Source organism: Arachis ipaensis, chromosome B10 (genome assembly GCF_059453495.1).
Source record: "Arachis ipaensis isolate K30076 ecotype BB chromosome B10, ASM5945349v1, whole genome shotgun sequence".
NCBI classification, from domain to species: domain Eukaryota; kingdom Viridiplantae; phylum Streptophyta; class Magnoliopsida; order Fabales; family Fabaceae; genus Arachis; species Arachis ipaensis.
Window position 1 is genome coordinate 54,452,249 of NC_142435.1, and position 72,089 is coordinate 54,524,337.

At 39.1% G+C, this 72,089-nt stretch overlaps 5 non-coding genes across 5 annotated transcripts; 3 read left to right on the plus strand and 2 right to left on the minus strand.

Annotated features, from left to right (window-relative positions):
* Nucleotides 1-3,381: 3,381 nt before the first annotated feature.
* On the minus strand, nt 3,382-3,488 carry LOC148580090 (small nucleolar RNA R71). The gene has a single exon (XR_015896917.1). It is a non-coding gene; the product is annotated as a small nucleolar RNA R71 (small nucleolar RNA).
* A 23,397-nt stretch (nt 3,489-26,885) lies between these two features.
* LOC148580091 (small nucleolar RNA R71) lies at nt 26,886-26,989 on the plus strand. The gene has a single exon (XR_015896201.1). It is a non-coding gene; the product is annotated as a small nucleolar RNA R71 (small nucleolar RNA).
* A 5,599-nt stretch (nt 26,990-32,588) lies between these two features.
* LOC148580092 (small nucleolar RNA R71) lies at nt 32,589-32,696 on the plus strand. The gene has a single exon (XR_015895968.1). It is a non-coding gene; the product is annotated as a small nucleolar RNA R71 (small nucleolar RNA).
* A 22,666-nt stretch (nt 32,697-55,362) lies between these two features.
* Nucleotides 55,363-55,470, minus strand: LOC148580093 (small nucleolar RNA R71). The gene has a single exon (XR_015896298.1). It is a non-coding gene; the product is annotated as a small nucleolar RNA R71 (small nucleolar RNA).
* A 12,526-nt stretch (nt 55,471-67,996) lies between these two features.
* On the plus strand, nt 67,997-68,104 carry LOC148580094 (small nucleolar RNA R71). The gene has a single exon (XR_015895807.1). It is a non-coding gene; the product is annotated as a small nucleolar RNA R71 (small nucleolar RNA).
* The last annotated feature ends 3,985 nt before the right edge of the window (nt 68,105-72,089 follow it).

A 72,089-nucleotide genomic window follows, 5' to 3' on the forward strand; every position in this document is an offset into this window, starting at 1 on the left:
TAATATTAACCAAAAAAAAAATCAATTCAACTAACACATTCAACACAACACAACCACAACCAACTCATATGCACTGATTTGATTACAGAGACTTGCTACTTAAATTAAACTTCAACTCTCTTTTGTTATCTGGTTTGATTACAGACTTTAATAAATAGGGCTTACCAACTCTCAAAACCAGCAATGAAGCATCGATGGAAGGGGCCCCGGCCTGCACGAAAAAGGGAGCGGCGCGGAAGGGGTTAGGGGTTTGCAGTGACGGAAGGAAGCAGCGGCAAAGGGAGCATCGACGGCGGGTTTGCGACGGCAAGTTAGCAGAGGGAGTCACCGCATGAGAGAATCACCACAGAAGGAGGGTTAGGGGCGCCGGAAGAGGGATTTCCGGCGGAGGCATTGCGAGCGCAGCGACGTTCTTCACGGAGTGTCGTCGTCGCGGAGTTAGGGTGAGGGTGAGGCACGATGAAGAGAGGGCTTAGGGTTATCTTCTGAACGAAATGGGGCTTAATGTTTGAAAGAGGAGTTTGGGCTTAGGGTCTTTGAATGAAGAAGGAGCGAGCTCGTTGAAAGATTTTAATTTGAAGTTATAACTTTAAGACATTTTAATTTGAAGGGTACGAGCTCTTTGAAAATTTTTTTTGGGGGAGTCTTTTGGCCACGCTTTTGAAGCGTGCCAAAAGGCTTTTTGGAAACGTCTACGCTTTTAAAACGCCACAATAGTAAACCCCTGTCGCTACGCTTTAAAAGCGTGCCGGTTTCTCTCTATGGCTACGCTTTTTAAGCGTGGCAAAAAAAAGTAGCCAAATCTCGCATCAATTGCCACCCTCATAAAAGCATGGCCATTGATCCTTTTCGCCACGCTTTTGAAGCGTAGCAAAAAAAATGTGGCCAAATCTCTATACAATCGCCACCCTCATAAAAGCGTGGCCATAGACCACTTTTGGCCACGCTTTTAAAGCGTAGCAAAAAAAAATGTGGCCATAGGCCTTTTTTCTTGTAGTGTGGCTATCATTACCACGTTATAAGCCACGCTAAGTTAACGTGGCTTCTAACATGGGAAGTAGGGGCACCTTGGAACATTAGTGACAAAGGTAAGTGTCACTAACGTTCTCGAAGAATTGGCAAGCCTACGTTAAGAGCCACGTTAACTAAGTTAATGTGAACTCTAATGTAGGGGATGGGAGGACTCTCAACGTTATTGGAAAAGGTGAGTCCCAATAACGTGTGCGAAGGATCAATAGGCAACGTTAGTAGTCACGTTGATGCCACTAACGTTGAAGTTAACGTGGATCATCCCTGGGTGAGGAACGTTAGAGAAAAAGGTGATTGTCACTAACATTCTCGAACCCACACTCTCACTTAACGTTAACACCACTAACGTCCTGAGCTAAAGACCCTGCCTACTTCACACTTTCTCTCTGTAAGTAAAGCTAAGCCCACTGCGGAAGATAACTGCTTCAAACTCAAGATCCAAAGGCCCATATCAAAGACTTGAAGAATCAACTAGAAGATCAGAAGAGTAATATATAGGGGTAGTTTTGAATTAGAAAGCAGCTTTTGGGGCATTTGGAAATTGGAGAACTACTCTCTGTATAATTTTACTTTCTCTGCACTTCTAGTTTTACTTTTCATAACGTATTTTCCATCTTTGTTTTCAATTTCCAGAGCTATGAACAACTAAACCCCTTTCATTGGGTTAGGGAGCTCTGTTGTAATTTGATGGATCAATATTAGTTTTCATTAGTCTTCTTCTATCTTTTCTCTTGATTTTACTAGAAAGCTTTCAAGCTTCATCCAATTGGGTAGTTATCTTGGAAAAGAAGCTATTCATACCTGGATCTCTTCTGAACCTTGGAAGAGGAATGAAGAGATCATGCTAGAAATGCTTTCTCATGTTGGACCAAATTGGGGTTGGATGGATATGGTGACTATAATTCTACCAACACTTGATTTGGGAATGCATGTGGTATAATCAGTGACCATACTTCATCTCTTCTCATGAGCAATTGACCAAGGAATTGGCTATTGATCAAGATTTGAGAGATTGAATTACAAGGAATTGTTATTCGATCACTTAAGATTGCCAAGGAGATCAATGAACGCATTGATTGAGGAAGAGATGAAAATGAACTTGATCCGGAGAATGCAACATCTCCTAAGCCCAATGAATTCCCCATTTTTGATCTTACCCATTCTCTTTAATTTCTGCAATTTACTTTTAAGAGCATCTTCCCCATTCCCATTTAAGATTCTGCAATTTACTTTCCGCCATTTACATTCAGCTCTTTATTTCCAGCAATTTACATTTTCTGCTATTTACTTTCCCGCCATTTAATTTTCTGCAAATCTCAAATCAAATTCTGCTTCGCTTAACTAGAACATTCCTCTAATTAAAGTTGCTTGACCAATCAATTCCTGTGGGATTTGACCTCACTCTATTGTGAGTTTTTACTTGACGATAATTCGGTATACTTGCCAAAGGAAAATTGCTGAGAGACAAGTTTCCCTGCATCAAGTTTATGGCGCCGTTGCCGGGGATTGATTTTGTATCAACAATGATTAAATTGGAGGATAACTAGATTGAGCATTTTTTTCTTTTGTTTTATTTAAGTTCATTTGAGTAATTTACTTTCTGTTCAGTTTTTTTCTTCCCTTCTCCCTACCCATTTTCTTAGTTGTTTACAATTCAGTCCACTAACCCACTAACTGTTTGATAAATTGCATCACTCACACTAACTGCATTTCTATAGAAATTACTTTCTGCATCTATTTCCTTGCTTGTGCCTTGTTGGTTGTATGACAGGGAGAAGAAGCGGGGCTTCAACTTCCTTTGATTCTGAACCTGAGAGGACCTTCCTTAGATTTAGGAGGAAAGCAAGGGGAAAGAGAGTAGTTGGTGCTGAGGAAGAGGAGGAGTACTTTGAACCAGATATGTACGAGAATATGGAGAACCATCATGAAGAAGAGGCTCACAACCATGGCAGAGAAGGTCTAGCAAATCATGCTGGGCAAGAGAGAAGAGTTCTGGGTTCGTACATCAATCCAAACCCAGGAAATTGCGGAAGTAGCATCCAAAGGCCAACCATACATGCCAATAACTTTGAACTAAAGCCACAGCTCATCACCCTTGTTCAGAACAATTGTTCATTTGGAGGAGGTGTCCAAGAAGACCCCAATCAACATCTAACCACCTTCTTGAGGATATGTAATACTGTGAAGTCTAATGGTGTTCATCCTGACACCTATAGACTACTTCTGTTCCTTTTCTCACTCAAGGATAACGCATCTAAATGGCTGGAATCCTTCCCAAAGGAGAGTTTAGCAACCTGGGAAGACGTGGTGAACAAGTTCTTGGCAAGATTCTATCCTCCTCAACGGATCAACAGGCTGAGAGCTGAGGTGCAAACCTTCAGGCAGCAAGATGGTGAGACTCTATATGAAGCATGGGAGAGGTTTAAGGACCTGACAAGAAGTTGTCCACCAGATATGTTCAACGAATAGGTGCAGCTGCACATTTTCTATGAAGGTCTTTCTTATAAATCAAAGAAGGCAGTAGACCACTCATCAGGGGGATCTCTGAACGAGAAGAAGACCATTGAAGAAGCCATAGATGTCATTGAGACTGTAGCAGAGAATGACTATTTCTATGCTTTTGAAAGAGGCAACACTAGAGGAGTGATGGAGCTAAACAATGTGGATGCACTGCTGGCCCAAAACAAGCTTATCACCAAGCAGCTGGCTGACCTCACCAAGAAGATGGAGAGGAACCAAGTAGCAGCAATCACCACCTCATTAGCAACTCAAGAGGGAGTGAATGCAGAAGCAGAAAGTGAGCATGAACAAGCCAACTACATTGGAAACTCGCCCAGGCAGAACCATGACCCATACTCCAAGACCTACAACCCTGGATAGAGGAATCACCCAAACTTTAGGTGGGGAAATCAACAAGATCAAAGCCAAGATCAGAGACGTCACAACCCCAACAACCATGCAGCTCACTAACATTCCACACAGAGATCATATCAACACCACCCTAACAACACCTCTCCATATCCATACCAAAACCAAAATAACCCAACTTACCCATCCAACCTCAACTCATCATCATCTGAAGATAGACTCTCAAGGATTGAGAATATACTTGAAAGCATATGCAAAGAGATTCAAGATAACAAGGTGTTCAAAGAGGAGGTGCGAGCCAATATCAAGAACCAGGGAGACACCATCAAGAAGCTGGAATTTCAAGTGGGATATTTATCTGAGAAGATTCCCAAACCTACTGATGGGTTTCCAAGTGACACAGAGAAAAATCCAAGAGGTAAAGCAAAGACAGTCAGATGGGAAGATTGCAAGATGGTGACTATAAGTGATAAGGAGACTGAGGAAGAGCTGAACAACCCATCAGAACAACCTAAAGACACTTCAGCAGGAAAGCAGGGGAAGAATCATCAAGAAACCACAATTACACAGAAAGAGCCGACACAGAAGGAGCTGCTGAGACTCTATGCACCCTTTCCCCAATTACTAAATGGTTGTATGGAGAAGAGAATATACTCAAGGTTCCTTGACATATTTGCATCTCTCCATGTAAAGATACCATTCATCAAGGCCCTCCAACAAATGCCCTCATACATCAAGTATATGAAGGAGCTGCTGACCAGGAAAAGCTCACTCAAGGGAGGACAAACCATAGTGATGAACAAGGAGTGCAGTGCTCTCATTCAACCAGAGTTGCCTAAAAAGAGGAAGGACCCAGGGAGTTTTTACATCCCCTGTGCCATAGGAGAAACAATGTTTGATAAAGGACTCTATGATCTGGGAGCAAGCATCAACTTAATGCCTTTATCCCTTATGAAGAGGCTACAAATCAATGAGATAATACCCACAGATGTAGTCATCAGTTTGGCTGATAAAAGTCAAAAACAAGCAGTGGGAGTAGTTGAAAATGTGCTGGTGAAGGTTGGAAAATACTTCATGCCCACAGACTTTGTCATCTTGGACATGGAAGAGAGTCACCTCCACCCAATCATATTGGAAAGACCATTCCTGGCTACAGCCAGAGCACTTATAGATGTGGAGCGAAGGGAGCTAATTTTGAGGATCCATGATGAACAACTCACTTTCAATGTTTTCAAGCCCTCACAAGAAACAGATCAAGAGAACAAAGAACCAAGCAAAGATCACAGTGAGATACTGAAGGAAGAAACAAGTACTGAAGCACAACCAACACATCTGGGAATCCCCTTGGTTGAAGAACAAGACAATCAGCAGCTATCACAGCTCAAGGAAAATAAGGAGGGACCTAAACCACCAGAGTCATATGAGACCAGCAACAAAATTTCCTTAGAAGAGGAGGTCACAAAGAGCAAGGCAACATCAAAAAGGACAAAGAAGAAGGCACCAAGGAGGTGGAGGAACAAGAAGATCCCTACAGAGGACTTTTCTCCAGGGGATAAAGTGATCTCAGCCTACTTCCTAGATATTCCACCTCATCTCCCCACTATCCCATCTCAGTTACATAAGGTCTTCACCATCAACAGAGTTCTTTCCTTAGAACATGTGGAGATCCTTAATGAAGCCAATGGATATAGGTTTACTGCAAGGGGGGAGGACTTGAAGCACTACCAACCACCCTGATAAAGGCAGAACGTAAAGCTAGTGACGCTAAAGAAGCGTTTCATGGGAGGCAACCCATGTTTTACATGCTTTTAAAAATAGTTAATAAATCAAGGTTCATGAAATTCAAATCAACTTGATATGCACTTGAATGAATCATTGTGTGCAACATGAATGAATCAAGTTTGGTGTTCAAGGCACACTAAGAGAACATGAATGTAACCCACATCATGTCACTCTTAGGGGCCTTGAACAAATCTTTTACACCACATGCCACCAAACTAAGTTTGGTGTTGCCAATGTTTCATACATGGATATTCAGTTAATCAGTTGGTTGGCATTCATGAATACTACTTAGTTAGTTATAAACACAAACTAAAAAAAATGGTAGTTGTTCCCATTTTTATTTTGCCGCCACTATCCACACAATTAATAATTACACTTTTTTTGTTTTGTAGGAAAATTGATGGACAATAGAAAGGAAGATTCGGCTACCACAAAAGGAGAGTATTTCACACGTGTCTCAAGGGGGAATGCATTGGAAAATGTTACCATACAAAAATTGAAAGAATGAGACCCTCAGAGACCGAACCAATCTCCTTCATAAAGATAAGGATCCTTGTGCTCATCCCCTGCAGAACCCCATTCGTTCATCATACACTAACCCCATCAATCCACACCTTTCATCCACACACCACTTCCCTATATAAGTGGTTCGCACTAAGTACACCCTTAACATTCCAATTTCACTCCCCACACTTCTCAGTCTCGAAACCAAACACTCTTCCCCATCATTGCACCAAATCTTAACCCAACCGAATTCCCTCGCCTATCCATACCTTCCACCACCTTCACACATCAACTCCTACTTATGGCATCATCAAGCTCCAAGAGGCAAAAGAGGAAAGAACCGGTGGAGAGTGTCCCTTTCGATGAAAGGAGATTCAAAACTGCATTCCATGAACAGGAATTTGAGCGGATAAAGCTCAAAAAGATACTGCCTGAGTTAACATTCCAAATCAACGAGGATGAATGCCCACAGATTTGAGAGAAAATTGAACAAAGAGGGTGGCAAAGGCTCACGAACACAGAGGGGAAGATCAATGCAAACCTCATCAAAGAGTTCTATGCAAATGTGCTTAGAGAAGACAAAACCCAGGCCCCAACCTTCAAAAGTTACGTAAGAGGAAGAGAGGTGGACTTCAGCCCAAATGCTATAACAAGAACTCTTCAGCTGAAATTACCACATTTTGATGAGCTTAGTTATCATGCAAGGATAAGTAAGAGCCCTGACAATGATGAACTCAAAGAAATAGTGACTGACATATGTGTCATAGGAGCTAACTGGGAAAGGTATACGGATAAGAGACCCCGGTTTATCAAGAGGGGAGACCTTAGCCCGGAAGCCAAGGGATGGTTTGAACTCGTGAGGAGGTCTATCCTCCCAGCTGCAAATAATTCAGAGTCAATATTAATCGAGCGACTATGGTACATTGCCTAGTACAGGGTGGAGAAATCAATGTGCATGAACTCATAGCTGAGGGGATTCAAGAGTCAGTTGAGAAGGTTGATTCGAGTTCCAGGCTTTGGTACCCCAGCACCATTCTCAGATTATGTACAAAGGCCAAGGTAGTCTTCGAGGATATCAATCCAGACTGGGTGAACCCTGGGAGGCTAGTTACACTTCAGCGTCTGATCTATACTACGCCCGCCCAACAACAAAGAAGACCTCAAATAGGAAAGCGAAAACCAAAAGAAGGAGCCCACCAAGAAGAATCTCATCAGGAAGAACACCAACAAGAAGAATACTATGACCCAAACAATTTTAATATGAGCCACCTTCAAGAAGCCATTGAAGATTTGGGGAGAAGACAAATGGAAGGACAAGAGCAACTACTACGCCTTCAATCCCAACGGATGGATCGTCAGGAAGAACTACATGCCAACTGGATGAGTCAACAAGGAGAGTGGCAGAAACAACAAATGGAGCAGCAACAGGAACACTACTCCCAGCTCACTCAAGCCATCAACGAAGTTAATGAAAGGCAAGAGCATCAAGATAAGCGCTTGCAAGAACTCAACCAGCGGCAGCTAGCTCAGATGAAAGCATTCAACGAGTTTAGTGTACTTAATGAAGGATGGCAACTACATAGGGAGGAGTTCAACATAAACACTCAAGCCAAGTTGAACTACATGTCTAGTCATATGCATAATCTACACTATGCCATCCCTATATATGATGAGGTCCAAAGATATTTTGTAGAACAAGAAGAAAGGAAGGTGAAACAGCAGAAGGAAACATTAAAGAAGAAGATGGAAGATGCTGGCTTCTGGAAGAAGTTGATTGGAAAAAGCAAAGGAGGTGGGAGCTCAAGCGCAACAAGTAGACACAACGAGGATGAGCCAGAGGGAGAGCATGGGCAACCCCATGAGTAAAAGGTGGTGGAGTGCCCTCTTTGTTCCATCTTTTTCAAGCTTTAAATAAGGAAAATCATGTATGAAATAGAACATGCTTCCATGATAGCTTAGGATTTTCGATTCTGTTTTTAGAATTATCCTTGCTTAAGTCTATGATTGCTAGTCAAACTGCCTGTTTTCAATTCATTCATGCTTATTGTATGCTTGTCTCCTTTTTAATAAAAAGAGAATGCTTGTTATCAAAGACCAGAGAGGAGTTCATAATATGGAGGAAGTTCCTTAGTTTGTGATGTGGTCATAAGTTAGCTAAGTTGGTTCACCAACAAGGTGGGAAGACAACTATCTGTCCGGAATCATATGCTTGAGGCACACCCCATGAGACTAACTAAATAACAAGATCCCAATAAGAAAGAAGGAAAAAAAGAAAAAGAGTAAGAAATAAGGCTAGGCACCAAGGGTTGAATCTTGAGGCAAGTGTCTGTGGTGCTCCTGTGTAAAGGATCTACTTGGATGAATAAGCTCTTAGGGGTGCCTTATCACTTGGTAACTTAGGTTAACTAACTCGGGATTATCAGCTGAAAGTCCACTATCAATAGTATCCCTTGCTACAGAACACTTAGTAACTCAAAGAGGTGCTGGACACCAAGGTCTCAAGAAAGAAAATAAACAAACCATGTGCCTGTGGTGTGTATGTATGGGAGAAAGAGACTTGAGGGAGTAAGTCCTTAGGGGTGTCTTAACACCTAGCACCTTAAACCAACTGGTTCGGGAGTGCTGGCTGAATGCTTATCTTAAAGAGTCGCCCCCTTACAGAGCATCTAGTCTAAGAACTCAAATAAGCCCTGAAATGACAAAAAGGATCAGAGAATAAGAGTCTCATAGGGTGCAGTCAAATGAGCATTCCAGGACATGATAAAGGTCTGAAAGCCAGTGAAGGAATGAACCTAAGTTGCTATGCATGAAACCACCATAAAACCAAGGACATAAATTCCACAATAATGACTCACTTCTCTTGGCATTTCATTCATCATTCTCTTGTTCCAGTACTTGCTTAGGGACAAACAAGCTTTAAGTTTGGTGTTGTGATGCCAGGGCATTTTGGCCAGTTTCACTGACCTTTTCTTTACTGTTTTAGGGTAGTTTCATGCATTTTCTTAGGAAATAAGCAAGTTTTGGGTGGAATTTCACTTACATCTTGATTTAAACATACATTGTGCACTTTACATGATTTCATGGGAATTTTGCATGAATTAGATGACAAATTGGATGATGCATGTCTCATGATGTGGATTAGAACTTTGATGCACTTTATTGCTTGATTTCAGGACAAAGGAAGCAAGAAAAAACCACGTTAGCAGCCACGTTAGTCTAACTAACGTGACCACTAACGTGGAATGGGAGCTAGCTTGCAACGTTAATGAGAAAAGTAATCGCCAATAACATCCTCGAAGCCATCATAGCCCACATTAAGAGTCACGTTAACTAAGTTAACATGAACTCTAATGTGGAAGAAAGAAAGTGGAGCCAACGTTAGTGACACTCACCTTTGTCACTAACGTTGGACCAAGCTCATATTGGCCACGTTAGCTTCCACGTTAACTTAGTTAACGTGGACTCTAACGTTGGGAAGCAAAAGAATGGCCAACGTTAGTGACACTCACCATTGTCACCAACGTTGGACTAAGCCACCCTGAGCTACGTTAACTCCCACGTTAACTTAAGTTAACGTAGAGAAAGCAAACAATCGCCAATGTTAGTGACACTCACCTTTGTCACTAACGTTGGAATGAGCCACAATGAGCCACTATGAGCCACGTTAACTCCCACGTTAACTTAGTTAACATGGAAGCTAACGTTGAGGATAGGATGATGAGCCAACGTTAGTGACACTCACCTTTGTCACTAATGTTGGAGATGGTTATGATTACCACGTTAGAAGCCACGTTAACTTAGTTAACATGGACTCTAACGTGGGATGTAGGGGCACCTTGGAACGTTAGTGACAAAGGTAAGTGTCACTAACATTCTCGAAGAATTGGCAAGCCTACGTTAAGAGCCACGTTAACTAAGTTAACGTGAACTCTAACGTAGGGGAGAGAGGACTCTCAACGTTGTTGGAAAAGGTGAGTCCCAATAACGTATGCGAAGGATCAAGAGGCAATGTTAGTGGTCACGTTGATGCCACTAACGTTGAAGTTAACGTGGATCATCCCTGGGTGAGGAACGTTAGTGAAAAAGGTGATTGTCACTAACATTCTCGAACCCACAATCTCACTTAACGTTAACACCACTAACGTCTTGAGCTAATGACCCTGCCTACTTCACACTTTCTCTCTGCAAGTAAAGCTAAGCCTACTGCGGAAGATAACTGCTTCAAACTCAAGATCCAAAGGCCCATATCCAAGACTTAAAGAATCAACTAGAAGATCAGAAGAGTAATATATATAGGGGTAGTTTTGAATTAGAAAGCAGCTTTTGGGGGAGTTGGAAATTGGAGAACTACTCTCTGTATAATTTTACTTTCTCTGCACTTTTAGTTTTACTTTTCATAATGTATTTTCCATCTTTTTTTTCAATTTCCAGAGCTTTGAACAACTAAACCCCTTTCATTGGGTTAGGGAGCTCTGTTGTAATTTGATGGATCAATATTAGTTTTCATTATTCTTCTTCTATCTTTTCTCTTGATTTTACTAGAAAGCTTTCAATCTTCATCCAATTGGGTAGTTATCTTGGAAAAGAAGCTATTCATACTTGGATCTCTTCTGAACCTTGGAAGAGAAATGAAGAGATCATGCTAGAAATACTTTCTCATGTTGGACCAAATTGGGGTTGGATGGATATGGTGACTATAATTCTACCAACACTTGATGTGGGAATGCATGCGGTATAATCAGTGACCATACTTCATCTCTTCTCATGAGCAATTGACCAAGGAATTGGCTATTGATCAAGATTTGAGAGATTGAATTACAAGGAATTGTTATTCGATCACTTAAGATTGCCAAGGAGATCAATGAACGCATTGATTGAGGAAGAGTTGAAAATGAACTTGATCCGGAGAATGCAACATCTCCTAAGCCCAATGAATTCCCCATTTCTGATCTTACCCATTCTCTTTAATTTCTGCAATTTACTTTTATGAGCATCTTCCCCATTCCCATTTAAGATTCTGCAATTTACTTTCCGCCATTTACATTCAGCTCTTTATTTCGAGCAATTTACATTTTCTACTATTTACTTTCCTGCCATTTAATTTTCTGCAAATCTCAAATCAAATTTTGCTTCGCTCAACTAGAACATTCCTCTAATTAAAGTTACTTGACCAATCAATCCCTGTGGGATTCGACCTCACTCTATTGTGAGTTTTTACTTGACGACAATTTGGTATACTTACCGAAGGAAAATTGCTGAGAGACAAGTTTCTGTGCATCACAAACTTAAAATGGTTGCTCGTCTATGAGCAAAAGAAGAAAGAAAGAAGTATAAGAAGAAGATAAATGGAGTAGAGGGAGAGAGAGATGTTTTCGGCCAAGGGGAAGAAGAGAGGGTTTTGTTGTGTGAAAATGAAGAGGGAATGAGGGGTTTATATAGGAGTGGGGAGGGGTTTAGGGTTCGGCCATTTAGGGTTGTGTTTGGGAGGGAAATTATTTTGATTTTAAAGGTAGGTGGGTGACGAACAAGATTTTTGCCAGTAAAGAATGTCATAAAAATAGTCGCGTTGTAGATATAGTTTCTAAACCAACAAAAATCCCTTTCGTGCAAACGTTTTGGTTGTCACAAGTAACAAACCCCTTAAAATTGATAACCAAGTATTTAACCTCGGGTCATCTTCTCAAGGAACTACAGGGAAGTATGTTCTTATTATTGGTTACGGAGATTGTAAAATTGGGGTTTCAAGAATGAGGAACAAGTAATTTAATGACAAGTAAATTAAATGGCAATTGAAAATAGATAAATACTGTAAAGCAAACTCTTGGTAAGGTATGAGAAATTAGAGGTCCTATCCTAGCTATCCTTATCAATGATGATGATGGTTGAATCCTAATTCCACTTTGTTAACCTTTACTAAGATAAAGGAAGGTCAATGGATTAATTGGTTTGATCTTCGAATCCTATTTATTTCCTAAGAAAAGATTGGGATTATGGAAGTTCAATTCAATTAACAAAGATAACAATTATCAATTATGCTGTTGAATTGGATAACTCCTGAGTTACTGATTTCTTAACCAAGACCAAAAGGAGAAAAATAAATCTACTTGGAATAAAAATGTCTTCAGAGTAAAAGTAACAATAGCATGAATAAGAGTAATCAATGTTAAACTGAAATACCTCAAATAACATTAATAAAAGAGTAATCTGTAACATGAAAGGATTCATAAAGTAGCTTGCAAAAGTAAATAAAAGGAATATTGAACCTGATCAAAGAGATAATCCTGAAAGTGAATAAAAATCCTAAATCTAAATCCTAATCCTAAAGAGAGAGAGAGAGAACCTCTCTCAAAACTAAATCTAATTCATGGAAAGTAGAAATTGGCGAGCTCTCCATGAATGGATACAATCCCCCACTTTATAGCCTCTAATCTGTGTGTTCTAGGCTGAAAACTGGGTCAAAAGTAGCCCAGAAATCGCCCCCTCCAATTTTTGTTACGTTCAGGTCGCGGGAAAGTGACGCGGAGGTGTCGTCCATGCGGCCGCGCGGGTTAAGGTTCGCAGATGCGACGCAGACGCGTCATTCACACGTTCGCATCGCCTAACTTAAGGGCTGCTATGGCAAATTATATATCAAATCGAAGCCCCAGACGTTAGCTTTCCAACGCAACTAGAACCGCGTCGTTTGGATCTCTGTAGCTAAAGTTATAGCTGTTTCAGTGTGAAGAGGTCAGGCAGGACAGCTTAGTAGTTTCTCCAACTTCTTGTATTCCTCCCACTTTTGCATGCTTCCTTTCCATCCTCTGAGCCATTCCTGCCCTGTAATCTCTGAAAACACTTAACACACATATCAAGGCATCTAATGGTAATAAGAGAGGATTAATAATAAGCAAATATAAGATCAAAGATGCATGTTTTCAATCATAGTACAAAACCAGGAAGGAAAATGTAAAACATGCAAATAGTATGAATAAGTGGGTAAAGAGTTGATAAAAACCACTCAATTGAGTACAAGATAAACTATAAAATAGTGGTTTATCAACCTCCCTACACTTAAACAATAGCATGTCCTCATGCTAAGCTCAAGAGATGCTATAGAGATGAAGAGGAATGGTAGGATGTATGAAATGCAATCCTATCTATATGAATGCAACAACATGCAAAATGTTTCTACCTACTTGGTTTAAAAGTAAACAAGTTCTCCAAGACAAATACAAACCAATTTCCACTAATTCAAATCGTACAATAAAAAGCAAGTAAACTTGTAAGAAGACAGCTCATGAAAGTAGGGAACATAGAATCAAGCATTGAACCCTCACTGGTAGTGTATATCACTCTAATCTCTCAAGTGTATAGGGTTATTCACTCTACTCTTCTCTAGTCATGCTTTCTAAACCTTGTTCTTCATCTAACCAATCAACAAATATTTAATGTACCGATGCAAACATCATGAGGTCTTTTCAAGGTTGTAATGGGGCTGAGGTAAAGGTAAGGATATATGTATGGCCAAATGAGCTATAATATGAATCTTTAATTAACCTAAGCTCTCACCTAATATATATATACTCTATATACTTTTAAATTCATGCCTAGCTACCCATAATTCCTACTTTTGTATAATTCCCATACTCATGTACCAAATTTTCTTTAATTTTTATCACATGTGCATTGATCTTTTATTAAACTTAATATTGGGGTAATTTTGTCCCCTTATTTATTTACTTATATTATATATATTTTTTTCTTTTTTTCTCTTTTTTTCTCTTTTTTTTTTAGCTGAAAAATAAACATAACTTATCAATGCACATGGATTTTTAATTTTTCTGGTCTCACATGAGTAGGTACCCAAATTCCTAATATTTTATCAAAGTAAAAACTTAGCACATTCCCTTATGAACCCATGTTCCCATAATTTCCCCACACTTAATTGATACACAATCTCTATCTTAAGCTAACCAAAGATTCAATTGGGATATTTAATTGTTTTTCTGCTTAAGGCTAGTGATGTGGTTATAGAACAGAATAAATGGGGATAAAAAGGCTCAAGGTGGCTAACAAGGGTGATGTAAAAGGTAGGCTTATTTGGGATAAGTGAGCTAATAACAAGTAATGGCCTCGATCATATGCAAGCATGTAAATACACTAAATAATGGACATATAGAATGGAACAAAGAAAAGATTGCAATTATAGAGAAGAAAACACACAAGAATAAAAATTTATGGTTAAATAATGTAACCATGTAAATAAGCTCAAAATCTCACAGGTTGTGTGTTCTTTGGCTTAAAAATCATGTGCCAAATACAACTTCAAACAAGTTTTAACATAAAAATTTTTCAATTAGTGAAATACTATAAAAATTTCTTGGAAAAGAAAATATTACTTCAACCAAGTAGTAACTGAATGCATAAAATCAAATAAATATGCAATCAAACATGAAAATGCAACAACTAACAAGGAAAATAAAATATTGGTGTTGATAAGAAAATACTAACCCATGGAGATCGGTATCGACCTCCCCACACTTAAAGATTGCACCATCCTTGGTGCATGCTGAGATGTGCAGGTGGACGAGTTGTTCCAACTGATGCTTTCCTTCAAGGATTGTGCAGATGGACTTGTTTGTCTCCCCTTTTAGAAGTTTTCCCTTTCCCTTCTTTGGTGGTCATCCTGAAGAAGAGAAAAAGAAGAAAAGTAACCCAAAATTAAAGATAGAAAATAAATAAAATATGGATGGGTTAATGCCAATTGATAAGGGTCTCATTTACAGGGAAGCTTCAACATGTACGTGAGAAAATAATAGAAGCCATGGCATACCAGTGGTGCAGAATTTGCAACAAAGGGAAGGAGTGTGGGTAATGAAAATATCAATATAAGTTCATGTCAATGCAAATGAAGTGCAAGTATCATAAAAGATTGGCATTGGCAGATAATTAATATCATCCCACAGTGTAAAACAAGTCACTAGGCACCAAAATAATTCAAGATACAACAGTTGAATAAGAACATTTAACACCAATGGAAAAATAATAAATTTAGAAAAGAAAACAAAAATATGCACAAAATTAAGTTGCAATGAATGGAATATGCAAATAAATTAAGTAAAATAAAATAAAAGATAAGAAGAATGAGAAGGAAAAGAAATAAAGTAAGAAAGAAAGAAGAAAGAAGAAAAGATAGAAGAAATTAGGATTGGGGAAGAAAAGATAAGATAATTGGCTGATCTGGATAAGCTGTGCGGCGCAAGCGACGCGGACGCGTGGGGCACGCGGTCGCGTGGGGCACGCGGTCGCGTGACTTGCACTTATACGGATTGACGCGGTCGCGTCGGTCATGCGGTCGCGTGACACAGTTTATGCTACTGGCGCGAGGGCAGCCTCGCAATCGCACAACTCTCTGTTCAAAATCATATTAGTGCCAAATTTTAAGTGACGCGATCGCATGGGGCATGCGATCGCGTGAGTGGGCTTTAGAGGAATATGACGCGGTCGCGTGGGTCACGCGGCCGCGTGGGAAGGATTATGCGTTCAGCACCAATCCAGCACCACTCTCGCACAACTTTCGGGTGTGCACCACTTTGACGTCGAAATCTTGGTCACGCGGCCGCGTGGGACACGCGGTCGCGTGGGAGGCCATTGTTCCCATATGACGCGATCGCATCAGCGATGCGGTTGTGTGGGACGATTTGTGCCATTGGCACGCCTCCAGCCACGCACTCGCGTGACTTTCTGTTCGTTTTCTTTTTTTCCCATTGCACTGGTGACGCGGACGCGTCAGCGACGCTGCCGCGTCGCATGCGTGGTTTTTTTTTTTATTCATATGCATGAAAAGTGCAGAATGCAATGATTAATATGAGTGAGATGCAAAATTTCAGGTTCAATATAATAAAATAAAATAAAACTTGAAAACAAATAAAACTAAATAAAAATTAAAAAGAAACGATCATACCATGGTGGGTTGTCTCCCACCTAGCACTTTTAGTTAAAGTCCTTAAGTTGGACATTGGAGGAGCTTCATGTTATGGCGGCTTATGCTTAAATTCATCCAAAAATCTCCACCAATGCTTGGAATGCCAATAGCCTCCGGGGTCCAAACTAGGCATGTGAAGCTTCTGAGCAGCTTCAAACAGATTTTCAGGCTCCCGGGGTGATGAATATCAGAATATCTTCCAGGAACCCAAACTTTGGTTCTAAATCCGCCTTCATTTTGATCTATACTTTTCCATCCGGGCGGTTTGGAAATTAGATTCTCACCAAGATGACCAAACATTTTCCGAGATCCATTCGATTGAACGTGATACCAATCCGTGCACTTCGAGTTGAAGCGTGGAACCTTATTGAACCTTGTGCACCAGCTCTGAGTGCGAGCCATTTCCCTCTTACTCTTAAAGCCGCAGAGAGCTCTAAGTTGGCCATCTGTTTCAAGCAAACCATATTCAAGTGCAAAAGTAAAGATTAAAGCTAAGGATTGTACCCACTTGAAGCTTGTATTGGGTGGTAATGGCCTTGGCATAGGTGTTTTTGGTGGTTCTGTAAGTTCTACTCCCTTGTGCTCTTCTGTGAATTCCTCCACTTTTTTGTAAGAATCTTCAAATGCCTCTGTGTCCTGGTCAAAGTCTTCTATGTCTTCCTCATCACTCGAGTCATAGATTGGAGGTTGAGAGAAATCTACCTCTGCATCATCTTCGTATTCATTTGGGGAAGATTCTTCGATCTCAGAGAATTCACTTGCGGATGCAAGTTCATTACTAAGAGAGCTTGGCTTGTGACTATCATCATCAAAGGAATTTGTGTCCTGGGTTATTCCGTCCAGTTCTTCATAAACGACTTGCCTTAGGGATTGTGCAATATCCTCCTTAGCATCAACTGTAACGTCCTTGACGGAGTTCTCCTCAACTCTAGATTACCATGGAGGTTTAGCATCTCCTAGATCTTCAACCAACTCTTCTTCTTGTACAATGATAGCTTCTTCTACTTGTTATAGTACGAATTCATGCTCTGTCTTGTCCACTTGAGTTTCTAATATTTCCTTCATGCTACGCTCTTCATTAGATTGTCCACATGGGGCTGTGGTTGGTCCTTGAATGTTTGCACATCTAGAAGTTAATTGAATTACTGCTTGCTCCAGTTGTCGAATGGTTGTTTGAAGTTTATTTACTGTTGCCTTGAGGCGAACCTCTGATTCTCTGGGTGATGGATTTGGATATGAAACATAGGGAAGTGGTGGTGCTTGGGAGTGATTGGATTGGAACCCGAGTAGGGAAGGATCATATGGTGGCGAATGGTAAAGAGAAGCTTGTGAGTGTGGTGGTTCGAGGTTATGTTGAGAGGATGGTCTATAGGCACGGGGTGGGGCTTGTTGGTAGTCACAAGGTTGTCCACCATATCTATCAACTGGGGATGTCTTGTAGAATGGTCGCTGTCCATGATATCTTGGAGGGTGTTGTTGCCTGAAGGGTTGATTAGATCCTCTTGGCTCCATCCATCCTTGATTGGTTTGACCTTGATGCATATTCCTGCTGTAACTTCTATTTCCTTCAACAAAGTTAGAACCAAACTCAAAGCGAGAGGGGTGAGAGTCCATAGTAGCAAATAAAATTAAAAAGGAAAAACAAAAATAAATAAACAAGTAAAAGAAAAAAATATTTACAATAACCAATAATAAGGCACACGTTAGCAATTCCTCGGCAACGGCGCCATTTTGACGAGCAAGATTTTTGCCAGTAAAGAATGTCATAAAAACAGTCGCGTTGTAGATATAGTTTCTAAACCAACAAAAATCCCTTTCGTGCAAACGTTTTGGTTGTCACAAGTAACATTGGGAAGTATGTTCTTATTATTGGTTATGGAGATTGTAAAGTTGGGGTTTCAAGAATGAGGAACAAGTAATTTAATGACAAGTAAATTAAATGGCAATTGAAAATAAATAAATACTGTAAAGCAAACTCTTGGTAAGGTATGAGAAATTAGAGGTCCTATCCTAGCTATCCTTATCAATGATGATGATGGTTGAATCCTAATTCCACTTTGTTAACCTTTACTAAGATAAAGGAAGGTCAAGGGATTAATTGGTTTGATCTTCGAATCCTATTTATTTCCTAAGAAAAGATTGGGATTATGGAAGTTCAATTCAATTAACAAAGATAACAATTATCAATTATGCTGTTGAATTGGATAACTCCTGAGTTACTGATTTCTTAACCAAGACCAAAAGGAGAAAAATAAATCTACTTGGAATAAAAATGTCTTCAGAGTAAATGTAACAATAGCATGAATAAGAGTAATCAATATTAAACTGAAATATCTCAAATAACATTAATAAAAGAGTAATCTGTAACATGAAAGGATTCATAAAGTTGCTTGCAAAAGTAAATAAAAGGAATATTGAACCTGATCAAAGAAATAATCCTGAAAGTGAATAAAAATCCTAAATCTAAATCCTAATCCTAAAGAGAGAGAGAGAACCTCTCTCAAAACTAAATCTAATTCATGGAAAGTGGAAATTGGCGAGCTCTCCATGAATGGATACAGTCCCCAACTTTATAGTCTCTAATCTGTGTGTTCTGGGCTGAAAATTGGGTCAAAAGTAGCTCAGAAATTGCCCACTGCGATTTTTGTTACATTCAGGTTGCGGGCAAGTGACGCGGAGGCGTCGTCCATGCAGCCGTGCGGGTTGAGGTTCGCAGATGCAACGCGGACGTGTCATTCACGCGTTCACGTCGCCTTACTTCGGGGCAGCTATGGCAAATTATATATCAAATCGAAGCCCCGGACGTTAGCTTTCCAACGCAACTAGAACCGCGTCGTTTAGACCTCTGTAGCTAAAGTTATAGCCGTTTTAGTGCGAAGAGGTCAGGCTGGACAACTTAGCAGTTTCTCCAATTTCTTGTATTCCTTCCACTTTTGCATGCTTCCTTTCCATCCTCTGAGCCATTCCTGCCCTGTAATCTCTGAAAACACTTAACACACATATCAAGGCATCTAATGGTAATAAGAGAGGATTAATAATAAGCAAATATAAGATCAAAGAAGCATGTTTTCAATCATAGCACAAAACCAGGAAGGAAAATGTATAACATGCAAATAGTATGAATAAGTGGGTAAAGAGTTGATAAAAACCACTCAATTGAGTACAAGATAAATCATAAAACAGTAGTTTATCAGTGGGGTTTTTGGGGAAGAGAGGATGGATGTGATTGGTGAAGAGGTGATGGGGAAGAGTGATTGAGTTGATTGGTGAGGGGTATTTGGGGAAGAATGTTATGGAAAGGTGTGAAGAGGAGAGAAGAAGTAGGTGGGGATCCTGTGGGGTCCACAGATCCTGAGGGAATCCTGTGGGGTCCACAGATCCTGTTGGGCCAAGGACTTAACATCCCTGCTCTAATTAGGCGTGTAAACGCCCTTTGTAGGCAATCCTGGCGTTTAACGCCAGACTGCAGCATGTTTCTGGCGTTAAACGCCACTTCCATGCTTGTTTTGGGCGTTCAACGCAAGTCTATAGCATGTTTCTGGCGTTGAACGCCAGTATAGTGCATGTTTCTGGCGTTAAACGCCAGTCTGATGCTTGTTTCTGGCGTTTAACGCTAGCGTTCCTTTGGGTGCAATCCTGGCGTTTAAACGCCAGACTACTGCTTGTTTCTGGCGTTTAACGCCAGTTTCATGCTCTGTTCTGGCGTTAAACGCCAGCCAGATGCTCCTTACTGGCGTTTAAACGCCAGAAAGCTCTTCCTCTAGGGTGTGCTGTTTTCAATGCTGTTTTTCATTCTGTTTTCGATTTTTTTAGTAGATTTTGTGACTCCACATGATCATCAACCTAATAAAACATGAAATAACAAAGAAAAAATAAAATAAAAATGATTAAATAACATTGAGTTGCCTCCCAACAAGCGCTTCTTTAATGTCAATAGCTTCACAGTGAGCTCTCATGGAGCCTCACAGATAATCAGAGCAAGGTTGGTACCTCCCAACACCAAACTTAGAGTTTGGTTGTAGGGGTTCAACACCAAACTTAGAGTTTGGTTGTGGCCTCCCAAACTTAGAGTTTGACTATGGAGGCTTTGGTTGACTCTGCAGTGAGAGAAGCTTTTCATGCTTCCTCTCCATGGTTACAGAAGGAGATCTGGTGCGCAGAAATTGTGATTACACTTTAATTATGTAAAATTCATCGCTCTTTCTTTCCCTGGTAATGGCGCCAAAAACATGATGCCAATACCATGGTTCACAACTTTGCACAACTAACCAGCAAGTGCACTGGGTCGTCCAAGTAATACCTTACGTGAGTAAGGGTCGAATCCCACGGAGATTGTTGGTATGAAGCAAACTATGGTCACCTTGTAAATCTCAGTCAGGTGGATATAAAATAGTAATAGGGTTTTCGAAAATAATTAATAAGATATGGATAGAGATACTTATGTAAATCACTGGTGAGAATTTCAGATAAGCGAATAGAGATGCTTTCGTTCCTCTGAACCTCTGCTTTCCTGCTATCCTCATCCAATCAGTCTTACTCCGTTCCATGGCTGGCTTTATGTAATGCATCACCATTGTCAATGGCTACTTTCGGTCTTCTCTCGGGAAAATGATCCAAATGTCCTGTCACGGCACGGCTAATCGTCTGGAGGCATCACCCTTGTCAATGGTTTACATCTTATCCTCTCAGTGAAAATGGTCAACGCACCCTGTCATGACACGGCTATTCATCTGTCGGTTCTCGATCATGCTGGAATAGGATTTACTATCCTTTTGCGTTCTGTCACTACGCCCAGCAATCGCGAGTTTGAAGCTCGTCACAGTCATTCAATCATTGAATCCTACTCGGAATACCACAGACAAGGTTTAGACTTTTCGGATTCTCTTGAATGCCGCCATCAATCTAGCTTATACCACGAAGATTCTGGTTAAGAGATCTAAGAGACACTCATTCAATCGAAAGTAGAACGAAAGTGGTTGTCAGGCACGCGTTCATGGGGAATGATGATGATTGTCACGTTCATCACATTCAGGTTGAAGTGCGAATAAATATCTTAGAAGCGAAATAAGATGAATTGAATAGGAAACAGTAGTACTTTGCATTAATCTTTGAGGAACAGTAGAGCTCCACACCTTAATCTATGGAGTGTAGAAACTCTACCGTTAAAATTACATAAGTGAAAGGTCCAGGCATGGCCGAATGGCCAGCCCCTCTGATCTAAGAACCAGGCGTCCAAAGATGATCAAAGGATCAAAAGATAATCCAAAGATGTCTAATACAATAGAAAAAGGTCCTATTTATAATAAACTAGTTACTAGGGTTTACAGAAGTAAGTAATTGATGCATAAATCCACTTCCGGGGCCCACTTGGTGTGTGCTTGGGCTGAGCTTGAGTGTTGCACGTGTAGAGGTCCTTCTTGGAGTTGAACGCCAGTATTTGTGCCAGTTTGGGCGTTCAACTCTGGTTTTGGATCCTTTTCTGGCGCTAGAAGCCAGAATTGGGCAGAGAACTGGCGTTGAACGCCAGTTTATGTCATCTATTCTTGGCCAAAGTATAGACTATTATTTATTGCTGGAAAGCCTTGGATGTCTACTTTCCAACGCAATTGGAAGCGCGCCATTTCGAGTTCTGTAGCTCCAGAAAATCCACTTTGAGTGCAGGGAGGCCAGAATCCAACAGCATCAGCAGTCCTTCTTCAACCTCTGAATCTGATTTTTGCTCAAGTCCCTCAATTTCAGCCAGAAAATACCTGAAATCACAGAAAAAAACACAAACTCATAGTAAAGTCCTGAAATGTGAATTTAACATAAAAACTAATGAAAACATCCCTAAAAGTAACTAGATCCTACTAAAAACATATTAAAAACAATGCCAAAAAGCGTATAAATTATCCGCTCATCACAACACCAAACATAAATTGTTGCTTGTCCCCAAGCAACGGAAAATAAAATAGGATAAAAAGAAGAGAATATACTATAAATTCCAAACTATCAATGAAACATAGCTCCAATCAAATGAGCGGGACTTATAGCTTTTTGCCTCTTGAATAGTTTTGGCATCTCACTTTATCCATTGAGGTTCAGAATGATTGGCATCTATAGGAACTCAGAGTTTAGATAGTGTTATTGATTCTCCTAGTTCAGTATGATAATTCTTGAACACAGCTGTTTTATGAGTCTTGGCCGTGGCCATAAGCACTTTGTTTTCCAATATTACCACCGGATACATAAATGCCACAAACACATAATTGGGTGAACCTTTTCAGATTGTGACTCAGCTTTGCTAAAGTCCCCAATTAGAGGTGTCCAGAATTCTTAAGCACACTCTTTTTTTTCTTTGGACCTTGACTTTAACCGCTCAGTCTCAAGTTTTCACTTGACACCTTCACGCCACAAGCACATGGTTAGGGACAGCTTGGTTTAGCCGCTTAGACCAGGATTTTATTCCTTTAGACCCTACTATCCACTGATGCTCAAAGCATTGGGATCGTTTTTATTTTCCCTTTCCTTTTGGTTTTAAGGGTTATTGGATTTTTGCTCTTGCCTCTTGGTTTTAAGAGCTTTTGGCTTTTTCTGCTTGCTTTTTCTTTCTATTTTTTTTCGCCTATTTTTTTTTTCTTTTTTTTTCTGCAAGCTTTGTTCTTTGCTGCTTTTTCTTGCTTCAAGAATCATTTTTATGATTTTTCAGATTATCAAATAACATGTCTCCTAGTCATCATTCTTTCAAGAGCCAACATATTTAACATTCTTAAAACAACAACTTCAAAAGACATATGCACTGTTCAAGCATACATTCAGAAAACAAGAAGCATTGTCACCACATCAATATAATTAAGCTAAGTTCAAGGATAAATTCAAAACTCATGTACTTCTTGTTCTTTTGAATTAAAACATTTTTTCATTTAAGAGAGGTGATGGATTCATAGGACATTCATAACTTTAAGACAAAGTTACTAACTACTAATGATCATGTAATGAAGACACAAACATAGATAAGCACATAACATAGAAAACGAAAAACAGAAGAGATAAGAACAAGGAATGAGTCCACCTTAGTGATGGTGGCGTTTCCTTCTTGAGGAACCAATGATGTCCTTGAGCTCTTCTATGTCTCTTCCTTATCTTTGTTGCTCCTCCCTCATTGCTTTTTGATCTTCTCTAATTTCATGAAGCATGATGGAGTGCTCTTGATGTTCCACCCTTAGTTGTCCCATATTGGAACTCAATTCTCCTAGGGAGGTGTTGATTTGCTCCCAATATTTTTGTGGAGGAAAATGCATTTGAGGCATCTCCGGGATCTCATGGTGATGAGCTTCGTACGCCTCTTGAGCTCCATGAATGGGCTCTCTTGCTTGCTCCATGTTTTTCTTAGTGATGGGCTTGTCCTCTTTAATGAGGATATCTCCCTCTATGTCAATCCCAGCCGAATTGCATAGGTGGCAAATGAGGTGAGGAAAGGCTAACCTTGCCATAGTGGAGGACTTGTCAGCCACCTTGTAGAGTTCTTGAGGTATAATCTCATGAACTTCCACCTCTTCTCCAATCATGATGCTATGGATCATGATGGCCCGATCTATAGTGACTTCAGACCGGTTGCTAGTGGGAATGATTGAGCATTGGATGAACTCCAACCATCCTCTAGCTACAGGCTTAAAGTCCAGTCTTCTTAGTTGAACCGATTTGCCTTTTGAGTCAATTTTCCATTGAGCTCCTTCTACACATATGTCCATAAGGACTTGGTCCAACCTTTGATCAAAGTTGACTCTCCTTGTGTAGGGGCGTGCGTTCTCTTCCATGTTTGGCAAGTTGAACGCCAACCTCACATTTTCCGGACTAAAATCTAAGTATTTCCCTCGAACCATTGTAACATAGTTCTTTGGATCCGGGTTCTTACTTTGATCATGGTTCTTGGTGATCCATGCATTGGCATAGAACTCTTAAACCATTAGGATGCCGACTTGTTGGATGGGATTTGTTAGAACTTCCCAACCTCTTCTTTGAATTTCATGTCGGATCTCCGGATACTCATTTCTTTTGAGTTTGAAAGGGACCTCGGGGATCACCTTCTTCTTGGCCACAACATCATAGAAGTGGTATTGATGAGCTTTGGAGATGAATTTTTCCATCTCCCATGACTCGGATGAGGAAGCTTTTGTCTTCCCTTTCCCCTTTCTAGAGGATTCTCCGGTCTTAGGTGCCATCAATGGTAATGGAAAAAGAAAAAGCTTATGCTTTTACCACACCAAACTTATAATTTTGCTCACCCTCGAGCAAGAGAAGAAAGAATAGATGAAGAAGAAGAAGAAATGGAGGAGAGGGAGAAGGTGATGTGTTTCGGCCAAGAAGGGTATAGAGGGGTTGTGTTGTGTGAATTTGAAGAAGAATGGAGGGCTTTATATAGGGAAGGGAGGGGGGGAAGGTTTCGGCCATATGGGTGGGTTTTGGTGGGAAATTGATTTTGAATTTTTGAAGGTAGGTGGAGTTTATGAGGTAGGTTTATGGGGAAGAGTGGATGGATGTGAGTGGTGAAGAGGTGATGGGGAAGAGAGATTGAGGTGATTGGTGAAGGGTTTTTGGGAAAGAGTGTTTATGGGATTGTGTGAAAGAGAGTGGTGAGGGATGAGAAGTAGTGAGTGGAGGTAGGTGGGGATCCTGTGGGGTCCACAGATCCTGAGGTGTTCAAGGATTTACACCCTTGTACCAAATTAGGCATGCAAAATGCCCTTGCACGCAACTCTGGGCGTTCAGCGCCAGGTTAGTGCCCATGTTGGGCGTTCAACGCCCATTTGTTGGCCATTTCTGGCGTTGAACGCCAGAACCATGCTTGTTCTGGCGTTCAGCGCCCAGATGCTGCCCATTTTGGGCGTTCAGCGCCAGAACCATGCTCTGTTCTGGCGTTGAACGCCAGGCAGGTGCTTCCTCCAGGGTGTGATTTTTCTTCTGCTGTTTTTGATTCCGTTTTCAATTTCTATATTTATTTTGTGACTCCACATGATCATGAACCTATAAAGACATATAACTAAGAAAAATATTATTAGATAAATAAAAATTGGGTTGCCTCCCAACAAGCGCTTCTTTAATGTCAATAGCTTGACAGTGGGCTCTCATGGAGCCTCACAGATGTGCAGAGCATTGTTGAAACTCCCCAACACCAAACTTAGAGTTTAACTGTGGGGGCTTTGGTTGACTCTGCTTTGAGAGAAGCTTTTTATGCTTCCTCTCCATGGATGCAGAGAGAGATCCTTGAGTTGTAAACACAAGGTTGTCCTCATTCATTTGAAGGATCAATTCTCCTCTGTCCACATCAATCACAGCTCTTGCTGTGGCCAGGAAAGGTCTTCCTAGGATGATGGATTCATCCTCTTCCTTTCCAGTATCCAAGACTATGAAATCAGCAGGGATGTAAAGGCCTTCAACCTTTACTAACACGTCCTCTACTTGTCCATAAGCCTGTTTTCTTGAATTGTCTGCCATCTCTAATGAGATTTTAGCAGCTTGCACCCCATAGATTCCCAGTTTCTCTATTACAGAGAGGGGCATGAGGTTTATTCCTGAACCAAGGTCACACAGAGCCTTAAAGATCATGGTGCCTATAGTACAAGGTATTATGAACTTTTTAGGATCCTGTCTCTTCTGAGGCAATGTCAGTTGATCCAGATCACTTAGTTCATTGATGAACAAGGGAGGTTCATCTTCCCAAGTTTCAATACCAATTAATTTGGCATTCAGCTTCATGATTGCACCAAGAAACTTGGTAGTTTTCTCTTCAGTAATATCCTCATTCTCTTCAGAAGAGGAATACTCATCAGAGCTTATGAATGGCATAAGGAGGTTCAATGGAATCTCTATGGTCTCTAGATGAGTCTCAGATTCCTTTGGTTTCTCAGAGGGAAGCTCCTTATTGATCACTGGACGTCCCAGGAGGTCTTCCTCCTTGGGATTCACGTCCTCTCCTTCCCTTACAGGTTCGGCCATGATGCTGATGTCAATGGCCTTGCACTCTCCTTTTGGATTCTCTTCTGTATTGCTTGGGAGAGTACTAGGAGGGATTTCAGTGATCCTTTTACTCAGCTGGCCCACTTGTGCTTCCAAATTTCTAATGGAAGACCTTGTTTCATTCATGAAACTTACAGTGGCCTTAGATAGATCAGAGACTAAGTTTGCTAAGCTAGATGGGTTCTACTCAGAATTCTCTGTCTGTTGCTGAGTGGATGATGGAAAAGGCTTGCTATTGCTAAACCTGTTTCTTCCACCATTATTAAAGCCTTGTTGAGGCTTTTGATCCTTCCATGAGAAATTTGGATGATTTCTCCATGATGAGTTATAGGTGTTTCCATAAGGTTCACCTAAGTAATTCACCTCTGCTATTGCAGGGTTCTCTGGATCATAAGCTTCTTCTTCAGAAGATGCCTCTTGAGTACTGTTGGATGCAGCTTGCATTCCATTCAGACTCTGAGAAATCATATTGAGTTGCTGAGTCAATATTTTGTTCTGAGCCAATATGCCATTCAGGGTATCAACCTCAAGAACTCCCTTCTTCATAGGCGTCCCATTATTCACAGGATTCCTTTCAGAAGTGTACATGAACTGGTTATTAGCAACCATGTCAATGAGTTCTTGAGCCTCTGCAGGCGTTTTCTTTAGGTGAATGGATCTACCTGCAGAAGTATCCAATGACATCTTTGATAGCTCAGATAAACCATCATAGAATATATCCAAGATGGTCCATTCTGAAAGCATGTCAGAATGACACTTTTTGGTCAACTATTTGTATCTTTCCCAAGCTTCATAGAGGGATTCACCATCTTTTTGTTTGAAGGTTTGAACATCCACTCTAAGCTTGCTCAGCTTTTGAGGAGGAAAAAACTTGGCTAAGAAAGCCGTAACCAGCTTATCCCAAGAGTTCAGGCTGTCTTTAGGTTGAGAGTCCAACCATATTCTAGCTCTGTCTCTTACAGCAAAAGGGAAAAGCATGAGCCTGTAGACTTCAGGATCTACTCCATTAGTCTTAACAGTATCACATATCTGCAAGAATTCAGTTAAGAACTGAAAAGGATCTTCAGATGGAAGTCCATGAAACTTGCAGTTCTGCTGCATCAGAGAAACTAATTGAGGTTTCAGCTCAAAGTTGTTTGCTCCAAAGGCAGGAATGGAGATGCTTCTTCCATGTAAATTGGAATTAGGTGCAGTAAAGTCACCAAGCATTCTCCTTGCATTATTATTATTTTCGGCTGCCATCTCCTCTTCCTGTTCGAAATTTTCAATAAGGTTGTCTCTGGATTGTTGTAATTTAGCTTCTCTTAGTTTCCCCTTCAGAGTCCTTTCAGGTTTTGGATCAGCTTCAACAAGAATGCCTTTTTCCTTGTTCCTGCTCATAAGAAAGAGAAGAAAACAAGAAAAGAAGAGGAATCCTCTATGTCACAGTAAAGAGGTTCCTTATTGTCAATAGAAGAAAAGAAGAAGAGAAAAATCTGAACTCAGAAAGAGAGAGAGAGGGTTCGGATTTTTGGTGGGTGAGGGAGAGATGTTAGTAGATGAATAAATAAATAGAATAAGATGAGAGAGAAAAATTTCGAAAATAATTTTTGAAAAAGAGTTAGTGATTTTTGAAAATAGTTTTTGAAAAATGTTAGTAGTTTTTTTTTTCGAAAATTCAAAATAAAAATAAAATAATTAGTTAATTAAAAAGAAATTTTTGAAAAAGGGGGAAGATATTTTTGAAAATAGAGAGAGAAAGTTAGTTAGGTGGTTTTGAAAAAGGTAAGAAACAAACAAAAAGTTAGTTGGTTAGTTGAAACAAAAATCAATTTTGAAAAGATAAGAAGATAAGAAGTTAGAAAAGATATTTTGAAAATCAAATTTTTGAAAAAGATAAGATAAGAAGATATTTTTGAAAAGATATGATAGAAATTAGTTTTTGAAAAAGATTTGAATTTTTAAAATCACAATTAATGACTTGATTCACAAGAAATCACAAGATATGATTCTAGAACTTAAAGTTTGAATCTTTCTTAACAAGCAAGTAACAAACATGAAATTTTTGAATCAAAACATTAATTGTTATTGTTATTTTCGAAAATTTGGTATAAAAATAAGAAAAAGATTTTTGAAAAATATTTTTAGGATTTTCGAAAATAACTAAGAAAAATGAAAAAGATTTGATTTTTGAAAAAGATTTTGAAAAAGATAAGATTTTCAAATTGAAAATTTGATTTGACTCATAAGAAACAACTTGATTTTAAAAATTTTTGAAAAAAGTCAATCCAAATTTTTGAATTTGATGAGAGAAAAAGGGAAAGATAATTTTTTTGATTTTTGAATTTTTATGATGAGAGAGAAAAATTAAAAACATCATTTTCATGTTTTTCTCTTTTATTTTTGAATCAAAACAAGGAATGCATGCAAGAACACTATGAATGTCAAGATGAACACCAAGAACACTATCAAGATCATGATGAACATCAATAACACATTTTTGAAAAATTTTTAATGCAAAGAAAACATGCAAGACACCAAACTTAGAATTCTTTAATGCTTAGACACTAAGAATTCAAGAATGCATATGAAACACAAGAAAAGACACAAAACATGCAAATGCAAAGATCAAACAAGAAGACTTACCAAGAACAACTTGAAGATCATGAAGAACACTATGAATGTATGAGAATTTTCGAAAAATGCAAGATGCACATGCAATTGACACCAAACTTATAACATGACTCAAGACTCAAACAAGAACACAAAAATATTTTTGATTTTTATGCTTTTCTAATTTTTTTGTATTTTTTCAAAAATTATTATGAAAAAGAAAAATAAGGATTCAAAATTTTTAATATGAATTCCAGGAATCTTATGCTCTAAAGCTCCAATCAAAGGGTCAGGCATGGCTTAATAGCCAGCCAAGCTTTAGTATGTAACTTAGACATGACAAGCCTAACATGCCCTACAGTCGTGGCTTTACAGCCAGTCAGGCTTCAACATGCTTCATGAAACACTAGAATTCATTCTTGAAAGTTTTGAAGCCATAGAATAATTTATTTTTGAAAACATTTTTATTTCAAAAAATATTTTTTTTTTCGAAAACAAAGGAGAAAATTTGAAAGATTTTTTAAAAATTTTTGAAGAGAAAACAAAAAGAAAATTACCTGATCTGAGCAACAAGATGAACCGTTAGTTGTCCAAACTCGAACAATCCCCGGCAAAGGCGCCAAAAACTTGGTGCGCAGAAATTGTGATTACACTTTAATTATGTAAAATTCATCGCACTTTCTTTCCCTGGTAATGGCACCAAAAACATGATGTCAATACCATGGTTCACAACTTCGCACAACTAACCAGCAAGTGCACTAGGTCATCCAAGTAATACCTTACGTGAGTAAGGGTCGAATCCCACGGAGATTGTTGGTATGAAGCAAACTATGGTCACCTTGTAAATCTCAGTCAGGTGGATATAAAATAGTAATAGGGTTTTCGAAAATAATTAATAAGATAGGGATAGAGATACTTATGTAAATCACTGGTGAGAATTTCAGATAAGCGAATAGAGATGCTTTCGTTCCTCTGAACCTCTGCTTTCCTGCTATCTTCATCCAATCAGTCTTACTCCGTTCCATGGCTGGGTTTATGTAATGCATCACCATTGTCAATGGCTACTTTCGGTCTTCTCTCGGGAAAATGATCCAAATGCCCTGTCACGGCACGGCTAATCGTCTGGAGGCATCACCCTTGTCAATGGTTTACATCTTATCCTCTCAGTGAAAATGGTCAACGCACCCTGTCACGGCACGGCTATTCATCTGTCGGTTCTCGATCATGCTGGAATAGGATTTACTATCCTTTTGCGTTCTGTCACTACGCCCAGTAATCGCGAGTTTGAAGCACGTCACAGCCATTCAATCATTGAATCCTACTCGGAATACCACAGACAAGGTTTAGACTTTCCGGATTCTCTTGAATGCCGCCATCAATCTAGCTTATACCACGAAGATTCTGGTTAAGAGATCTAAGAGACACTCGTTCAATCGAAAGTAGAACGGAAGTGGTTGTCAGGCACGCGTTCATGGGGAATGATGATGATTCTCACGTTCATCACATTTAGGTTGAAGTGCGAATGAATATCTTAGAAGCGAAATAAGATGAATTGAATAGGAAACAGTAGTACTTTGCATTAATCTTTGAGGAACAGCAGAGCTCCACACCTTAACCTATGGAGTGTAGAAACTCTACCGTTAAAATTACATAAGTGAAAGGTCCAAGCATGGCCGAATGGCCAGCCTCTCTGATCTAAGAACCAGGCATCCAAAGATGTCTAATACAATAGAAAAAGGTCCTATTTATAATAAACTAGCTACTAGGGTTTACAGAAGTAAGTAATTGATGCATAAATCCACTTCCGGGGCCCACCTGGTGTGTGCTTGGGCTGAGCTTGAGTGCTGCACGTGTAGAGGTCCTTCTTGGAGTTGAATGCCAGTATTTGTGCCAGTTTGGGCGTTCAACTCTGGTTTTGGATTCTTTTCTGGCGCTAGATGCTAGAATTGGGCAGAGAATTGGCGTTGAACGCCAGCTTACGTCGTCTATTATTGGCTAAAGTATGGACTATTATATATTGCTGGAAAGCCCTGGATGTCTACTTTCCAACGCAATTGGAAGCGCGCCATTTCGAGTTCTGTAGCTCCAGAAAATCCACTTTGAGTGCAGGGAGGTCAGAATCCAACAGCATCAGCAGTCCTTCTTCAACCTCTGAATCTGATTTTTGCTCAAGTCCCTCAATTTCAGCCAGAAAATACCTGAAATCACAGAAAAACATACAAACTCATAGTAAAGTCCAGAAATGTGAATTTAACATAAAAACTAATGAAAACATCCCTAAAAGTAACTAGATCCTACTAAAAACATACTAAAAACAATGCCAAAAAGCGTATAAATTATCCGCTCATCAAGATCCTTGAGTTTTAAACACAAGGTAGTCCTCATTAAGTTGAAGGACCAACTCTCCTCTGTCCACATCAATCACAGCTCTTGCTGTGGCTTGGAAGGGTCTTCCAAGGATGATGGATTCATCCTCATCATTCCCAATGTCTAGGGTTATGAAATCAGCAGGGATGTAAAGGCCTTCAACCTTTACTAACACGTCCTCCACTAGTCCATAAGCCTGTTTTCTTGAGTTGTCTGCCATCTCTAATGAGATTCTGGCAGCTTGCACCTCAAAGATTCTTAGTTTCTCCATTACAGAGAGGGGCATGAGGTTTATCCCTGACCCAAGGTCACATAGAGCCTTCACAAAGGTCATGGTGCCTATGGTACAAGGTATTAAGAACTATCCAGGATCCTGTTTCTTCTGAGGCAATCTCAGTTGATCCAGATCACTCAGTTCATTGGTGAGCAAGGGAGGTTCATCTTCCCAAGTCTCATTACCAAATAATTTGGCATTCAGGTTCATGATTGCACCAAGGTACCTGGCAACTTGCTCTTCAGTAACATCTTCATTCTCTTCAGAAGAAGAATATTCATCAGAGCTCATGAATGGCATAAGGAGGTTTAATAGAATCTCTCTGGTCTCCAGATGAGCCTCAGAGTCCTTCGGTTCCTCAGAAAAAAACTCCTTATTGATCTCTGGACATCCCAGGAGGTCTTCCTCACTGGGGTTCACGTCCTCTCCCTCCCTTGTAGGTTCGGCCATGATGGTCAATTCAATGGCCTTGCACTCTCCTTTTGGGTTTTCTTCTGTATTGCTTGGGAGAGTACTAGGAGGGGTTTCAGTGATCCTTTTACTCAGCTAGCCCACTTGTGCTTCCAAATTTCTAATGGAGGACCTTGTTTCATACATGAAACTTATAGTGGCCTTAGATAGATCAGAGACTATGTTTGCCAAGCTAGATGGGGTCTGCTCAGAACTCTCTGTCTTTTGCTGAGTGGATGATGGAAAAGGCTTGCTATTGCTAAACCTGTTTCTTCCACCATTATTAAAGCCTTGTTGAGGCTTTTGTTGATCCTTCCATGAGAGATTTGGGTGATTTCTCCATGAGGGATTATAGGTGTTTCCATATGGTTCACCCATGTAATTCACCTCTGCTATTGCAGGGTTCTCAAGATCATAAGCTTCTTCCTCAGAAGATGCCTCTTGAGTACTGTTGGATGCAGCTTGCATTCCATTCAGACTATGAGAAATCATATTGACTTGCTGAGTCAATATTTTGTTCTGAGCCAATATGGCATTCAGAGTATCAATTTCAAGAAGTCCCTTCTTCTGAGGTGTCCCATTACTTACAGGATTCCTCTCAGAAGTGTACATGAACTGGTTATTAGCAACCATGTCAATGAGTTCTTGAGCTTCTGCAGGCGTTTTCTTTAGGTGAATGGATCCACCTGCAGAATGGTCCAATGACATCTTTGATAGTTCAGATAGACCATCATAGAATATATCCAGAATGGTCCATTCTGAAAGCATGTCAGAAGGACACTTTTTGGTCAGTTGCTTATATCTCTCCCAAGCTTCATAGAGGGATTCACCTTCTTTCTGTCTGAAGGTTTGAACATCCACTCCAAGCTTACTAAGCTTTTGAGGAGGAAAGAACTTGGCTAAGAAAGCCGTGACCAGCTTATCCCAAGAGTTCAGGCTATCTTTAGGTTGAGAGTCCAACCATACTCTAGCTCTGTCTCTTACAGCAAACGGGAAAAGCATAAGCCTGTAGACCTCGGGGTCAACTCCATTGGTCTTAACAGTATCACAGATCTGCAAGAATTCAGTTAGGAACTGAAAAGGATCTTCAGATGGATGTCCATGAAACTTGCAGTTATGTTGCATCAGAGAAACTAATTGAGGTTTAATCTCAAAATTGTTTGCTCCAATGGCAGGGATTGAGATGCTTCTTCCATGTAAATTGGAATTAGGTGCAGTGAAGTCACCAAGCATCCTCCTTGCATTGTTATTATTTTCGGCCATATCTTCTTCTTTTTCGAAAATTTCTGTCAGATTTTCTCCAGAGAGTTGTGCTTTAGCTTCCCTTAGCTTCCTCTTCAGAGTCCTTTTAGGTTCAGGATCAGCTTCAACAAGAATGTTCTTATCCTTGTTCCTGCTCATATGAAAAAGAAGAAGAAGCAGAAAAGAAAATATGGAATCCTTTATGTCACAGTATAGAGATTCCTTTATGTGAGTAGAAGAAAGTAAGAATAGAAGAAGGAAAAGATGAGAATCCAAACACAGGGGTGAGGATAGAGGTGTTAATAGATGAATAAATAAATAGAAGGAGATTAGAAATGAGAGAAGAATTCGAAAATTTAACAAAATAAAATAATAAATATTTTAAATTTAAATTTAAAATTCGAAAATTAAAATTGAAATTAAATTAAATTAAAATTAAAACAATTAGTTAATTAAAACAAAATTTTGAAAAAGAGGGAAGGAATTTTCGAAAATTAAAGGTAGAGAGTTAGTTGGGCAGTTTTGAAAAAGATATGATTGAAACAAAAAGATAAGATTGATTGAAAAAGATTTGAAAATTGTTTTTGAAAAAGATAAGAATCAATCAAAAAGTTAAGTGGTTAATTGAAAAAGATTTGAAAATCAAATTTGAAAAGATAAGAAGTTAGAAAAGATTTTGAAATTGATTTTGAAAAAGATGTGATTGAAATTTATTTTGAAAAAGATCTGAAAAAGAAATTTAAAAAGATTTGATTTTGAAAATTAAAGTTGATTACTTGACTAACAAGAAACTAAAAAGATATGATTTTAAAATTTAAAGATTGAACTTTTCTTACTAGGCAAGTAACAAACTTAACATTTTTGAATCAGTCACATTAAATGCTAATAAGATTTTCGAAAATTATGAAAAAGATTTTTGAAAATTTCGAAAATTATGAAAGAAAAATGAGAAAGATTTGATTTTTGAAAAACATTTGAAAAAGATAGAGTTTTTAAAATGAAAATTTGATTTGACCCATAAGAAACAATTTGATTTTTAAAATTTTTGAAAATGTCAATCCAAATTTTAGAAATTTTTAGAGAAAAAAAGGGAAAGATATTTTTGATTTTTGAATTTTTAATGATGAGAGAGAGAAAAACATAAAATTGATACAAAACATAAAAATTATGAATCAAAACAACTAATGCATGCAAGAACACTATAAATGTTAAGATGAACACCAAGAACACTTTGAATGTCAAGATGAACACCAAGAACTTATTTTTGAAAAATTTTCAACAAAAGAAAACATGCAAGACACCAAATTTAAAGATTTTTAATTTTTAGACACTAAGAATTCAAGAATGCATATGAAAAACAAGAAAATACACAAAACAAGAAAATATGAAGATCAAACAAGAAGACTCGCCAAGAACAACTTGAAGATCATGAAGAATGCAATGCATGAAATTTTCGAAAATAATTTTTTTAGAAAATTAAAAAGATGCAATTGACACCAAGCTTATAAGTTGACACAAGACTCAAACAACTAACACAATATTTTTTATTTTTATGATTTTATTAATTTTTTTCTTGGATTTTTTTTTCAAAAATTATTTTGGGAAGAACAAAAAAGAAGAAATATTTTTTTTATTTTTCAAAAATAAGAAATAAAAGTTTAAAATTAAAATAAAATTACCTAATCTGAGCAACAAGATGAACCGTCAGTTGTCCAAACTCGAACAATCCCCGGCAATGGCGCCAAAAACTTGGTGTGCGAAATCGTGATCATTGCTTCCTTGGTAACGGCGCTAAAAACTCAATATGCATGTTCATGTTCTTAATTCTGTTTCACAACTTCGTACAACTAACCGGCAAGTGCACTGGGTCGTCCAAGTAATAAACCTTACGTGAGTAAGGGTCGATCCCACGGAGATTGTCGGCATGAATGAAGCTATGGTCACCTTGTAAATCTCAATCAGGCGGATTCAAATGTATTAAGTGATTATAGTATACTAAAAAGATAATTAAAATAGGATAGAGATACTTATGTAATTCATTGGTGAGAGTTTCAGATAAGCGTGTAGAGATGCTTTCGTTCCTCTGAACCTCTGCTTTCCTACTGTCTTCATCCAACCATTCCTACTCCTTTCCATGGTAAGCTTTATGTAGGGCATCACCGCTGTCAATGGCTACATCCCATCCTCTCTGTGAAAAAATGGTCCAATGCGCTGTCACTGCATGGCTAATCATCTGTCGGTTCTCGATGATACTGGAATAGGATTTACTATCCTTTTGCGTCTGTCACTACGCCCAGCACTCGCGAGTTTGAAGCTCGTCACAGCCATCCCTTCCCAGATCCTACTCGGAATACCACAGACAAGGTTTAGACTTTCCGGATCTCAAGAATGGCCATCCATGGGTTCTAACTTATACCACGAAGATTCTAATATCTCAGACTCAGTTCTCTGTATTAGATATCCAAGAGATATTCATTCTAGCTTGTTTGCATGTAGAACGGAAGTGTTTGTCAGGCACGCGTTCATAGGTGAGAATGATGATGAGCGTCACATAATCATCACATTCATCATGTTCTTGGGTGCGAATGGATATCTTAGAATAGGAATAAGCTTGAATTGAATAGAAAAATAGTAGTACTTTGTAATAATTCATGAGGAACAGCAGGGCTCCACACCTTAATCTATGGTGTGTAGAAACTCTACCGTTTGAAAATACATAAGTGATAATGGTCCAGGCATGGCCGAATGGCCAGCCCCCATGAAAGTCTAAGATAGCATAAAACTAATCAAAGATGATCCAAAGATAATAGTAAAAAGTCCTATTTATACTAAACTAGTTACTAAGGTTTGCAGAATTGAGTAAATGATGCAAAAATCCACTTCTGGGGCCCACTTGGTGTGTGCTTGGGCTGAGCATTGAGCTTTAAACGTGTAGAGGCTTCTCTTGGGGTTGAACGCCAGTTTGTAGCCTGTTTCTGGTGTTGAACTCCACTTCGCAACCTGTTTCTGGCGTTTGACTCCAGAATGCAGCATGGAACTGGCGTTGAACGCCAGTTTACATTGTCTATCCTTATTCAAAGTATGGACTATTATATATTTCTGGAAAGCCCTGGATGTCTACTTTCCAATGCAGTTGAGAGCGCGCCATTTGGAGTTCTGTATCTCTAGAAAATCCACTTTGAGTGTAGGGAGGTCAGAATCCAACAGCATCTGCAGTCCTTCTTCAACCTCTGAATCTGATTTTTGCTCAAGTCCCTCAATTTCAACCAGAAAATACCTAAAATCACAGAAAAACACACAAACTCATAGTAAATTCCAGAAATGTGAATTTTAATTAAAAAATAATAAAAATATACTAAATAATTATATATCCCAAATTGAATCTTTGGTTAGCTTAAGATAGAATTGTGTGTGTGAATTAAGTATGAGAAATTATGGGAACAAAAGATAATAAGAGAATGTGTCATGATAATATAATGGGAATTTGGACACCTACTCATGTGAAACTATAAGAATCGAAAATCTATGTGCATTGATAAGCTATGTTTATTTTTATGTTTATGTAAAAAAAAAAGATATTCAATAAATAAATAAAGGGAAAAAATTACCCCAATGTTAAGTTAAGAATTCAAGATCAATGCATGTATGATAAAATTAAGATAAAAAGTTGATACATGAGTATGGAATGTGAAAGGGAAATTCTGGGTAGCTAGGTATGAATTCTAAATTTATATAGAATATATATGTTATGTTAAAGCTTGGGTTAATTAAAGATTCAGTTTATAAGCTTACTTAGCCATATATGTATCCTTACCATTACCTTGGCCCCATTACAACCTTGAAAAGACCTCATGATGTTTGCATTGATATATTAAATGTTGTTGATTGATTAGGAGAAGAACAAAAAAATTAGAGAGCATGATTAGAGAAGGACAGAGTGATTACCCTATACACTAGAGAGATTAGAGCGTACATACATCATCAGTGAGGGTTCAATGCTTAAAATTCTATGTTCCCTGCTTTCATGAGCTACCTTCTTGCATTTTTATCTGTTCTTACTGTATGAGAATTGAATTAGTAGAATTTGATTTGTAATTGTTTTGAAGAGCTTATTTACTATTGATCAAGTGGACAAGTATTATATAGTTGCATTCACATAAATAGGTTGCATTGCATTGCGTGAGTTTTACATGTTTCTACTCATTTATTTTATCTCCTTCAACTAAGCATGAGGACATGCTATTGTTTAAGTGTGGGGAGGTTGATAAACCACTATTTTATGGTTTATAATATGCTTAATTGTGTGGTTTTATCATGATCTTTACCCACTTATTCATATGATTAGCATGCATTTATATTTCCTTCCTAAAATTATTACATGATTGAACTTGCTTCCTAAGAGACTTTTAATTATGTATTTTAATTCTCCTTTATTCCATTCGATGCCGTGATCTGTGTGTTAAATGTTTCAGGCTTTATAGGGCATGAATGAGTTGGAGATTGGAAAGGAAGCTTGCAAAAATGGAAGGAACACAAGAAATTAAGGAGATGACCAGCGAGAAGTGACGCGGCCACATGGCTCACGCGACCGCGCGAAAGAGAGGAAATCGCAGTGACGCGGCCGCATGGCTCACGCGACCACACGGATTGGAATAGCATAAGTGACCCGGAGGCGTGGACAACGTGCCCGCGTGGCAAAGCAAAACGCCGAATGACGCGTCCGCATGAATGACGCGATCGCGTGACGTGCGCGATCTGCATAATCTGTAGAATTCGCTGGGGGCGATTTTGGGCCCTATTTTAACCAAGTTTTTGGCCCAGAAAAGCAGACTAGAGCCAGAGAACATACAGAAACCAGAACAACATTCATTCCACACAATTTTTTTAGTTTTTAGATCTAGTTTTACTCCTCCTCTAGGTTTTCTCTCTGCACATTCATAGTTCTTAGGATTTTATTTCTATTGCTCTTTGCATTGGGATATTGAGAAGAGTTATTACCTCATCAAGACTTCGTCATTCTAGTTCGTTTCCTTTACTTGGCTTTACTCTTCCATGTCCTTTAATTTACTCAATTTTACTATTGGATTATTTTAGAATTTATTAATACAAGAATTACTTTTATTTTTAATTGATTCCTTTGAGTTTTATTTATCATGTCTTTCTTTAATTCCCTTTCCTATGTTATGAGTTCTACATTCACAATGAGCGAGTAGTTCCCTAACTTGATGGGGAGTTGATTGAAAGGAACCCTTGAGTTAATTCCCTAACTTAATGGGGAGTTAATTCCCTAACTTAATTGGGTTTATTGTTGGAATGCTCTCTAGTTACTGACATTAATCCTTTTCAATTGAGCGGATTGGAACTTGTGAATAGAAATAGCATTCAAACTTGTTTGACTTTCCCTTACCTAGTAAGGGATAACTAAACAGAACAACCTTCAATTATCAATTAATCTTGAGAGTACTTCAACAAGAATAGGGCTTCCAACTAATCTACTCCCAGTCAAGGCTTTTATTTAAATTACTTAATTTCTCCAATTTAATTTCCTGTTTATTCAACTCAAACCCTTTTTGAAAACATCTGATTAATAAAATAGCACACCTTTCTGCAGCTCATTGGGAGACGACCTGGGATTCATACTCCCAGTATTTTAATTTTAATTTTTGTGACAACCCTTCTAAATTTATAAGCGAATTTCTGGTTGGTTAAGAACTATACTTGCAACGCATATCTCATAACAATTCTTAATTCGCCAATTTTTGCCACGTCAGGGGTTGTCAATAATTGAAAGCAAACAAATAAAGAAATTAAAAACAAGAAAAAATTGTAATTAATGAAGTAATAAAAGAACAAAAGAACTATGTATGCAATATAAATAGGTAAGGCTAAAAAGTAATGGAAAAGTGGTTCAAAACATAAATGAAACCTTGACTTGGGATGAGTTATGGAATCCCTTCCTTGCCATAACTACAACTATGATAATTATCATGAGTTAATCTCGCCTAGTTAACCCCAAACATTGAGGAGTAAGTCAAGCAAGCATAATTGACCTTAATCCATAAGTTCTAACTAACTTACCAAACTAGTTGATAAAAGGCTAGCTTTAATGGAAACAAGAATCAACTAACTTCCCAAGAATTATCACTAAATGTTGGACATTATGGCTCTAGTAATCCATAGACTCATTTTTTCCAAGCCAAGGGGTGGAAATTTACCCCATAGCTAGGGTTGACATTTCATCAAACACCTAGTATGCATATTCACAAAACATGGCAAAATTGGTAAATTAAGGAAAGCTATGAACCATAAATGCTCAAAGTCAATAAAGGAAACTCAAACAAACATATAAAAGACATCAAACATCAAATTAAACAACTAGGAATCCAAACTTGCAAGACTATGTAAATATGGACAAAGGAGATGAAAATAAAAGAAAGTGTAAAACAAGTGGTATAATAAAAGAGAGAGTTAAAGAAATATGGTGCACGAATTGTGAATCACACTTTTCACAACGCGTACCACTAACCAGCAAGTGTACTGGGTCGTCCAAGTAATACCTTACGTGAGTAAGGGTCGAATCCCACGGAGATTGTTGGTTTAAAGCAATCTATGGTTATCTTGTGATTCTTAGTCAGGAAGTCAATTATATTTATCAGTTGAATTGCGAATAAACAAGAGAGCATAGATTAAAGGTTACTTGTTGTGCAGTAATGGAGAATATGTTGGAGTTTTGGAGATGCTTTGCGTTCTGAATCTCTGCTTTCCTCTGTCTTCTGATTCATGCATGCACGTCCTCCTATGGCAAGCTGTCTGTTGGTGGATCACCGCACGGCTAATCATCTGCAGGTTCTCAATCGTACCGGAATAGGATTTACTATCCTTTTGTGTCTGTCACTACGCCCAGCACTCACGAGTTTGAAGCACGTCACAGTCATTCAATCCCAGAGTCCTACTCGGAATACCACAGACAAGGTTTAGACTTTCCGGACTCTCATGAATGTCGCCATCAATCTAGCTTATACCATGAAGATTCTGGTTAAGAGATCTAAGAGATACTCATTCAATCTAAGGTAGAACGGAAGTGGTTGTCAGGCACGCGTTCATAGGGAATGATGATGATTGTCACGTTCATCACATTCAGGTTGAAGTGCGAATGAATATCTTAGATAGGAACACGCATGTTGAATAGAAAACAGAAATACTTGCATTAATTCATCGAGACACAGCAGAGCTCCTCACCCCCAACAATGGAGTTTAGAGACTCATGCCGTCAAAGAGTACAAAGTTTAGATCTAAAATGTCATGAGATACAAAATAAGTCTCTAAAAGTTGTTTAAATACTAAACTAGTAACCTAGGTTTACAGAAAATGAGTAAACCATAACAGATGGTATAAAGATCCACTTCTGGGGCCCACTTGGTGTGTGCTGGGGCTGAGACTTAAGCAATTCACGTGCATAAGGCCATTTTGGGCGTTCAACGCCAGGTTTGGATCCATTTCTGGCGTTGAACTCCAACTTTTAATCCTTTTCTGGCGCTGGACGCCAGAATTGGGCAGAGAACTGGCGTTGAACGCCAGTTTACGTCGTCTATCCTTAAGCAAAGTATAAACTATTATATATTGATGGAAAGCCCTGGATGTCTACTTTCCAACGCAATTGGAAGCATGCCATTTCGAGTTCGGTAGCTCCAGAAAATTCATTTTGAGTGCAGGGAGGTCAGAATCCAACAGCATCAGCAGTCCTTTTTCAGCCTGAATCAGATTTTTGCTCAGCTCCCTCAATTTCAGCCAGAAAAATACCTGAAATTACAGAAAAACACACAACTCATAGTAAAGTCCAGAAATATAAATTTTTCCTAAAAACTAATGAAAATAAACTAAAAGCTAACTAAAACATACTAAAAGCTATATGAAATTAACCCCAAAAAGCGTATGAAATATCCGCTTATCACAACACCAAACTTAAACTGTTGCTTGTCCTCAAGCAACTAGACAAATAAAATAGAAGACTAATAGGTTGAGAAGCAATAATATCTCAGAGTTCTTGAGTGAAGCTCAGATTCTAATTAGATGAGCGGGACTAGTAGCTTTTTGCTTCCGAACAGTTTTGGCATCTCACTTTATCCATTGAAGCTCAGAGTGATTGGCATCTATAAGAACTTAGAATTCAGATAGTGTTATTGATTCTCCTATTTCAGTATGATGATTCTTGAACACAGCTATTTCATGAGTCTTGGCCGTGGCCCTAAGCACTTTGTTTTCCAGTATGACCACCAGATACATAAATGCCACAGACACATAATTGGGTGAACCCTTTGGATTGTGACTCAGCTTTGCTAAAGTCCCCAATTAGAGGTGTCCAGAGTTCTTAAGCACACTCTTCTTTCTGCTTTGGACCTTGACTTTAACCGCTCAGTCTCAAGTTTTCACTTGACACCTTCACGCCACAAGCACATGGTTAGGGACAGCTCGGTTTAGCCGCTTAGGCCAGGATTTTATTCCCTTAGGCCCTCCTATCCACTGATGCTCAAAGCCTTGGGATCCTTTTTATTACCCTTGCCTTTTGATTTTTAGGGCTATTGGCTTTTTCTGCTTTTTTTTTTGCTGCTTTTTCTTGCTTCAAGAATCATTTTTATGATTTTTCAGATTATCAATAACATGTCTCATGTTCACCATTCTTTCAAGAGCCAACATATTTAACAATCTTAAACAACAAATTCAAAAGACATATGCACTGTTCAAGCATTCATTCAGAAGACAGAAAGCATTGCCACCACATTTAATTAATTAGAATTTCTCTTATTAAAACTCGAAATTTTATTACCTCTTATTCAAAAGATCTATTACTTTATTCATGTTTGCTGATGATGAGAAAAATAAACTATAGCTTAATTGGAGAAAAAATCAAAATAGACACTAGTTACTACTATATAACTCCTAAGGTAAACTTCTATAAGGACACTATCACAGAGTTAAGGCAGAAATTGGAAATTAACAACCTTTATTCTGGGAGAACGGGGGTTGCTCTGATCTTTGGGGTGCTTGGTCCTGCAAGAGATAACTTCTGGCGCTTCAAGTCCCTTAAGTCACGCCCTTGCTCTTCTTGTTCCTTAAACATATAGGTAAGAATTTGACTGTGTTCCTTCTGTTCTTTTATGATTTGTTCCATAGCTTCCCGTATCTTGGTAACAGACGTCTCAAGATACTCCCAATATTCAGATTGAGGGATTTCTGGGAGAAATTCATGCGTTTTCTTCTTGATGGGATCATCCTGTGCTTGTCGTTTTTCCATTGATTCCTTGGTGATTGGCTTCTCAACTGAGATGTACTCAGTTATTCCCATCCTTACTCCAGCATCCTTGCAGAGCAGCGATATCACGCTTGGATAAGCCAACCTGGCTTCTTTAGAATTTTTGTTAGCAATTTTGTAGAGTTCGGCTAAGATCAGCTGATGAACTTCCACTTCTTTTCCCATCATGATGCAATGGATCATCACTGCTCTTTTAACTGTGACTTCAGAACGGTTGCTGGTAGGCAACAGAGAATGGCCAATGAAGTCCAGCCATCCTCTGGCGACTGGTTTGAGATCTTCTCTCTTGAGTTGATTTGGGACACCCTTTGTGTTGATGGTCCACCTGGCTCCAGGGATACATATGTCCTCTAGAATCTTATCCAGGCCCTTGTCTGTTCTCATCATTCTCCTGTTGAAGGAGTCTGGATCATCTTTCAGCTGAGGTAGCTTTAAGATCTCTCTGATCTTGTCAGGGGTGGTATGAACAATCTTTCCTCTGACCATGGTCTGATATTCATAGAAAGCAGTTCCAGATAGTTTTTGCTTGTCATTCTACCACATATTAGCATAAAACTCCTGGATCATATTCCTTTCCACTTTCGTTTCAGGATTAGCTAGGACTTTCCAGTTCCTGATTCGAATTTGCTCCTGGATCTCCGGATATTCATCTTCCTTCAGATCGAATCTAACTTCCAGGATCACTGATCTCAGACCCATTATTTTATTATAATGGTCTGAATGTTCTTTAGATAAGAACTTCCCTTGATTCCAAAGTGGTTTTGGAACGCTCTCTTTCTTGCCTCATGGAGTGGGTTGTTTTCCTTTGGGAGCCATGATCTTTGTGATCGCGGATAAACACACCAAACTTAGAAGTTTTCTTGTCCTCAAGCAAAAGAAAAGAAAGGAGAGGGAAAGAAGGAGAGCTAGGTGCAATTGTTAATGGGCACCCAAATGCTGCTCTCCTGGGCGTTCAACGTCCAGCTTCTGCCATTACTGGCGTTCAACGCCCAGTGGGTGCCCATTTCTGGCGTTGAACGCCCAGATTGCTACCATTACTGGCGTTCAACGCCCAGTGGATGCCCATTTTGGGCGTTGATCGCCCAAAATACACTTTTACTGGCGTTTTCTTGCTAGTGAGCTCTTTTTCTCTGTTTTGCGTGCCGAGTCCTTCTGTAACTCTGTGGACTTATACAAATGATTCCTCACCTTAGTGTCAGTGAACTTTATATAAACAAATAAAAATAAAAATAGGGCAAAATGCTTAGAGGATTGTTGCCCCATGGCTGGGTTGCCTCCCAGCAAGCGCTTCTTTATTGTCTTTAGCTGGACCTTTCTGAGCTTTTAATCTAGCTTCAGCCTTGAGCATTCTTGCTCAATGTTGCCTTCAAGATAATGCTTGATTCTCTGTCCATTGACAATGAACTTCTTATCAGAATCAATATCTTGAAGCTCCACATAACCATATGGTGATACACTTGTAATCACGTATGGTCCCCTCCACCGGGATTTCAGTTTCCCGGGGAATAGCCTGAGTCTAGAGTTAAACAACAGAACCTTCTGTCCTGGTTCAAAGATTCTAGATGACAACTTTCTGTCATGCCACTTTTTTGATTTTTCTTTATAAAGCTTGGCATTTTCGAAAGCTGTGAATCTGAATTCCTCTAGCTCATTTAGCTGGAGCAATCATTTTTCTCCTGCGAATTTGGCATCAAAGTTTAGGAATCTGGTTGCCCAGTAGGTCTTATGTTCCAGCTCCACGAGCAGGTGACATGCCTTACCATACACGAGTTGGTATGGAGAGGTCCCTATAGGGGTCTTGAATGTTGTTCTGTAAGCCCACAGAGCATCATCCAAGCTCCGTGCCCAATCCTTTCTACGGGTATTTACTGTCCGTTCTAGGATTCTCTTTAATTCTCTGTTAGAGACTTTAGCTTGCCCATTAGTTTGTGGATGATATGGAGTAGCCACCGTATGGCAAATTCCATACCGAACCATGGCAGAGTAAAGCTGTTTATTGCAGAAGTGAGTGCCCCCATCACTGATTAGTACTCTCGGGACACCAAAACTGCTAAAGATATGTTTCTGGAGGAACTTCAGCACTGTTTTAGTATCATTGGTGGGTGTGGCAATGGCCTCAACCCATTTTGATACATAGTCAACTGCCACCAGAATATAGGTGTTTGAGTATGATGGTGGGAAAGGTCCCATGAAGTCAATTCCCCATACATCAAACAACTCAATTCCCAAGATTCCTTGTTGAGGCATGGCGTAACCATGAGGCAGATTACCAACTCTTTGGCAACTGTCACAGTTACGTACAAACTCTCGGGAATCTTTATAGAGTGTGGGCCAATAGAAGCCACATTGGAGGACCTTGGTGGCTGTTCGCTCACCTCCGAAATGGCCTCCATATTGTGATCCATGGCAATGCCATAGGATCCTTTGTGCTTCTGCACACCTCTTAAAGAGATAGGATTCATCCCACAAGTAGTACTTTGCATCAGTAATTAATTTCTTCTTTTGTGTCCTGTTGTACTCCTTGGGTATGAACCTTGCAGCTTTATAGTTTGCAATATCGGCAAACCATGGTGTTTCCTGAATGGCAAATAAATGCTCATCCGGAAAAGTCTCAGAGATCTCAAGAGAGGGGAGGGGCGTCCCTTCTACTGGCTCTATCCGGGACAGATGATCAGCTACTTGGTTCTCTGTCCCTTTTTTGTCTCTTATTTCTATATCAAACTCTTGCAGAAGCAACACCCATCTGATGAGCCTGGGTTTTGAATCCTGGTTTGTGAATAGATATTTAAGAGCAGCATGATCAGTATACACAATCACTTTTGATCCTACTAAGTATGATCTGAACTTGTCAATGGCGTAAACCACTGCAAGTAATTCTTTTTCTGTGGTTGTGTAATTTTTTTGGGCATCATTTAAAACGGGACTAGCATAATAAATGACATGCAGAAGCTTGTCATGCCTCTGTCCCAATATTGCACCAATGGCGTGATCACTGGCATCACACATTAGCTCAAATGGTAACGTCCAGTCTGGTGCAGAAATGACTGGTGCTGTGACCAGCTTAGCTTTCAGCATTTCAAACGCCTGCAGGCACTTTGTGTCAAACACAAATGGCGTGTCAGCAGCTAGCAGATTGCTTAGAGGTTTTGTGATTTTTGAAAAATCCTTTATAAACCTCCTATAGAATCTTGCATGCCCCAGAAAGCTTCTGATTGCCTTAACATTGGCAGGTGGTGGTAATTTTTCAATTACCTCTATTTTTGCTTGATCCACCTCTATTCCCTTGTTTGAGATTTTATGCCCAAGAACAATTCCTTCAGTCACCATGAAGTGACACTTTTCCCAGTTTAAAACTAGGTTGGTCTCTTGGCATCTTTTCAGAACAAGTTTCAGGTGATCAAGACAGGAGCTGAATGAGTCTCCTTATACTGAGAAGTCATCCATGAAGACTTTCAGAAATTTTTCCACCATATCAGAGAAAATAGAGAGCATGCATCTCTGGAAGGTTGCAGGCGCATTACATAGCCCAAATGGCATCCTTCTGTAAGCAAACACTCCAGATGGACATGTGAATGTTGTTTTCTCTTGATCCTGGGGATCTACTGCAATCTGGTTGTAGCCTGAGTAGCCATCCAAAAAGCAGTAATAATCATGACCTGCTAGTCTTTCTAGCATCTGGTCTATGAATCGTAAAGGAAAATGATCCTTTCTGGTGGCTGTATTGCGCCTTCTGTAGTCAATACACATGCGCCACCCTGTAACTGTTCTTGTAGGAACCAGTTCATTTTTTTCATTATGAATCACTGTCATGCCTCCCTTTTTTGGGACGACTTGGACAGGGCTCACCCAGGGGCTATCAGAAATAAGATAAATAATCGCAGCCTCTAGTAATTTAGTGACCTCTTTCTGCACTACTTCTTTCATGGCTGGATTTAGCCGCCTCTGTGGTTGAACCACTGGTTTGGCATTATCCTCCAATAAGATTTTGTGCATGCATCTAGATGGGCTTATGCCCTTAAGGTCACCTATGGACCACCCAAGAGCTGTCTTGTGTGTCCTTAGCACTTGAATAAGTGCCTCCTCTTCCTGTGAATTTAAAGCAGAGCTTATGATCACTGGAAAAGTGTCACCTTCTCCCAGAAATGCATATTTCAAGGACGGTGGTAATGGCTTGAGCTCGGGGTTTAGGAGGTTTTTCCTCTTCCAAAAGAAATTTCAGAGGCTCTTTCATGTCCTCTGAATCCTCTAAATCAGGCTGAACATCTTTAAAGATGTTTTCCAACTCTGATTCAAGACTCTCAGCCATGTTGATCTCTTCTACCAAAGAGTCAATAAGATCAACTTTCATGCAGTCTTTTGATGTGTCTGGATGCTGCATGGCTTTGACAGCGTTCAACTTGAATTCCTCATCATTGACTCTCAGGGTTATTTCCCCCTGATGGACGTCAATGAGGGATCGTCCAGTTGCTAGGAAGGGTCTTCCTAGAATGAGAGTAGCACTCTTGTGCTCCTCTATTTCCAGCACAACAAAGTCAGTAGGAAAGGCGAATGGCCCAACTCTAACAATCATGTCTTCAATCACGCCTGATGGGTATTTAGTGGAACCATCAGCAAGTTGGAGATATATCCGGGTTGGTTTAACTTCTTCAGTTAAGCCAAGCTTTCTGATAGTGGATGCAGGTATTAGGTTGATGCTTGCCCCAAGATCGCATAAAGCTGTCTTGGTGCAATTACCTTCTAATGTGCATGGTATCAGAAAACTCCCAGGGTCTTTAAGCTTTTCAGGAAAGCTCTTCAGAATGACTGCACTGCATTCTTCAATGAGGAGAACTCTTTTTGTTTCTCTCCAATCCTTTTTATGACTCAAGATCTCTTTCATGAACTTGGCATAAGAAGGTATTTGCTCAAGTGCTTCTGCAAAAGGAATCTTTATTTCAAGAGTCCTGAGATAATCTGCAAAGCGAGCAAATTGCTTATCCTGCTCCTCTTTCCGGAGTTTTTGAGGATAAGGTATCTTGGCTTTATATTCTTCAACCTTAGTTGTTGTAGGTTTATTGCCTACAGAAGTGGTTGAAGAAGCCTTTTTAGAGGGGTTGCTTTTAGCATTTGTGTGTGTCTGATCCCTCACTGGCAATTGAGTGCCAGAGTTAGAGACTGGAGTAACGTTAGATGCCAACTCCTTCTCTGTTCCTGGCGTCTGAACGCCAGAATTGTGCCCATTTTGGGCGTTCAGCGCCAGATCCTGCCCATTTTGGGTGTTCAACGCCAGATCCTTGCCCATTTCTGGCGTTGAACGCCAATCCTGCTTTGTTTCTGGCGTTGAACGCCAGTTTTGGCCATGGTATGGGCGTTCAGTGCCAGCCTTCCACCAATTTTCTGGCGTTTTAGCGCCAGAATTATTTTTCCCTGGGATCTTACTGTCCTCAGGTGAATCTTGGGTGGTTTGCTCATTTCTTGGCTTTTTGCTGCCTTGAGGTGGGGTATTCAATGTTTTCCCACTTCTTAGTTGAACTGCTTGGCATTCTTCTGTTATTTGCCTTGACAGCTGCTGCTTTGTTTGCTTAAACTGTTCGTCCATATGTATATTAGCCATCCTTGTCTCTTGTAGTCTATCTTTGAATTTGGCTAACTTCTTTGTTAGAAAGTCCAATTGCTGATTGAATTCAGCAGCTTGTTTTACAGGACTGAGTTTAGCAGTTGCTATTTTAACCTCTTCTTTCATGGAAGGGTCACTGCTTAGGTACAGATGCTGATTCCTGGCAACTGTATCAATGAGCTCTTGAGCCTCTTCAATTGTCTTTCTCATGTGGATAGATCCACCAGCTGAGTAATCTAGAGACATCTGAGGTCCTTCAGCAAGCCCATTATAGAAGATGTCTAACTGAACCCACTCTGAAAACATTTCAGAGGGGCATTTTCTTAGCATCTCTCTGTATCTCTCCCATGCATCATAAAGAGATTCATTATCTCCTTATTTAAAGCCTTGGATGTCTAGCCTTAGCTGTGTCATCCGTTTTGGGGAAAAGTATTGATTCAGGAATTTTTCTGTCAGCTGTTTCCATGTCCTTATGCTGGCCTTAGGTTGGTTATTTAACCACCTCTTAGCTTGATCTTTCACAGCAAATGGAAACAGTAATAGTCTGTAGACATCCTGATCTATTTCCTTATCATGTACTGTGTCAGCAATTTGTAAAAACTGTGCCAGAAACTCTGTAGGTTCTTCCTGTGGAAGACCGGAATACTGGCAATTTTGCTGCACCATGATAATGAGCTGAGGATTCAACTCAAAGCTACTGACTCCAATGGAGGGTATGCAGATACTACTCCCATATGAAGCAGTAGAGGGGTTAGAATATGACCCCAGAGTCCTCCGGGACTGTTCATTTCCGCTTATGTCCATGATGGAGAAAGGGAGATGATGTAAAATAGAGAAAATATTTTTATTTATTTATTTATTTCAAAAATAAAATAAATTAAAATAAAATAAATAAAAAAAATTGAGTGAAGAATTTCGAAAAACTGAGGAGAGAGAAAGTGGTTAGGAAGTTTTGAAAAGGATATGATGATTTTTTTTTTTGAAATAGGTTTTAAATTTTGAAATAAAAATCTGAATTTTAGAAATAGATTTCGAAAATTTGCTTTTAAAACAGAGAGAAAAACAATAAGATAGCACAAGATTTAAAAATTTTTTTAGATCTGATGCTCCTTGTTTTCGAAAATTTTTAAAGGAAAAAAACACTAAGGAACACCAAACTTAAAGATTTTAAGATCAAGACACAAGGAAAACTCAAGAACACTTTGAAGATTCACAAGAACATAAGAACATGAAGGAAGAACACCAAACTTAAAATTTTTAGAAAACCGAACTAAAATTTTCGAAAAACACAGAGAACTCAACAAGAAAACACCAAACTTAAAGTTTGGCACATGATTTAATAGAAAAATTATTTTTGAAAAAGATTTTAATAAGAAAATAAAGATTCTAAAGTTTTAGCACGACAATAATACGAGACTCTAAACAAAAAGAAAAATTTTTCCTAATCTAAGCAACAAAATAAACCGTTAGTTGTCCAAACACGAACAATCCCCGGCAACGGCGCCAAAAACTTGGTGCACGAATTGTGAATCACACTTTTCACAACGCGTACCACTAACCAGCAAGTGCACTGGGTCGTCCAAGTAATACCTTACGTGAGTAAGGGTCGAATCCCACGGAGATTGTTGGTTTGAAGCAATCTATGGTTATCTTGTGATTCTTAGTTAGGAAGTCAATTATATTTATCAGTTGAATTGCGAATAAACAAGAGAGCATGGATTAAAGGTTACTTGTTGTGCAGTAATGGAGAATATGTTGGACTTTTGGAGATGCTTTGCATTCTGAATCTCTGCTTTCCTCTGTCTTCTGATTCATGCATGCACGTCCTCCTATGGCAAGCTGTGTGTTGGTAGATCACCGTTGTCAATGGCTACCATCCATCCTTCCAGTGAAAATGGTCCGGGTGCGCTGTCACCGCACGGCTAATCATCTGCAGGTTCTCAATCGTACCGGAATAGGATTTACTATCCTTTTGCGTCTGTCACTACGTCCAGCACTCACGAGTTTGAAGCACGTCACAGTCATTTAATCCCAGAGTCGAACTCGGAATACCACAGACAAGGTTTAGACTTTCCGGACTCTCATGAATGCCGCCATCAATCTAGCTTATACCACGAAGATTTTGGTTAAGAGATCTAAGAGATACTCATTCAATCTAAGGTAGAATGGAAGTGGTTGTCAGGCACGCGTTCATAGGGAATGATGATGATTGTCACGTTCATCACATTCAGGTTGAAGTGCAAATGAATATCTTAGATAGGAACACGCATGTTGAATAGAAAACAGAAATACTTGCATTAATTCATCGAGACACAGCAGAGCTCCTCACCCCCAACAATGGAGTTTAGAGACTCATGCCGTCAAAGAGTACAAAGTTCAGATCTAAAATGTCATGAGATACAAAATAAGTCTCTAAAAGTTGTTTAAATACTAAACTAGTAACCTAGGTTTACAGAAAATGAGTAAACCATAACAAATGGTATAGAGATCCACTTCTGGGGCCCACTTGGTGTGTGCTGGGGCTGACACTTAAGCAATTCACGTGCATAAGGCCATTTTGGGCGTTCAACGCCAGGTTTAGATCCATTTCTGGCGTTGAACTCCAACTTTTAATCCTTTTCTGGCGCTGGACGCCAGAATTGGGCAGAGAACTGGCGTTGAACGCCAGTTTACATTGTCTATCCTTGAGAAAAGTATAGACTATTATATATTTCTCGAAAGCCCTGGATGTCTACTTTTCAACGCAATTGGAAGCATGCCATTTCGAGTTCTGTAGCTCCAGAAAATCTATTTTGAGTGCAGGGAGGTCAGAATCCAACAGCATCAGCAGTCCTTTTTCAGCCTGAATCAGATTTTTGCTCAGCTCCCTCAATTTCAGCCAGAAAAATACCTGAAATTACAGAAAAACACACAACTCATAGTAAAGTCCAAAAATATGAATTTTTCCTAAAAACTAATGAAAATAAATTAAAACTAACTAAAACATACTAAAAGCTATATGAAATTAACCCCAAAAAGCGTATGAAATATCCGCTCATCAAAATACTTACAATAAAATTGCTATAATCCCAAATCAAAGCTTGAAGTATAAAATGCTACAAACCCTAAGAGAGAATTAAAAGAAAACCTAACCTAAACTACCCTAAAACTACTCCTACTATGTGTTTTTCCTATTCTAAGATGGCTCATTTCATATGGGTTGCATTCCCTTCATATAGCCTTGATGAGCGGATAATTTATACGCTTTTTGGCATTGTTTTTAGTAAGTTTTTAGTATGATTTAATTAGTTTTCATTATATTTTTATTAGTTTTTAATTAAAAATCAAATTTCTGGACTTTACTATGAGTTTGTGTATTTTTCTGTGATTTCAGGTATTTTCTGGCTGAAATTGAGGGACCTGAGCAAAAATCAGATTCAGAGGTTGAAGAAGGACTGCAGATGCTGTTGGATTCTGACCTCTCTGCACTCAAAGTTGATTTTCTAGAGCTACAGAACTCCAAATGGCGTGCTTCTAATTGTGTTGGAAAGTAGACATCCAGAGGTTTCCAGAAATATATAATAGTCCATACTTTGCCCGAGTTTAGATGACGCAAACTGGCGTTGAACGCCAGTTCCATGTTGCAGTCTGGCGTTCAGCGCCAGAAACAAGTTGCAAAGTGGAGTTCACTGCCAGAAACACGTTACAAACTGGCGTTCAACTCAAAGAATGTCCTCTCCATGTGGAAGCTTCATGCTCAGCCCAAGCACACACCAAGTGGGCCCCAGAAATGGATTTCTACATCAATTACTTACTTCTGTAAACCCTAGTAGCTAGTCTAGTATAAATAGGACTTTTTACTATTGTATTTACATCTTTGGATTATCTTTTGGTCCTTTGATCATGTTTTGGGGGCTGGCCATTCGGCCATGCCTGGACTTATCACTTATGTATTTTCAACGGTAGAGTTTCTACACACCATAGATTAAGGTGTGGAGCTCTGCTGTTCCTCAAGGATTAATGCAAAGTACTACTATTTTTCTATTCAATTCAACTTATTCCGCTTCTAAGATATTCATTCGCTCTTCAATATGATGGATGTGATGATCGTGACAGTCATCATCATTCTCAACTTATGAACGTGTGCCTGACAACTACTTCCATTCTACCTTAGATTGAATGGATATCTCTTGGATATCTAATACAGGGGACTGAGTCCGAGTTATTAGTGTCTTTGTGGTATAAGTTAGAACCCATGGATGGCCATTCCTGAGATCCAGAAAGTCTAAACCTTGTCTGTGGTATTCCGAGTAGGATCTGGGAAGGGATGGCTGTGACGAGCTTCAAACTCGCGAGTGCTGGGCGTAGTGACAGACGCAAAAGGATAGTAAATCCTATTCTAGTATCATCGAGAACCAACAGATGATCAGCCATGCAGTGACAGCGCATTGGACCATTTTCACAGGAGGATGGGATGTAGCCATTGACAACAGTGATGCCCTACATAAAGCTTGCCATGGAAAAGAGTAGGATTGATTGGATGAAGACAGCAGGAAAGCAGAGATCAGAGGAACGAAAGTATCTCTATACGCTTATCTGAAATTCTCACCAATGAATTACTTAAGTACCACTATCCTATTTTATATTTTATTTATTTTCATCCACTATAATCTCTTAATACATTTGAATCCACCTGACTGAGATTTACAAGGTGACCATAGCTTGCTTCAAGCCGACAATCTCTGTGGGATCGACCCTTACTCACGTAAGGTTTATTACTTGGACGACCCAGTGCACTTGCTGGTTAGTTGTACGAAGTTGTGAAAAAGATATAAGACCATGAACGTGCGTATTGAGTCTTTAGCGTCGTTACCAAGGAATGGAATGATCACGATTTCGCACACCAAGTTTTTAGCGCCGTTGCCGGGGATTGTTCGAGTTTGGACAACTGACGGTTCATCTTGTTGCTCAGATTAGGTAACTTTATTTTAATTTTAAGTTTTTGTTTTTATTCTTTTAATTTTCGAAAAAAAATTTCCAAAAAAATAAAATAAAATAAAAATATTTTCAAAAATATATTTTTCTTCAGAATTTTTTAAGAATGAATTCTAGAGTTTCATGAAGCACGTTGAAGCTTGGCTGGCTGTAAAGCCATGTCTAATTTCTTATGGACTGAGGCTTCCAAACCATCATCACAAGAGCAAGCTAGCTGTTCCTAATCCACCTGTTGCTGTATGACTGATTTGTACTCTAAAGCTTGGCTGGCCATTGACCATGTCTAGTGTTTTGGACCGGAGCATTAGACTAAGAGTGCAATATTCCTGGAATTCATATTAAAAATTTTGAAATCCTGATTTTTCTTTTTCGAATAATTTTCGAAAAAATCCAAAAAAAATTTTAAAATCATAAAAATCAAAAATATTTTGTGTTTCTTGTTTGAGTCTTAAGTCAATTTTTAAGTTTGGTGTCAATTCCATGTTTTTATTCTTCTTGCATTTTTTCGAAAGTGTGTTCATATGTTCTTCATGATCTTCAAGTTGTTCTTGGTAAGTCTTCTTATTTGATCTTTAAAATTTCTTGTTTTGTGTCTTTTGTTGTTTTCATATGCATTTTCAATTTGTTAGTGTCTATACATGAAAAATCTTTAAGTTTGGTGTCTTGCATGTTTTTCTTTTCTTAAAATTTTTTCAAAAATAAGTTCTTGATGTTCATCATGATCTTCAAAGTGTTCTTGGTGTTCATCTTGACATTCATACTGTTCTTGCATGCATTGTGTGTTTTGATTCATAATTTTTATGTTACGAGTCTTTTTCATGTTTTTCTTTTTCTTCATTAAAAATTCAAAAATAAAAAAATATCTTTTCCTTTTTCTCTCTTAAAATTTCGAAAATTTGGATTTACTTTTTCAAAATTTTTTTTTTATAAAAAAAATCTAGTTGTTTCTTATGAGTCAAATCAAATTTTCAATTTAAAACTCCTATCTTTTTCAAAACTTTTTCAAAAAATCAAATCTTTTTCAAATTTTCCTTAATAATTTCGAAACTTTTTTAAAATTAATTTTCAAAAATCTTTTTCTTATCTTTATTCCATGATTTTTGAAATTAATACTAACATTTAATATGATTGATTGAAAAATTTCAAGTTGTTACTTGCCTTTTAAGAAAAGATTAATCTTTAATTTTTAAAATCATATCTTTTTGTTTCTTTTTAGTCAAGTAATCAACTTTAATTTTAAAAAAATCAAATCTTTTTAAATTTCTTTTTCAAATCTTTTTCAAAATAAGTTTCAATCAATCATATCTTTTTGTTTCAATCATATCTTTTTTAATTTCAATCATATCTTTTTCAAATTCAATTTCAAAATCTTTTCTAACTTCTTTCCTAACCTCTTATCTTTTTTTAAAATTGATTTTCAAATCTTTTTCAATCAATCATATCTTTTTGTTTCAATCATATCTTTTTCAAAACCACCTAACTAATTCAATCTCTCTTAAAATTTTCGAAAATACCTCCTTCTTTTTCAAAATTTCATTTTGATTAACTAATTATTTTAAATTTAATTTAATTTCAATTTTTAATTTTCGAATTCTAAGTTTAATTTTAAAAATTTTTTATTTCTATTTTCGAAATTTAACTTTAAATTTTAATTTTTATTTTTCGAATTCTCTCACCTCTCATCTCCTTCTATTTATTTATTCATCTACTAACACTTCTCTTTCACCCAAAAATTCGAACACCACCTCCCTCTCTGTGTTCGAGTTTTTCCTCTTCTCTTCTTTACATTACATTCTTTTCTTCTTCTACTCACACAAAGGAATCTCTATACTGTGACATAGAGGATTCCATATTTTCTTTGTTATTCCCTTCTTTGTCATATGAGCAGGAGCAAGGATAAGAACATTCTTGTTGAAGCAGATCCTGAACCTGAAAGGACTCTAAAAAGGAAATTAAAAGAAGTTAAAATACAACAATCCAGAGACAACCTTACAGGAATTTTTGAACAGGAAGAGGAGATGGCAGCCAAAAATAATAATAATGCAAGGAGGATGCTTGGGGACTTTACTACACCTAATTCCAATTTACATGGAAGAAGCATCTCCATTCCTACCATTGGAGCAAACAATTTTGAGCTGAAACCTCAATTAGTTTCTCTGATGCAGCAGAACTGCAAGTTTCATGGACTTCCATCTGAAGATCCTTTTCAGTTCTTAACTGAATTATTGCAGATCTGTGACACTGTTAAGACCAATGGGGTTGATCCCTAGGTCTACAGGCTTATGCTTTTCCCGTTTGCTGTAAGAGACAGAGCTAGAGTGTGGTTGGACTCTCAACCCAAAGATAGCCTGAACTCTTGGGATAAGCTGGTCACGGCTTTCTTAGCCAAGTTCTTTCCTCCTCAAAAGCTGAGTAAGCATAGAGTGGATATTCAAACCTTCAGACAGAAAGAAGGTGAATCCCTCTATGAAGCTTGGGAGAGATATAAGCAACTGACCAAAAAGTGTCCTTCTGACATGCTTTCAGAATGGACCATCCTGGATATATTCTATGATGGTCTGTCTGAATTAGCTAAGATGTCACTGGACCATTCTGCAGGTGGATCCATTCACCTAAAGAAAATGCCTGCAGAAGCTCAAGAACTCATTGACATGGTTGCTAATAACCAGTTCATGTACACTTCTGAGAGGAATCCTGTGAGTAATGGGACGTCTCAGAAGAAGGGAGTTCTTGAAATTGATACTCTGAATGCCATATTGGCTCAGAATAAAATATTGACTCGGCAAGTCAATATAATTTCTCAGAGTCTGAATGGAATGCAAGCTGCATCCAACAGTACTCAAGAGGCATCTTCTAAGGAAGAAGCTTATGATCCTGAGAACCCTGCAATAGCAGAGGTGAATTACATGGGTGAACCCTATGGAAACACCTATAATCCCTCATGGAGAAATCACCTAAATCTCTCATGGAAGGATCAACAAAAGCCTCAACAAGGCTTTAATAATGGTGGAAGAAACAGGTTTAGCAATAGCAAGCCTTTTCCATCATCTACTCAGCAACAGACAGAGAGTTCTCAGCAGAATCCATCTAGCTTGGCAAATATAGTCTCTGATCTATCTAAGGCCACTCTAAGTTTCATGAATGAGACAAGGTCCTCCATTAGAAATTTGGAAGCACAAGTGGGCCAGCTGAGTGAAAGGATCACTGAAATCCCTCCTAGTAATCTCCCAAGCAATACAGAAGAAAATCCAAAAGGAGAGTGCAAGGCCATTGAAATGACCATCATGGCCGAAACCACAAAAGAGGAGGAGGACGTGAATCCCAGTGAGGAAGACCTCCTGGGACGTCCGGAGATCAATAAGGAGTTTCCCTCTAAGGAACCAAAGGAATCTGGTGCTCATCTAGAGACCATAGAGATTCCATTGAACCTCCTTATACCATTCATGAGCTCTGATGAGTATTCTTCTTCTGAACAGAATGAAGATGTTACTGAAGAGCAAGTTGCCAAGTATCTTGGTGCTATCGTGAAGTTGAATGCCAAATTATTTGGAAATGAGACTTGGGAAGATGAACCTCCCTTGCTCACCAATGAACTGAGTGATCTGGATCAACTGAGATTGCCTCAGAAGAAACAGGATCCTGGAAAGTTCTTAATACCTTGTACCATAGGCACCATGACCTTTGAGAAGGCTCTATGTGACCTTGGGTCAGGGATAAACCTCATGCCCCTCTCTGTAATGGAGAAATTGGGAATCTTTGAGGTGCAAGCTACCAGAATCTCACTAGAGATGGCAGACAACTCAAGAAAATAGGCTTATGGACTAGTAGAGGACATGTTAGTAAAGGTTGAAGACCTTTACATCCCTGCTGATTTCATAATCCTGGATACTGGGAAGGAGGAGGACGAATCCATCATCCTTGGAAGACCCTTCCTAGCCACAGCAAGAGCTGTGATTGATGTAGACAGAGGAGAATTGATCCTTCAACTAAATGAGGATAACCTTATATTTAAAACTCAAGGATCTCCTTCTGTAACCATGGAGAGGAAGCATGAAAAGTTTCTCTCACTGCAGAGTCAACCAAAGCCCCCACAGTCAAACTCTAAGTTTGGTGTTGGGAGGCCACAACCAAGCTCTAAGTTTGGTGTTGAACCCCCACAACCAAACTCTAAGTTTGGTGTTAGGAGGTCCCAACCTTGCTCTGATTATCTGTGAGGCTCCATGAGAGCTCACTGTCAAGCTATTGACATTAAAGAAGCGCTTGTTGGGAGGCAACCCAATGTTATTTAATCATTTTTATTTTATTTTTTCTTTGCTATTTCATGTTTTATTAGGTTGATGATCATGTGGAGTCATAAAAACTACTGAAAAATAAAAAATAGAATGAAAAACAGCATTGAAAATAGAATACCCTGGAGGAATGGCTTACTGGCGTTTAAACGCCAGTAAGGAACAAAACCAGAACAGAGCATGAAACTGGCATTAAACGCCAGAGACAAGTAGCAGTCTGGCGTTTAAACGCCAGGATTGCACCCAGAGGAAAGCTGGCGTTAAACGCCAGACACAAGCATCAGACTGGTGTTTAACGCAGAAACATGCACCATACTGGCGTTCAACGCAAGAAACATGCTACAAACTGGCGTTGAACGCCCAAAACAAGCATGGAAGTGGCGTTTAATGCCAGAAACATGCTTCAGTCTGGCGTTACACGCCAGGATTGCATATATAGGGCGTTTTACACGCCTCAAAGGTGAAGGGATGAGAAATCCTCAAACACCTCAGGATCTGTGGACCCTACAGGATCCCCACTTACCTTTCTTCTCTCATCTTCACACCTTTTCATATCACTCCTCCCCAAATACCCCTCACCAATCAACTCAATCACTCTTTCGCAACCATTTTAAGTTTGGTGTGGTAAAAGCATTGCTTTTTGTTTTTCCATAACCATTTATGGCACCTAGGGCCAGAGAAACCTCTAGAAAGAGGAAAGGGAAGGCAATCGCTTCCACCTCTGAGTCATGGGAGATAGAGAGATTCATCTCTAAGGTTCATCAAGACCACTTCTATGAAGTTGTGGCCAAGAAGAAAGTGATCCCTGAGGTTCCTTTCAAACTAAAAAAGAATGAGTATCCGGAGATCCGACTTGAAATCCAAAGAAGAGGTTGGGAAGTTCTAACCAACCCCATTCAACAAGTCGGGATCTTAATGGTTCAAGAGTTCTATGCAAACGCATGGGTTACCAGGAACCATGATCAAAGTGTGAACCCAAACCCAAAGAATTTGCTCACCATGGTTTAGGGAAAATACTTAGATTTCAGTACGGAGAATGTAAGGTTGGCATTCAACCTACCAATGATGGAAGAGAACGCACGCCCCTACACTAGAAGAGTCAACTTTGATCAAAGGTTGGACCAAGTCCTCGTGGACATATGTGTGGAAGGAGCTCAATGGAAAATTGACTCAAGGGGCAAGCCGGTTCAACTGAGAAGGCTTGACCTCAAACCATTGGCTAGAGGATGGTTGGAGTTCATTCAACGCTCAATCATTCCTACTAGCAACCGGTCTGAAGTTACTATAGACCGGGCCATCATGATCCATAGTATCATGATTGGGGAGAAAGTGGAAGTTCCTGAGATTATACCTCAAGAACTCTACAAGGTGGCTGACAAGACCTCCACTTTGGCAAGGTTAGCCTTTCCTCACCTCATTTGCTACCTCTGCAATTTGGCTGGAATTGACATAGAGGGAGACATCCTCATTGAAGAGGATAAGCCCATCACTAAGAAAAAGATGGAGCAAACAAGAGAGCATGGACCTCAACATGAGCATGAGGAAATTCCTCACCATGAAATCCCTGAGATGCCTCCAGGGATGCACTTTCCTCCACAAAACTATTGGGAACAAATGAACACTTCCCTAGGTGAATTAAGTTCCAACATGGGACAATTAAGGGTGGAACATCAAAAGCACTCCATCACCCTCCATGAAATTAGAAAAGATCAAAGAGCTATGAGGGAGGAGCAAGAAAGACAAGGAAGAGACATAGAGGAGCTCAAAAGCACCATTGGTTCTTCAAGAAGAGGAAGACGCAACCCTCACTAAGGTGGACTCATTCCTTAATCTCCTTGTTTATTTATTTTCCTGTTTTTCGATCTTTATGCTTTATGTTTGTTTATGTTTTTGTCTTCATGATCACTAGTATTTAAGTGTCTATGCCTTAAAGTTATGAATGTCCTATGAATCCATCACCTCTCTTGAATGAAAAATGTTTTAATTACAAAAGAACAAGAAGTACATGGTTTCGAATTCATCCTTGAAACTAGTTTAATTATTTTGATGTGGTGACAATACTTTTTGTTTTCTAAATGAATGCTTGAATAGTGCATATGTCTTTTGAAGTTGTTGTTTAAGAATGTTAAATATGTTGGCTCTTCAAAGAATGATGAACAGGAGAAATAGCGAAAAAAAAAGAGAAAGAAAAAGAAAAAGCAAGCAGAAAAAGCCAAAAGCTCTTTAAACGAAAAGGCAAGAGCAAAAAGGCAATAACCCTTAAAACCAAAAGGCAAGGGTAATAAAAAGGATCCAAGGCTTTGAGCATCAGTGGATAGGAGGGCCTAAAGGAATAAAATCCTGGCCTAAGCAGCTAAACCATGCTGTCCCTAACCATGCGCTTATGGCGTCAAGGTGTCAAGTGAAAACTTGAGACTGAGCGGTTAAAGTCAAGGTCCAAAGCAAAAGAAGAGTGTGCTTAAGAACCCTGGACACCTCTAATTGGGGACTTTAGCAAAGCTGAGTCACAATCTGAAAAGGTTCACCCAGTTATGTGTCTATGGCATTTATGTATCCGGTGGTAATATTGGAAAACAAAGTGCTTAGGGCCACGGCCAAGACTCATAAAGTAGTTGTGTTCAAGAATCAACATACTGAACTAGGAGAATCAATAACATTATCTGAATTCTAAATTCCTATAGATACCAATCATTCTGAACCTCAATGGATAAAGTGAGATGCCAAAACTATTCACGAGGCAAAAAGCTACAAGTCCCGCTCATCTGATTGGAGCTAAGTTTCATTGATATTTTGGAATTTATAGTATATTCTCTTCTTTTTATCCTATTTGATTTTCAGTTGCTTGGGGACAAGCAACAATTTAAGTTTGGTGTTGTGATGAGCGGATAATTTATACGCTTTTTGGCATTGTCTTTAGTATATTTTTAGTATGATTTAATTAGTTTTCATTATATTTTTATTAGTTTTTAATTAAAAATCACATTTCTGTACTTCACTATGAGTTTGTGTGTTTTTCTATGATTTCAGGTATTTTCTGGCTAAAATTGAGGGACCTGAGCAAAAATCAGATTCAGAGGTTGAAAAAGGACTGCAGATGCTGTTGGATTCTGACCTCCCTGCACTCAAAGTGGCTTTTCAGGAGCTACAGAACTCCAAATGGCACGCTTCTAATTGCGTTGGAACGTAGACATCCAGGGCTTTCCAGCAATATATAATAGTCCATACGTTGCTTGAGTTTAGACGACACAAACTGGCGTTGAACGCCAGTTCCATGTTGCAGTCTGGCGTTCAGCGCCAGAAACAAGTTGCAAAGTGGAGTTCAATGCCAGAAACACGTTACAAACTGGCGTTCAACTCCAAGAATGTCCTCTCCATGTGGAAGCTTCATGCTCAGCCCAAGCACACACCATGTGGTCCCCGGAAATGGATTTCTACATCAATTACTTACTTCTGTAAACCCTAGTAGCTTGTCTAGTATAAATAGGACATTTTACTATTGTATTTACATCTTTGGATTATCTTTTGGTCCTTTGATCATGTTATGGGGGCTGGCCATTCAGCCATGCCTGGACCTTATCACTTATGTATTTTCAACGGTAGAGTTTCTACACACCATAGATTAAGGTGTGGAGCTCTGCTGTTCCTCAAGGATTAATGCAAAGTACTACTGTTTTTCTATTCAATTCAACTTATTCCGCTTCTAAGATATTCATTCGCACTTCAATATGATGGATGTGATGATCGTGACAGTCATCATCATTCTCAACTTATGAACGCGTGATGACAAGTCATCTTAGCCTAGTTTCACTAGTCTTTTTCCTTTGTTTTCATTTAGTTTTATGCACTTTCTTAAGCCATAAGTAAGTCATTTGGGTTGAATTTCATGTTTCCTTTGATTCAATCAACCATGGATAAATTGATGCATTTTCATGAGTTTTTGTGCCATAATTGCTCATATGACAAGAAGAAGAGCAACTCTCATGATTATGGCATAGCTTTGATACAATTGTTGATTGATGATAGGTGGAATAAAGCTTGGAAGAAGGTTAAAAGAATGTGCTTGAAAAGAGGGATCAACGTTTGAGCTAACGTTTGCCTCAAACGTGAGAAACAGATGAAGAACACCCTGGAGAAGAACCAACGTTTGCGCCAACGTTTGCCTCAAACGTTGAGGCAAACGTTGGCTGAAGAAGAAGCAGGGTGGTGCACGAAATTGTGATGTCCAGGCTCGAACAATCCCTGGTAATGGCTCCAAAGCTTGGTGCTTTGATCTTAATTCATAATTGTCACAACTTCGATACAACTAACTAGCAAGTGCACTGGGTCGTCCAAGTAATACCTTACGTGAGTAAGGGTCGAATCCCACGGAGATTGTTGGTATGAAGCAAGCTATGGTCACCTTGTAAATCTCAGTCAGGCAGATATAAAGTGATAATGGTCTTTTCGAATATTATATAATAAAATAGGGATACAGATACTTATGTAAATCATTGGTAGGAATTTTAGATAAGCGAATGGAGATGCTTTTCGTTCCTCTGAACCTCTGCTTTCCTGCTATCTTCATCCAATCAGTCGTACTCCTTTCCATGGCTGGCTGTATGCAAGGGCATCACCGTTGTCAGTGGCTACATCCCCTCCTCTCAGTGAATAATATGCTCACGCACCCTGTCACGGCACGGCTATTCATCTGTTGGTTCCCGATCATGCTGGAATAGGATTCACCCTCCTTTTGCGTCTGTCACTAACGCCCAGCACTCGCGAGTTTGAAGCTTGTCACAGTCATTCAATCATTGAATCCTACTCAGAATACCACAGACAAGGTTTAGACCTTCCGGATTCTCTTGAATGCCGCCATCATTCTAGCTTACGCCACGAAGATTCCTGTTAGGAGATCTAAGAGATATTCATTCTAGCTTAATTCATGTAGAACAGAAGTGTTTGTCAGGCACGCGTTCATGGGGGAGATGGTGATGAGCGTCACACATAATCATCACCTTCATCACGTTCTTGGGTGCGAATGGATATCTTAGAAGCGAAATAAGATGAATTGAATAGAAAACAGTAGTACTTGCATTAATCTTTGAGGAACAGCAGAGCTCCACACCTTAATCTATGGAGTGTAGAAACTCTACCGTTGAAAATACATAAGTGAAAGGTCCAGGCATGGCCGAGATGGCCAGCCCCCTAAACGAGATCACAGGATCAGAATACAATCCAGGATCCAAAGATGGTCAAAAAGACTCCTAATACAATAGTAAGAGGTCCTATTTATAATAAACTAGCTACTAAGGTTTACATGAGTAAGTAATTGATGCATAAATCCACTTCCGGGGCCCACTTGGTGTGTGTTTGGGCTGAGCTTAAGTGTAGCACGTGCAGAGGCCATTTGTGGAGTTGAACGCCAGTTTCTGTGCCAGTTTGGGCGTTCAACTCTGGTTTTGGATCCTTTTCTGGCGCTGGACGCCAGATTTGGGCAGAAGGCTGGCGTTGAACGCCAGTTTACATCGTCAATTCTTGGTCAAAGTATGGACTATTATATATTTCTGGAAAGCCCTGGATGTCTACCTTCCAACGCAATTGGAAGCGCGCCATTTTGAGTTCTGTAGCTCCAGAAAATCCACTTTGAGTGCAGGGAGGTCAGAATCCAACAGCATCAGCAGTCCTTCTTCAACCTCTGAATCTGATTTTTGCTCAAGTCCCTCAATTTTAGCCAGAAAATACCTGAAATCACAGAAAAACACAAAAACTCATAGTAAAGTCCAGAAATGTGAATTTAACATAAAAACTAATGAAAACATCCCTAAAAGTAACTAGATCCTACTAAAAACATACTAAAAACAATGCCAAAAAGCGTATAAATTATCCGCTCATCACAACACCAAACTTAAATTGTTGCTTGTCCCCAAGCAACTGAAAATCAAATAGGATAAAAAGAAGAGAATATACTATAAATTCCAAACTATCAATGAAACATAGTTTCAATCATATGAGCGGGACTTATAACTTTTTTCCTCTTGAATAGTTTTGGCATCTCACTTTATCCATTGAAGTTTAGAATGATTGGCATCTATAGGAACTTCAGATTTCGAATAGTGTTATTGACTCTCCTAGTTCAGTATGATGATTCTTGAACACAGCTTCTTTATGAGTCTTGGCCGTGGCCCTAAGCACTTTGTTTTCCAGTATTACCACCGGATACATAAATGCCACAGACACATAATTGGGTGAACCTTTTCAGATTGTGACTCAGCTTTGCTAAAGTCCCCAATTAGAGGTGTCCAGGGTTCTTAAGCACACTCTTCTTTTGCTTTGGACCTTGACTTTAACCGCTCAGTCTCAAGTTTTCACTTGACACCTACACGCCACAAGCACATGGTTAGGGACAGCTTGGTTTAGCCGCTTAGACCAGGATTTTATTCCTTTAGGCCCTCCTATCCACTGATGCTCAAAGCCTTGGGATCCTTTTTATTTGCCCTTGCCTTTTGGTTTTAAGGGTTATTGGCTTTTTCTGCTTGCTTTTTCTTTTTCTTTCTATTTTTTTCTAATTTTTTTTTTCGCCTCTCTTTTTTTTTTTTTTTACAAGCTTTGTTCTTTGCTGCTTTTTCTTGCTTCAAGAATCATTGTTATGATTTTTCAGATTATCAAATAACATGTCTCCTAGTCATCATTCTTTCAAGAACCAACATATTTAACATTCTTAAACAACAACTTCAAAAGATATATGCACTGTTCAAGCATACATTCAGAAAACAAGAAGCATTGTCACCACATCAATATAATTAAACTAAGTTCAAGGATAAATTCGAAACTCATGTACTTCTTGTTCTTTTGAATTAAAACATTTTTCATTTAAGAGAGGTGATGGATTCATAGGACATTCATAACTTTAAGACATAGTTACCAACTACTAATGATCATGTAATGAAGACACAAACATGGATAAGCACACAACATAGAAAACGAAAAACAGAAGAAATAAGAACAAGGAATGAATCCACCTTAGTGATGGTGGCGTTTCCTTCTTGAGGAAGCAATGATGTCCTTGAGCTCTTCTATGTCTCTTCCTTGTCTTTGTTGCTCCTCCCTCATTGCTTTTTGATCTTCTCTTATTTCATGAAGCATGATGGAGTGCTTTTGATGTTCCACCCTTTAGTTGTCCCATATTGGAACTCAATTCTTCTAGGGAGGTGTTGATGTGCTCCCAATAGCTTTTGATGTTCCACCCTTAGTTTTGTTCTTGCGCCTCTTGAGCTCCATGACTGGGCTCTCTTGCTTGCTCCATCTTTTTCTTAGTGATGGGCTTGTCCTCTTTGATGAGGATATCTCCCTCTATGTCAATCCCAGCTGAATTGCATAGGTGGCAAATGAGGTGAGGGAAGGCTAACCTTGCCATAGTGGAGGACTTGTCAGCCACCTTGTAGAGTTCTTGAGGTATAATCTCATGAACTTCCACCTCTTCTCCAATCATGATGCTATGGATCATGATGGCCCGGTCTGTAGTAACTTCAGACCGGTTGCTAGTGGGAATGATTGAGCATTGAATAAACTCCAACCATCCTCTAGCTATAGGCTTGAGGTCCAATCTTCTTAGTTGAACCGGCTTGCCTTTGGAGTCAATCTTCCATTGAGCTCCTTCTACACATATGTCCATAAGGACTTGGTCCAACCTTTGATCAAAGTTGACTCTCCTTGTGTAGGGGCGTGCGTTCTCTTCCATGTATGGCAAGTTGAACGCCAACCTCACATTCTCCGGACTAAAATCTAAGTATTTCCCCCGAACCATTGTAACATAGTTCTTTGGATCCGGGTTCTTACTTTGATCATGGTTCTTGGTGATCCATGCATTGGCATAGAACTCTTGAACCATTAGGATGCCGACTTGTTGGATGGGATTTGTTAGAACTTCCCAACCTCTTCTTTGAATTTCATGTCGGATCTCCGGATACTCATTTCTTTTGAGTTTAAAAGGGACCTCCGGGATCACCTTTTTCTTGGCCACAACATCATAGAAGTGGTCTTGATGGGCTTTGGAGATGAACCTTTCCATCTCCCATGACTCGGATGTGGAAGCTTTTATCTTCCCTTTCCCTCTTCTAGAGGATTCTCCGGTCTTAGATGCCATCAATGGTAATGGAAAAACAAAAAAGCTATGCTTTTACCACACCAAACTTAGAATATTGCTCGCCCTCGAGCAATAAACAAAAGAATAGAAGAAGAAGAAGAAAAAATATGGAGAGGGAGAGGGAGATGTGGTTTCGGCCAAGAAGGGTATAGAGGGGTTGTGTTGTGTGAATTTGATGAAGAATGGAGGTCTTTATATAGGGAAGGGAGGTGGGGTATTGTTTCGGCCATATGGGTGGGAAATTGGTTTTGAATTTTGAAGGTAGGTGGAGTTTATGAGGTAGGTTTATGGGGAAGAGGAGATGCATGTGAGTGGTGAAGGTTTAGTGGGGAAGAGAGATTGAGGTGATTGGTGAGGGGTTTTTAGGGAAGAGTGTTTATGGGGTTGTGTGAAAGAGAATGGTGAGAAGAAGTGAGTGGAGGTAGGTGGGGATCCTGTGGGGTCCACAGGTCCTGAAATGATCCTGTGGGGTCCACAGATCCTGAGATGATCCTGTGGGGTCCACAGATCCTGAGGTGTCAAGGTATTTACATCCCTGCACCCATTAGGCATGTAAAAATGCCTTTGTACCCAACTCTGGGCGTTTAGCGCCAGGTTGGTGGCCATTTTGGGCGTTCAACGCCCATTTGTGTGCCATTTCTGGCGTTGAACGCCAGAACCATGCTTGTTCTGGCGTTCAGCGCCCAGAAGCTGCCCATTTTGGGCGTTCAACGCCAGAACCATGCTCTGTTCTGGCGCTGAACGCCAGACAGATGCTCCTCTAGGGTGTGATTTTTCTTCTGCTGTTTTTTATTCCGTTTCCAATTTTTATATTTATTTTGTGACTCCACATGATCATGAACCTAAGAAAACATGAAAAATAATAAAAATAAGAATTAGATAAACATTGGGTTGCCTCCCAACAAGCGCTTCTTTAATGTCAATAGCTTGACAGTGGGCTCTCATGGAGCCTCACAGATGTGCAGAGCTTTGTTGAGACTCTCCAACACTAAACTTAGAGTTTGGATATGGGAGTTCAACACCAAACTTAGAGTTTGGTTGTGGCCTCCCAACACCAAACTTAGAGTTTGACTGTGGGGGCTCTGGTTGACTCTGCTTGGAGAGAAGCTTTTGCTGCTTCCTCTCCATGGTTGCAGAGGGAGATCCTTGAGTTTTGAATACAAGGGAGTTCTTATTCCATTGAAGGACTATTTCACCTCTGTCAACATCAATCACAGCTCTTGCTGTGGCTAGGAAAGGTCTTCCTAGGATGATGGATTCATCCTCTTTCTTTCCAGTATCCAGGACTATGAAATCAGTAGGTATGTAAAGGCCCTCAACCTTTACTAATACATCTTCTACTTGTCCATAAGCCTATTTTCTTGAGCTGTCTGCCATCTCTAGTGAGATTTTAGCAGCTTGCACCCCATAGATTCCCAGTTTCTCTATTACAGAGAGGGGCATGAGGTTTATCCCTGAACCAAGGTCACACAGAGCTTTAAAGATCATGGTGCCTATGGTGCAGGGTATTATGAACTTTCCAGGATCCTGTCTCTTCTGAGGCAATGTCAGTTGATCCAGATCACTTAGTTCATTGATGAACAAGGGAGGTTCAACTTCCCAAGTATCAATGCCAAACAATTTGGCATTCAGCTTCATGATTGCACCAAGAAACTTGGCAGTTTTCTCTTCAGTAACATCCTCATTCTCTTCAGAAGAGGAATACTCATCAGAGCTCATGAAGGGCATAAGGAGGTTCAATGGAATCTCTATGGTCTCTAGATGAGTCTCAGATTCCTTTGGTTCCTCAGAGGGAAGCTCCTTATTGACCACTGGACGTCCCAGGAGGTCTTCCTCCTTGGGATTCACGTCTTCTCCTCTCCTCACAGGTTCGGCCATGGCGCTTATGTCAATGGCCTTGCACTCTCCTTTTGGGTTCTCTTCTGTATTGCTTGGGAGAGTACTAGGAGGGATTTCTGTGATCCTTTTACTCAGCTGGCCCACTTGTACTTCCAGATTTCTAATGGAAGACCTTGTTTCATTCATGAAACTTACAGTGGTTTTAGATAGATCAGAGACTAGATTTGCTAAATTGGAAGCATTTTGGTCAGAGTTCTCTATCTGTTGCTGAGTTGATGATGGAAAAGGCTTGCTATTGCTAAACCTGTTTCTTCCACCATTATTAAAGCCTTGTTGAGGCTTTTGATCCTTCCATGAGAAATTTGGATGATTTCTCCATGTTGAGTTATAGGTGTTTCCATAAGGTTCACCTAAGTAATTTACCTCTGCTATTGCAGGGTTCTCAGGATCATAGGCTTCTTCTTCAGAAGATGCCTCTTGAGTACTGTTGGATGCAGCTTGCATTCCATGCAGACTCTGAGAGATCATATTGACTTGCTGAGTCAATATTTTGTTCTGAGCCAATATGGCATTCAGAGTATCAACTTCAAGAACTCCCTTCTTCATAGGCGTCCCATTACTCACAGGATTCCTTTCGGAAGTGTACATGAACTGGTTATTAGCAACCATGTCAATGAGTTCTTGAGCTTCTGCAGGCATTTTCTTTAGGTGAATGGATCCACCTGCAGAAGTGTCCAGTGACATCTTTGATAGCTCAGATAAACCATCATAGAATATATCCAAGATGGTCCATTCTGAAAGCATGTCAGAAGGACACTTTTTGGTCAACTGTTTGTATCTTTCCCAAGCTTCATAGAGGGATTCACCTTCTTTCTGTCTGAAGGTTTGAACATCAGCTCTAAGCTTGCTCAGCTTTTGAGGAGGAAAGTACTTGGCTAAGAAAGCCGTGACCAGCTTATCCCAAGAGTTCAGGCTGTCTTTAGGTTGAGAATCCAACCATAATCTAGCTCTGTCTCTTACAGCAAAAGGGAAAAGCATGAGCCTGTAGACTTCAGGATCTACTCCATTAGTCTTAACAGTATCACATATCTGCAAGAATTCAGTTAAGAACTGAAAAGGATCTTCAGATGGAAGTCCATGAAACTTGCAGTTCTGCTGCATCAGAGAAACTAATTGAGGTTTCAGCTCAAAGTTGTTTGCTCTAATGGCAGGAATGGAGATGCTTCTTCCATGTAAATTGGAATTAGGTGCAGTAAAGTCACCAAGCATCTTCCTTACATTATTATTATTTTCGGCTGCCATCTCCTCTGCCTGTTCGAAAATTTCTGAAAGGTTATCTCTGGATTGTTGTATTTTAGCTTCTCTTAATTTTCTCTTCAGAGTCCTTTCAGGTTCTGGATCTGCTTCCACAAGAATGCTCTTATCTTTGCTCCTGCTCATATGACAAAGAAGAAGGCACAGAAAAATAATAATAATAATGGAGATCCTTTATACCACAGTATAGGGATCCCTGTGTGAGTGGAAGAAGAGGGGGAGACAAAGAATGTAATATAATGGAAAAAACACAACTGTGAGGATGGAAGAGAGGTGAGATGAGATGTTAGGATATGAATGAATAAATAGAATGAGATGGGGGAGAGATAATTTTCGAAAATTATTTTGAAAAAGAGTTAGTGATTTTTGAAAAATGGTTTTTTTGAAAAATGTTAGAAATTTTCGAAAATTTTTGAAATCAAAAATAAAAATAAAAATAATTAGTTAATTAAAAAGAAATTTTGAAAAAGGGGGAAGATATTTTCGAAAATTAGAGAGAGAGAGTTAGTTAGGTGGTTTTGAAAAAGTTAAGAAACAAACAAAAAGTTAGTTAGTTAGTTGAAACAAATTTTGAAAAGATAAGAAGTTAGGAGGTTAGAGAAGATATTTTGAAAAGATATTTTTGAAAAAGATAAGATAAGAAGATATTTTTGAATAGATATGATAGAAATTAGTTTTTGAAAAAGATTTGAATTTTTAAAATCACAATTAATGACTTGATTCACAAGAAATCACAAGATATGATTCTAGAACTTAAAGTTTGAATCTTTCTTAACAAGCAAGTAACAAACTTGAAATTTTTGAATCAAAACATTAATTGCTATTGTTATTTTCGAAAATTTGATACAAAAATAAGAAAAAGATTTTTGAAAAATATTTTTTTGAATTTTTCGAAAATAACTAATAATTTTGAAAAGGATTTGATTTTTGAAAAAGATTTTGAAAAAGATAAGATTTTCAAATTGAAAATTTGATTTGACTCATGAGAAACAACTTGATTTTAAAAATTTTTGAAAAAGTCAACTCAAATTTTCAAATTTGATGAGAGAAAAAGGGAAAGATATTTTTTTGATTTTTGAGTTTTTATGATGCAAGAGAAAAACACTAAAAAGATGCAATGCATGAAATTTTTAGATCAAAACAATGAATGCATGCAAGAATGCTATGAATGTCAAGATGAACACCAAGAACACTTTGAATGTCATGATGAACATCAAGAACATATTTTTGAAAAATTTTTAATGCAAAGAAAACATGCAAGACACCAAACTTAGAATTCTTTAATGCCGAGACACTAAGAATTCAAGAATGCATATGATAAACATGAAAAGACACAAAACAAAAAATCATCAAGATCAAACAAGAAGACTTACCAAGAACAACTTGAAGATCATGAAGAACACTATGAATGCATGATATTTTCGAAAAAATGCAAGATGCATATGCAATTGACACTAACTTATAACATGACTCAAGACTCAAACAAGAAACAGAAAAATATTTTTGATTTTTATGATTTTCTAATTTTTTTTGGATTTTTATTTATAATTTTCGAAAATTAAAAGGAGAAATAAGGATTCCAAAATTTTTAATATGAATTCCAGGAATCTTGCCATATTAGTCTAAAGCTTCAGTCCAGGAATTAGACATGGCTCACTAGCCAGCCAAGCTTTTAAAGAAAGCTCCAGTCCAAAACACTAGACATGGCCAATGGCCAGCCAAGCTTCAGCAGGTGATCATGGATCAGCAGCAGGTGGATGAGCAACAACTAAGTTGCTCTTGATAACAAATTGCAAGCCTCAGTCCAAATGAATTTAGACATGGCTTTACAGCCAGCCAGGCTTCACATGCTTCATGAAACACTAGAATTCATTCTTAAAAATTTTGAATAAATTTTTGAAATCATTTTTATTTTTTTCGAAAACAAGAGAAATTTTTTTTTTTTGAAAATATTTTTGAAAGATTTTTGAAAACAAAACGAAAAGAAAATTACCTAATCTGAGCAACAAGATGAGCCGTCAGTTGTCCAAACTCAAACAATCCCCGGCAATGGCGCCAAAAACTTGGTGCACGAAATTGTGATGTCCAGGCTCGAACAATCCCTGGTAATGGCTCCAAAGCTTGGTGCTTTGATCTTAATTCATAATTGTCACAACTTCGATACAACTAACCAGCAAGTGCACTGGGTCGTCCAAGTAATACCTTACGTGAGTAAGGGTCGAATCCCACGGAGATTGTTGGTATGAAGCAAGCTATAGTCACCTTGTAAATCTCAGTCAGGCAGATATAAAGTGATAATGGTGTTTTCGAATATTATATAATAAAATAGGGATAGAGATACTTATGTAAATCATTGGTAGGAATTTCAGATAAGCGAATGGAGATGCTTTTCGTTCCTCTGAACCTCTGCTTTCCTCCTATCTTCATCCAATCAGTCTTACTCCTTTCCATGGCTGGCTGTATGCAAGGGCATCACCGTTGTCAGTGGCTACATCCCCTCCTCTCAGTGAATAATATGCTCACGCACCCTGTCACGGCACGACTATTCATCTGTCGGTTCCCGATCATGCTGGAATAGGATTCACCCTCCTTTTGCGTCTGTCACTAACGCCCAGCACTCGCAAGTTTGAAGCTCGTCACAGTCATTCAATCATTGAATCCTACTCAGAATACCACAGACAAGGTTTAGACCTTCCGGATTCTCTTGAATGCCACCATCATTCTAGCTTACGCCACGAAGATTCCTGTTAGGAGATCTAAGAGATATTCATTCTAGCTTAATTCATGTAGAACAGAAGTGTTTGTCAGGCACGCGTTCATAGGGGAGATGGTGATGAGCGTCACACATAATCATCACCTTCATCACGTTCTTGGGTGCGAATGGATATCTTAGAAGCGAAATAAGATGAATTGAATAGAAAACAGTAGTACTTGCATTAATCTTTGAGGAACAGCAGAGCTCCACACCTTAATCTATGGAGTGTAGAAACTCTACCGTTGAAAATACATAAGTGAAAGGTCCAGGCATGGCCGAGATGGCCAGCCCCCTAAACGAGATCACAGGATCAGAATACAATCCAGGATCCAAAGATGGTCAAAAAGACTCCTAATACAATAGTAAGAGGTCCTATTTATAATAAACTAGCTACTAAGGTTTACATGAGTAAGTAATTGATGCATAAATCCACTTCCGGGGCCCACTTGGTGTGTGTTTGGGCTGAGCTTAAGTGTAGCACGTGCAGAGGCCATTTGTGGAGTTGAACGCCAGTTTCTGTGCCAGTTTGGGCGTTCAACTCTGGTTTTGGATCCTTTTCTGGCGCTGGACGCCAGATTTGGGCAGAAGGCTGGCGTTGAACGCCAGTTTACGTCGTCAATTATTGGCCAAAGTATGGACTATTATATATTTCTGGAAAGCCCTGGATGTCTACTTTCCAACGCAATTAGAAGCGCGCCATTTCGAGTTCTGTAGCTCCAGAAAATCCACTTTGAGTGCAGGGAGGTCAGAATCCAACAGCATCAGCAGTCCTTCTTCAACCTCTGAATCTGATTTTTGCTCAAGTCCCTCAATTTCAGCCAG